Source organism: Bos taurus, chromosome 6 (assembly GCF_002263795.3).
Source record: "Bos taurus isolate L1 Dominette 01449 registration number 42190680 breed Hereford chromosome 6, ARS-UCD2.0, whole genome shotgun sequence".
Classification (NCBI taxonomy): domain Eukaryota; kingdom Metazoa; phylum Chordata; class Mammalia; order Artiodactyla; family Bovidae; genus Bos; species Bos taurus.
In genome coordinates, this window is record NC_037333.1 from 3,045,520 (window position 1) to 3,117,608 (window position 72,089).

Consider the following 72,089-nt stretch of genomic DNA (forward strand, 5'->3'; position numbering starts at 1 on the left):
GGAAAATGCTTCCACAACCAGCATGTGTGTGTGCTTAGTCGCTCAGTCGTGGCTGATTCTTTGTGACCCTATGAACTGTAGCCCACCAGGCTCCTCTGTCTGTGGGATTCTCCAAGAAAGAATACTGGAGTGGATTTCCATGCCCTCCTCTAGGGGATCTTCCCAACTCAGGAATAGAACCCGTGTCTCCTGTGTCTCCTGCATTGGCAGGTGGGTACTTTACCACTAATGCCACCTGGAAAAGGAGGCAGAAAATGCTTTCCAAGATATTGTCAAATCCTGAAGCACAGATTTTTATGCTACAGGAATAAGCAAACTTATTTCTCATTGGCAAAAAAAAAATGTGTTGATTGTAATTGTTCCTATTTTGATTAATAAGGAGTGTTTGCGTGTAGTTACAATGATTTAAAATGCAAGGTCCAAAAGCAATTACAGTTGCACCAACCTAATAGTTACACAGCTAGAAATCCTACTAGGGAAAGATAGATAGAGAGGAACTTCAAGAGATCACCATAAACTAGACACCAACCAGAACATCTGGCAACTAAGCAACAATCAAAACATTTTGAAACTAAACAGACATACTTAAACTATTATCACAGAAAAATGGATACAAGACCTGCATTGGATCTTGGTTAGTGTATAAGATAACAGACTCTGGGAAAAAAAAAATCTGCCTTCCTGCTCATTGCCAAAAATAGGATTGCAGGTGAAAGGGGAAAAAAAATTAGGAAAATGGGACATTATATTGAAACCTGAGATGAATTTTATATATATATATATATATATATATATATATATATATATATACACACATACATATATATATATATATCCCCGCTCTTCTGATAATATGATTTAAATAGTGCCACAACCTTCCTGCTTAGGCCATATAGGGCTAAAGGAGAAACTAAAGATGTAAGCCTTGACATCTGCCCAAAAATGAGAAGGAAAGTGGTTTTTCCTCCTTTCCACTTTTCCTTTGATTAAAAGGTACAGCCCTCAGTGTTCGCAAGGCTGTTTTCCCTTGTCTGCCCACTTGTATCTCCCACAAGTGTCCTGTGCTAATAAACTTAATCTTTGTCTATCACTTTGCCTCCTGCTGAATTCTTTCTGCATTGAAACAAAGAACCTGAGCTTCAGTAAGTCCTGAGACCAGATGAGCAGCTTCAGTTAATAGATAGTGGGTTCAAATTCCCTCCTAAGTCAGGGATTGTAGGTTCAAGGCTCACTCATCTTTCCTCATAATACTTTGGTCAGCACATTAAAATCTTCCTTTTACTTTTAAGTCCTGCCATCATTCTAAACTATAAAATCCATGGTTGCCCAGTTCCTCATACTGGTTCCTCAGTTTTTTTCTCAACTACAAAATCTTTCCACTTGACCTTTACTAACCATACCCAGGAAGCAGGCTGTACACTGTGAACTGCACAAAAACACAAGTGGTTGATCAAAAGCTGAACTCCACGCAGGCTGAATGGATGGGGCTCTGGCCCCAGGACCATACCCAGTACATTTACATCACTCAAATCTATTAGTCCTTTTTGAATGTTAGCCTGCAAATCCCACTGTCTTAATGCAATGCACTCTGCTTCCAGATCAGTCACTTATTAAATCTCTCATGTTCATTTTGGGGCCCATGGAAAATGCCAGAATACCAACTCTTCTTATTTCTCCATATTCAGCAGAATTTTCCTTTCTAACAGAAATTAGATTGCATGAAAAATTACCTAAACCTGTATTTCTAAGTCCTCTGTATTTAGCACATTAAAAATTGTAACTGTGGATGAAAGTGACCACCTTATACATGTATTCACCCAAATAGCTAAGCAAAACTGGAGATTCTTATATATTAGGGCACATTGATGGTACCAAAAATTCACAATCATTAACTTCAGAATTTTACTTATTAATTGTTTTATTTTATTATTTTTTGGGGGCAATTCAAGGTAGTTTTTATTTTTTTTAATTTTATTTTTAAACTTTACAATATTGTATTAGCTTTGCCAAACATCAAAATGAATCAACTAAATACCTGTATCTGATTCTCAGTTCAATCTTTTTGTATTTGTCATAACAAAATTTCCCTAATATTTCCAAACTACAAACATCTGACTCATCTTTGACTACTATTTTTAGTGAGAGCAGAAAAATGATTAAAGAGAATTTTCCTCATTTTTAACAACTAGATTTACAAATAATCCTAAATATTAACTTCTTCTTTCCTTTATTTTTTCTATTACAAGGAGGGAGCTGTATTTCTTTCCAGATAAATCTATAATCTCTCCCCAGTTGCCCTATTGGTAGCTGAGAACAGTCTCATTTTTCTTTCTACAGACTTTGACTATTAATCACTCCTCCATTACCTCCTTTCACTTTGTCTAACTTCAGTCTCTCTGTTATTATTAGAATACTTCTGTCTGTATTTAAACTTGCTGGCTATCCCACTTTCATTCCAACTACCTGGCTTTCACAGGTAACTACTTGAAAGAGTTTTGTATACTCTCCAAAACAGAATCATTAGAGTTTTACTCTTACCATTTTGTTTAGGTGATCTTGAGGTAGAAAATCTTTCATACTATTAAATCTGGTGCATATTTTTTCAGGTTTCTCTGATTTCTCTTCACAATCTTCATTTTTCTCTCCTGATTGTCAAATGTTGAGACTTCTCATAACTGTCCTGAACCTCTTTTTACTCAGCATACTTTTAGGAAGTGATGATAATGATGATGATGACAGTAATCTGACATTTATTGAGTATGTCCTTTTCTGCCCGATGCTATCCTATGCTCTTAGTATATTTTAACTAATGACATACTCTTAATATCTCCATAAGCTGTCCACTATCATTATTCCCTTTAAAAAATGAGAATACTAAATACAGGTTAATAATCTTACTCAAGCTAATTCAGCTGATGAATGTTAGATGAAGATTCAAGCCTGTCAGCACTAGTCAATCTGATGCCAGAATTCATGCTTTCCTCCATTCTCTTAAAGAATGATGTATACAGACTTATATCTCACCCCTTTTCATGGCTTTAGTTATCTAAACATCAATTATTCTTATATCTGCATCTTTGGCTTAGACAAGATATTAAGCTACTTTGAGTATCACATGACCATCTCCAAGAAACACATACAAATCTTGATTCATTGTCCCCACTCACAACTACTCAATATATTTAATCTTTTTGCTTCTACTATCAATACAGGACACCATCATCCACTAGAATTTCAAGGTAAAATCCTAAGATTTATTCCTGTCTTTTATCTTTCTTTCACTTCCCATTATCCAATAAATCAGTAAGTTCCTCCAACTTTATGTTCTATGTATTTATTGAAACCATCCTATTAATCCCATCTTTACTGCCATAGCCCCTAGCTAGGCTACCTCCATGTCCCACTTGGACTATTTTAGCCTCCCAACTGAGGTCTCAAAGTTTTTAATCTTAGCTTCTTCTAAATGTTTCTAATAATTTGTTTTCAGAAAAGAAAACAAAATAATGTTAGTAATGAATGGATGTTTTGTCAGAATGATGTTTGTAAAGTGGAATTATAGACATGGTGTTGCCTGTTAAAACCCTTTCAGTTCAGTTCAGTTGCTCAGTTGTGTCTGACTCTTTGCCACCCCATGAATCGCAGCACGCCAGGCCTCCCTGTCCATAACCAACTCCTGGAGTTCACTCACACTCAAGTCCATCGAGTCAGTGATGCCATCCAGCCATCTCATCCTCTGTTGTCCCCTTCTCCTCCTGCCCCCAACTCCTCCCAGCATCAGAGTCTTTTCTTTTAAAGGTTAAAACCCTTTAGTAAGTCCTATTCCCAACAGATAAAAGCCAAAACACTTAATATGGCCCCAAAGTCTGATCTCTTGTTTCACACAGAACTGCCTCCCTCTTCATCTCTTTCTTCTGGCAATGGCAATCCACTCCAGTACTCTTGCCTGGAAAATCCCATGGACGGAGGACCCTGGTAGACGGCAGTCCATGGGGTCACTAAAAGTCGGACACAACTAAGCGACTTCACTTTCACTTTTCACTTTTCACTTTCATGCATTGGAGAGGGAAATGACAACCCACTCCAGTGTTCTTGCCTGGAGAATCCCAGGGACAGCAGGGCCTGGGTGGGCTGCCATCTATGGGGTCCCACAGAGTAGGACACGACTGAAGCGACTTAGCAGCAGTAGCAGCAGCAAGTTCTTCATACTTATTGTTTCCTTAGCCTGGAGTTTTCCTTCTCTATCTACCCAGTTAATGATTACTTGTTCTTTTTATCTAATTTTAATATCTCTTCTGGATAGTTTTCCTTTGTCTCTCAGACTTTATTGGGTCCTTCTTGGTTTATTTACATAAGAAATGTTTACAATGATTAACTCATTTATGTGTATTTTTAAAAGTACATTTTAACTTAATAGATGGTAAGTTCTATGATAACAGTGTCATTTTAATTTTTATTTCTTTCTGTCTTTAGCTCTAAGCACAGTATACAATACAAAGTGAGCATCTGCTAAACAGCTATTTGGAAGAGTAACTAGTGACTTCTTTATAGGGAAGTTGCTTTACATATGAGTACAGCTACTTGCTTTCATTGTGGCTCAGATGGTAAAGCATCTGCCTACAATGCAGGAGACCTGGGTTCGATCCCTGGGTCAGGAAGTTCCCGTGGAGAAGGAAATGGCAATCCACTCCAGTATTCTTGCCTGAAAAATCGAAGGGACGGAGAAGCCAGTAGGCTACAGTCCATGGGGTCGCAAAGAGTCAGACACGACTGAGCGACTTCATTTCTTCATTTCACAGCTGCTTGCATGAAGAGTCTGGGACGGTTACCTAAATTTGATGGCAGCTAATAACTTCAGACTGTTTTAAACTTTTAAATTCTCATCAAATTTTATACTTCTTGATTTGGCATGTATGTATATGTAGGTCGCCTCATGAACTTTGAAATTTGTCCTGTTGATATCTGTTCATTGAAATAAAGTCTAAAGGGGGCTGTCCTAAGATGGAGGACTAGGATGGGGAGACCACTTTTCCCCCCACAAATTCATCGAATGATCATTTGAACACTGAGTAAACACCACAAAACAACTTCTGAACACTGGCGGAGGACACCAGGCACCCAGAAAGGCAACCCATTGTCTTTGAAAGGAGAGAAGTGAAAAGCAAAGGAGAAAAGGAAAGATACAAGCATCTGAATGCAGAGTTCCAAAGAGTAGCAAGAAGAGATAAGAAAGCCTTCCTCAGTGATCAATGCAAAGAAATAGAGGAAAACAACAGAATGGGAAAGACTAGAGATCTCTTCAAGAAAATTAGAGATACCAAGGGAACATTTCATGCAAAGATGGGCTCGATAAAGGACAGAAATGGTATGGACCTAACAGAAGCAGAAGATATTAAGAAGAGGTGGTAAGAATACACAGAAGAACTGTACAAAAAAGATCTTCACGACCAAGATAATCACGATGATGTGATCACTCACCTAGAGCCAGACATCCTGGAATGCGAAGTCAAGTGGGCCTTCAAAATCATGACTACAAACAAAGCTAGTGGAGGTGATGGAATTCCAGTTGAGCTATTTCAAATCCTGAAAGATGATGCTGTGAAAGTGCTGCACTCAATATGCCAGCAAATTTGGAAAACTCAGCAGTGGCCACAGGACTGGAAAAGGTCAGTTTTCATTCCAATCCCAAAGAAAGGCAATGCCCAAGAATGCTCAAACTACTGCACAATTCCACTTATCTCACACGCTAGTAAAGTAATGCTCAAAATTCTCAGAGCCACGCTTCAGCAATACCTGAACCATGAACTTCCAGACGTTAAAGCTGGTTTTAGAAAAGGCAGAGGAACAAGAGATCAAATTGCCAACACCCGCTGGATCATGGAAAAAGCAAGAGAGTTCCAGAAAAGCATCTACTTCTGCTTTATTGATTATGCCAAAGCCTTTGACTGTGTGGATCACAATAAATTGTGGAAAATTCTGAAAGAGATGGGAATACCAGACCACCTGACCTGCCTCCTGAGAAATCTGTATGCAGGTCAGGAAGCAACAGTTAGAACTGGACATGGAACAACAGACTGGTTCCAAATAGGAAAAGGAATACATCAAGGCTGTATATTGTCACCCTGCTTATTTAACTTATTTGCAGAGTACATCATGAGAAATGCTGGACTGGAAGAAACACAAGCTGGAATCAAGATTGCCAGGAGAAATATCAATAACCTCAGATATGCAGATGACACCACCCTTACGGCAGAAAGTGAGGAGGAACAAAAAAACCTCTTGATGAAGGTGAAAGAGGAGAGTGAAAAAGTTGACTTAAAGCTCAACATTCAGAAAACGAAGATCATGGCATCTGGTCCCATCAGTTCATGGCAAATAGATGGGGAAACAGTGTCAGACTTTATTTTTTGGGTTCCAAAATCACTGCAGATGGTGATTGCAGCCATGATATTAAAAGACGCTTACTTCTTGGAAGGAAAGTTATGACCAACCAGATAGCATATTCAAAAGCAGAGACATTACTTTGCCAACAAAGGTCCATCTAGTCAAGGCTATGGTTTTTCCAGTGGTCATGAAAGGAAGTGAGAGTTGGACTGTGAAGAAAGCTGAGCGCCGAAGAATTGATGCTTTTGAACTGTGGTATTGGAGAAGACTCTTGAGAGTGTCTTGGACTGGAAGGAGATCCAAGCAGTCCATTCTACAGGTCCTGGATGTTCTCTGGAAGGAATGATGCTAAAGCTGAAACCTCAGTACTTTGGCCACCTCATGTGAAGAGTTGACTCATTGGAAAAGTCTTTGACGCTGGGAGGGATTGGGGGCAGGAGGAGAAGGGGACGACAGAGGATGAGATGACTGCATAGCATCACCGACTTGACGGATGTGAGTTTGAGTTAACTCCAGGAGTTGATGATGGACAGGGAGGCCTGGTGTGCTGCAATTCATGGGGTCGCAAAGAGTTGGACATGACTGAGCGACTGAACTGAACTGAACTGAGGACAAAATATAAAAGATAAAAAGAAAAACAAAAAGATTTGGGGACGGAGACTCATCCCAGGGAGGGAGTCTTAATAGAAGAGAAGTTTCCAAACAATAGGAAACCCTCTCACCGGTGGGTCTGTTGGGAGTTTTGGAAGCTCAGAGGGCAACAAAACAGGGAGGAAAAAGTAAATCAATAAAACCCACAGATTACATGCCTAATGGCAACTCCCAACAGAGAAGTAGCCCAGACGCTCACATCCACCATCAGCAAGCAGGGGCTGAACAGGGAGGCACGGGCTGCATTGCTTAGAGTAAGGACCAGGCCTGAATGCCCTGAGGGCAATCTGAGGGAGCTAACGTGAGATAGCAACCCAAACTATGGGATAGTCAGAGAGAGAGAAAAGAAAAACAGAGAGAGAGAGAACTTTCCTGCAAACATCTCTAACCTAAGGCACTTCTGGGCCTGCTCACAAAACAAAGACTGAGCAAATACCAGAGGAGAGCTAGCCAGCTGCAGAACAGCCTATCCCTGTCAGAGGCAGGGAGACAGGTGGGCAACAGACAAAGCTGGAAAGGGGCAAACTCGGCCCCAAGAGATGGCATCCTCTACCAAACTGCGAGCAGGCTCCCAGTTGCTAATTACATCTTCCTGGGATCCTGGAGAGTTGACATCCACCAGGAGGGCTGCAGCCAGAGATCAGCTCCCCAGAGGAGACACATGGCACACCTGAGACGGCTCTCCTGCTGCACACCCAGGAAATCCGGCGACTGGGATGGGGAGGTGATAAGATGCACTGCCCACCTGTGGAGAGTGTGCTCTCCAAGCACCTGGTCGCCTGAGCTGCTCAGACCTGGGAAGGGCACCAAACGCAGACCCAACTGAGTCTGTGCCTTTGTGGAGTACCTGAGAACCTGAACCTGAGCAGCTTAGACCTGGGATGTGCACCCAACCCAGTGCCCACTTTAGACAGTTCCCCTGAAGAGCAACCTGGAGCCTGAGCAGTGTAGACCAGGAAAGCACACACGCTGTGAGTGGGGGCAAACCCAGTGTGGCCCAGACACTGAGAGCACCCCCCCCCCACATGCCAGTGATATTTGTTTGCAGTGTTCCTCCTTCCCCACAGTACAACTGAACAAGTGAGCCTAAATAAGTGACTGCTTCTGCCCGCTTGTGTCAGGGCGGAAATTAGACATTGAAGAGACTTGCAAACAGAAAGAGCCAAAATAAACAGAGGGAATCGCTTGGGAAGTGACAGGTGCAACAGATTAAAACCCTGTAGTTAGCACCAACTACATTGGAAGGGGCCTATAGACCTCAAGAAGAAGTATAAGCTAGAACAAGGAACTATCTGAAACTGATCTGACCCCACACTGCCTGCAACAGTTTTGGAGAAATTCCTATATATATTTTACTATTATCATTTTTTAAAATTTTAAGCCCTTTATTTCTCCTTTAATTTTCATTTTTATAACCTACTATTACCTTACAAAAAACGACCCTATTTTTAAAGCAAATTTCAAATATATTTTTTATAATTTTTGTGATTTTTTTTTAACATTGTACTTTTGAGAGTCTAACCTCTACTTTAGATTTTTAATCTTTGCTTGGTATTTGTTATCAATTTTGTACCTTTAAGAATACAGTCTTCAGTACCCATTTTTACTTAGGAGTGTGATTACTGGTTTGATTGTCCTTTCCCCATTTTGACTCTCCTTTTTCTCCCCCAGGTCACCTCTATCTCCTCCCTTGCCCTTCTATTCTCTACCTAATGCTGTGAATTGGGTATTCTGGGCTGTGGAGAACACTTTAGGAACCGATTACTGGCTAGATCTGTCTCTCTCCTTTTGACTCCCCCTCCTCTCCTCCTGGCCACCTCTATCTCCTTCCTTCCTCTTCTCTTCTCTATGTAACTCTGTGAACCTCTCTAGGTGTTCCAGGCTGTAGAGAGCACATAGGGAATTAATTACTGGCTAGCTTGCTCTCTCCCCTTTTGATTCCCTCTCTTCTCTTCCTGGTGACCTCTATCTCCCTCCTCCCTCTTCTCTTCTCCATGTAACTCTGTGAATCTCTCCGGGTGTCCCTCACCATGGAGAATCTTTTCTCCGTTAACCTAGATGTTTTATCATTGGTGAGGTATGGATGGAGAAGTCTTGAGGCTACTGTAAGAATAAGATTGAAACCAGAGGCAGGAGACTTAAATCCAAAACTTGAGAACACCAGAAAACTCCCGACTCTAGGGAACATTAATTGACAAGAACTCATCCAAAAGCCTCCATACCTATGCTGAAACCAAGCTCCACCCAAGAGCCAAAAAGTTCCAGAGCAAGACATATCATGCTAATTCTCCAGCAACGTAGGAACATAGCCATAAGCATTAATATACAGGCTTCCTAAAGTCACACCAAACCCATAGACACCTCAAAATTTACTCCTGGACACTTTGTTGCACTCCAGAGAGAAGAGATCCAGCTCCACCCACCAGAACACTGATGCAAGCTTCCCTAACCAGGAAACCTTGACAAGCCACCTGTCCAACCCCACCCACAGGGAGGAACCTCCACAATAAAGAGGAACCACAAACTTCCAGCATACCCAAAGGCCACTCAAAACACAGCAATCTAAGCAAGATGAAAAGGCAGAGAAATGGTCAGCAGTAAAGGAACTTGATAAAAGCCCACCAAACCAAACAAAAGAGGAGGAGATAGGGAGTCTACCTGAAAAAGAATTCAGAATAATGATAGTAAAAATGATCCAAAATCTTGAAAACAAAATGGAGTTACAGATAAATAGCCTGGAGACAAGGATTGAGAAGATGTAAGAAATGTTTAACAAGGACCTAGAAGAAATAAAAAAGATTCAATCAATAATGAATAATGCGATAACTGAGATCAAAAACACTCTGGAGGGAGCCAAGGGAACTCTGGAGGGAACTGAGTCAGAAGATAGGATAAGTGAGGTGGAATATAGAGTGGTGGAAATAAATAAAGCAGAGAGGGAAAAAGAAAAAGAAAAAAGGAATTAAAAGAAATGAGCACAACCTCAGAGACCTCTGGGACAATGTCAAATGCCCCAACATTCGAATCATAGGAGTCCCAGAAGAAGAAGACAAAAGGAAAGGCTGTGAGAAAATACTTGAGGAGATAATAGTTGAAAACTTCCCAAAATTGGGAAGGAAATAGCCACCCAAGTCCAAGAAAGCCAAAGTCCCAAACAGGATAAACACAAGGTGAAACACCACAAGACATATATTAATCAAATTAACAAAGATCAAACACAAAGAACAAATATTAAAAGCAGCAAGGGAAAAACAACAAATAACACACAAGGGGATCCCCATAAGGATAACAGCAGATCTTTCAACAGAAACTCTTCAGGCCAGGAGGAAATGGCAGGACATACTTAAAGTGATAAAAGAGAAACACCTACAACCCAGATTACTATATGCAGCAGGATCTCATTCAAATATGAAGGAGAAATCAAAAGCTTTACAGACAAGCAAAAGCTGAGATAATTCAGCACCACCAAATCAGCTCTTCAACAAATGCTAAAGGATCTTCTCTAGACAGGAAACACAGAAAAGGAGTAATGCAAAGTCGAACCCAAAACAACAAAGTAAATGGCAATGGGATCATACTTATCAATAATTAGGTTAAATGTAAATGGGTTGAATGTCCTAACCAAAAGACAAAGACTAGCTGAATGGATACAAAAACAAGACCACTATATCAAAACAAGGGACACATACAGACTGAATGTGAAGGGCTGGAAAAAGACATTTCATGCAAATGGAGACCAAAAGAAAGCAGGAGTAGCAATATTCATGTCAGATAAAATAGACTTTGAAATAAAGGCTCTGAAAAGAGACAAAGAAGGACACTACATTATGATCAAAGGATCAATCCAAGAAGAAGATATAACAATTATAAATATATATGCACCTAACATAGGAGCACCACAATATGTAAGGCACATGCTAATAAGTATGAAAGGGGAAATTAACAGTAACACAATAATAGTAGGAGAGTTTAATACCCCGCTTACACCTATGGATAGATCAACTAAACAGAGAATTAGTGAGGAAACACAAACCTAAATGATACAATGGACCAGTTAGACCTAACTGATATCTATAGGACATTTCACCCCAAAACAATGAATTTCACCTTTTTCTCAAGTGCATATGGAACCTTCTCCAGGATAGATCACATCCTGGGCCATAAATCTAGCCTTGATAAATTAAAAAAAAAAAATTAAATCATTCCAAGCATATTTTCTGATCACAATGCAGTAAGATTAGATGTCAACTACAGGAAAAAAAATATTAAAAATACAAACATATGGAGGCTAAATACATGCTTCTGAATAACCAACAAATCAAAGAAGAAATAAAAAAAGAAATAAAATATGTATAGAAATGAATGAAAGTGAAAACACAACAACCCAAAACCTAAGGGACTCAGTAAAAGCAGTGCTAAGGGGAAGGTCCATAGCTTACAAGCGTACCTCAAGAAACAAGAGAAAAATCAAATAAATAATCCAACTGTACACCTAAGGAACTAGAAAAGGAAGAAATGAAGGACCACAGAGTTAGTGGAAGGAAAGAAATCATAAAAATTCGGCCAGAAATAAATGAAAAAGAAACAAAGGAGACCATAGCAAACATCAACAAAGCTAAAACCTGGTTCTTTAAGAAGACACATAAAATAGACAAACCATTAGCCAGAGTCATCAAGAAACAAAAGGAGAAGAATTAAATCAAGAAAATTAGAAATGAAAATGGAGAAACCAAAACAGACAACACAGAAATACAAAGGATCATAAGAGACTACTATCAGCAACTATATGCCAATAAAATGGACAACTTGGAAGAAATGGACAAATTCTTAGGAAAGTATCTTTCCAAAACTGAACCAGGAAGAAATAGAAAATCCTAACAGACCCATCACAAGCACAGAAAGTGAAACTATAATCAGAAATCTTCCAGCAAACAAAAGCCCAGGACCAGATGGCTTCACAGCTGAATTCTACCAAAAATTTAGAGAAGAGCTAACACCTATCCTACTCAAACTCTTCCAGAAAATTGCAGAGGAAGGTAATCTTCCAAACTCATTCTATGAGGCTACCATCACCCTAATACCAAAACCAGACAAAGAGGTCACCAAAAAAGAAAACTACAGGTCAATATCACTGATGAACATAGATGCAAAATTCCTTAACAAAATTCTAGCAAACAGCATCTAACAGCGTATTAAAAAGATCATACATCATGACCAAGTGGGCTTTATTCCAGGAATGCAAGGATTCTTTAATATCTGCAAATCAATCAATGTAATACACCACATTAACAAATTGAAAGAGAAAAATCATATGATTATCTCAATAGATGCAGAGAAAGCCTTTGACAAAATTCAACATCCATTTATGATAAAAACCCTCCAGAAAACTGAAAGATAAAAACCATATGATTATCTCAATCGATGCAGAGAAAGCCTTTGACAAAATTCAACATCCATTTATGATAAAAAAAAAAAAACCCTCCAGAAAGCAGGCATAGAAGGAACATACCTCAAAGTAATAAAAGCCATATATGATAAGCCCACAGCAAACATTAGCCTCAGTGGTGAAAATTGAAAGCATTTCTCCTAAAGTCAGGAACAAGACAAGGGTGCCCATTCTCACCACTACTATTCAACATAGTTTTGGAAGTTTTAGACACAGCAATCAGAGAAAAAAAGAAATAAAAGGAATCCAGATTGGAAAGAAGAAGTAAAACTCTCACTGTTTTGATGACATGACCCTCTACATAGAAAACCCTAAAGACTCCACTAGAAAATTACTAGAGCTAATCAATGAATATAGTAAATTTGCAGGATATAAAATTAATACACAGAAATCCCTTGCATTCCTATACACTAACAATGAGAAAATAGAAAGAGAAATTAAGGAAACAATTCCATTCACCATTGCAATGAAAAGAATAAAATACTTAGAAATAAATCTACCTAAAGAAACAAAAGACCTATATATAGAAAACTATAAAACACTGAGGAAAGAAATCAAAGATGACACAAATAGATGGAGAAATATACCATCTTCATGGATTGGAAGAATAAATATAGTGAAAATGAATATAATACCCAAAGCAATCTATAGGTTCAATGCAATCCCTGTCAAGCTACCAATGCTATATCTCAGAGAATTAGAACAAATATTTTACAATTTGTATGGAAATACAAAAAACCTCAAGTAGCCAAAGCAATCTTAAGAAAGAAGAATGGAACTGAAGGAATCACCCTGCCTAACTTCAGACTATACTACAAAGCTACAGTCATCAAGACTGTATGGTACTGCTGCAAAGACAGAAATATAGGTCAGTGGAACAAAATAGAAAGCCCAGAGATAAATCCACACACCTATGGACACCTTATCTTTGACAAAGGAGGCAAGAATATACAATGGAGAAAAAATCTATTTAACAATTGGTGCTGGGAAAACTGGTCAACCACCTGTAAAAGAATGAAACTAGAACACTTTCTAACACCACACAGAAAAATAAACTCAAAATGGATTAAAGATCTAAACATAAGACCAGAAAGTATAAAACTCCTAGAGGAAAACATAGGCAAAACACTCTCTGACATAAATCACAGCAGGATCCTCTATGACCCACCTTCCAGAGTAATGGAAATAAAAACAAAAATAAACAAATGGGACCTAATTAAACTTAAAAGCTTTTGCACAATGAAGGAAGGTGAAAAGCAAGATGAAAAGACAGCCTTCAGAATGGGAGAAAATAATAGCCAATGAAGCAACAATAAAGAATTAATCTCAAAAATGTACAAGCAGCTCCTGTGTCTCAATTCCAGAAAAATAAAAGACCCAATCAAAAAATGGGCCAAAGAACTAAACAGACGTTTTTCCAAAGAAGACATACTGATGGCTAAAAAACACATGAAAAGATGCTCAACATCACTCCTTATCAGAGAAATGCAAATCAAAACCACTATGAGATACCATCTCATGCCAGTCAGAATGATTGCTATTAAAAAGTCTACAAATAATAAATGCTGGAGAGTGTGCAGAAAAAAGGGAACCCTCTTACACTGTTGGTGGGAATGCAAACTAGTACAGCCACTATGGAGAACAGTGTGGAGATTCCTTAAAAAACTGGAAATAGAACTGCAATATGACCCAGGAATCCCACTGCTGGACATACACACCAAGGAAACCAGAATTGAAAGAGACACGTGTACCCCAATGTTCATCACAGCACTGTTTACAATAACCAGGACATGGAAGCAACCTAAATGTCTATTGGCAGTCAGATGGATAAGAAAGCTGTGGTATATATACACATGGAATATTACTAAGCCATTAAAAATAATGTGTTTGAATCAGTTCTAATGAGGTGGATGAAAATGGAGCCTATTAGCCTATTATATAGAGTGAAGTAAGTCAGAAAGAAAAGCGCCAATACGGTATACTAATGCATATATGTGGAATTTAGAAAGATGGCAACAATGACCCTGTATGCGAGACAGCAAAAGAGACACAGATGTAAAGAACAGTCTTTTGGACTCTGTGGGAGAAGGTAAGGGTGGAATGATATGAGAGAATAGCATTGAAACATGTATATTATATGTGAAACAGATTGCCAGTACAGGTTTGATGCATGAGACGGGATGCTCAGGGCTGGTGCACTGGGATGACCCTGATGGATGGGATGGGGAGCGAGGTGAGAGGGGGATTCAGGATGGGGAACACATATACACCCATGGCTGATTCATGTCAATGTATGGCAAAAACCACTACAACATTGTAAAGTAATTAGCCTCCAATTAAAATAAATTAGTTAATTTTAAAAAGTAATAAAGTCTAAAATGTTTGATATATAGTTTAAATGCAATAATATTTATATATAAACATGAAAACTGGCATAGTAAGGTCCAGACAAGAGAACTGTCTTATCATTAAGATGTAAACCAATAAAGCATGTAATGGGATAATGAGGAAATGCCAATATTGGTAGAAATTTGTTTTATAATTCTAACACCTAAAATCAGATGAAAACATTGCATCACAAAAGTTGATTTTGGACAAGTTGACTCTCAGAAGAACACTTCAAATCTGTAGAATAATTGGCATAGAAATTTGATATCCTCTTGAAAATACTCTGTATTTCCAGTTAGGGGGAAGAATAGAAAAATTTTCTAAGGATGATTGAACTGAAATCAGAAAACAGACTCTTAAACCTGGAAAAGGTATCAGAGATGATAACATCCAAGCTGCAAGTGAGGATGATGAGTTTGAGAGAAATTTCCTGTATCAAGATGTGTTTCTGGCAGGCATAAGAAGTGCTTAGAATCCCAGTCTCTTGACATAAGCTAATGCCTCTTATTCTCTGGTAAACATTTTACTGAGCTAGATTTTGGCAAGGATAGAAAAAAAAACATGAATGCCAAATTTACATGCTCAGAATGCTGGGCAATACCTTGTATTAATTTAGCAAAACACATAGAGCACTTGCAAATTATGAGCTTTAAAACACAAGATTTGTTTTATACAGTACAAAATGAATAGTTATTAAGGGCATTAAGATATTCTCAACAAATAACAAAATGAGAAAATAGTTAGAAATAAAACTGCAAATTTTTTAAAACACAGAAGTACATTTTAATAGTATATTTTGGGAAAACTGGTAGGTAGTGATGAGACTTGAATATTTAGACAAGGAGGAGAAAGGAAGTTCATTACTTGTAATTCATTTTTAGAATTATTCTTTGAGAAGGTGAGATGTCAGAATATATTTGAATCAAAGGGTGCAGAATTTGTGGCAAATGGAAAGGAAGCTATAATTCATGTCCCAAATCTTCTGTTGCCCTTCCAGATCAATCTCTGTAATCTTTTGCAAATTGTCCCGTGTCCTGAGGATCTGCCCTATATTGATTATATAAGGCCCTCTGGCCTGTGGGCTCCAACTGGGTTAAACCTACATGCAGTACTGTGAGAGATCATAAAAATGGGAGGAGAATGAGCTCAGAGTGCTTCTTTCCTGGATGGCTTCAGGTGGCTGCATCCCCCAAGGATAAGACAGACCACTGGTTCTCCTAAGGTGTCCCTCTTCATTTTTGTGGGTGCATAAAACTATCCTTCTAATGTCTCCTAGTGCAGAGGTGGTTTGCAACTCTGCTGGTGGCGGTCCTGTGTTTCTGTCCCATTCTATGAAGTCTCCATACTCTTAACTTTGTAAATACCACCCCTTTGAGAGCCAGACATCCTGGAATGTGAAGTCAAGTGGGCCTTAGAAAGCATCACTATGAACAAAGCTAGTGAAGGTGATGGAATTCCAGTTGAGCTATTCCAAATCCTGAAAGATGATGCTGTGAAAGTGCTGCACTCAATATGCCAGCAAATTTGGAAAACTCAGCAGTGGCCACAGGACTGGAAAAGGCCAGTTTTCATTCCAATCTCAAAGAAAGGCAATGCCAAAGAATGCTCAAACTACCACACAATTGCACTCATCTCACATGCTAGTAAAGTACTGCTCAAAATTCTCCAAGCCAGGCTTCAGCAATATGTGAACCATGAACTTCCTGATGTTCAAGCTGGTTTTAGAAAAGGCAGAGGAACAAGAGATCAAATTGCCAACATCCACTGGATCATAGGAAAAGCAAGAGAGTTCCAGAAAAGCACCTATTTCTGCTTTATTGACTATGCCAAAGCCTTTGACTGTGTGGATCACAATAAACTGTGGAAAATTCTTCAAGAGATAGGAATACCAGACCACCTGATCTTCCTCTTGAGAAATTTGTATGCAGGTCAGGAAGCAACAGTTAGAACTGGACATGGAACAACAGACCTGGTTCCAAATAGGAAAAGGAGTTCGTGAAGGCTGTATATTGTCACCCTGTTTATTTAACTTATATGCAGAGTAAATCATGAGAAACGCTGGACTGGAAGAAGCACAAGTTGGAATCAAGATTGCCAGGAGAAATATCAATAACCTCAGATATGCAGATGACACCACCCTTATGGCAAAAAGTGAAGAGGAACTCAAAAGCCTCTTGATGAAAGTGAAAGTGGAGAGTGAAAAAGTTGGCTTAAAGCTCAACATTCAGAAAACGAAGATCATGGCATCCGGTCCCATCACTTCATGGGGAATAGATGGGGAAACAGTGGAAACAGTGTCAGACTTTATTTTTCTGGGCTCCACAATCACTACAGATGGTGACTGCAGCCATGAAATTAAAAGACGCTTACTCCTTGGAAGGAAAGTTATGACCAACCTAGATAGCATATTCAAAAGCAGAGACATTACTTTGCCAACAAAGGTTCGTCTAGTCAGGGCTATGGTTTTTCCTGTGTTCATGTATGGATGTGAGAGTTGGACTGTGAAGAGGGCTGAGCACCGAAGAATTGATGCTTTTGAACTGTGGTGTTGGAGAAGACTCTTGAGAGTCCCTTGGACTGCAAGGAGATCCAACCAGTCCATTCTAAAGGAGATCAGCTCTGGGTGTTCTTTGGAAGGAATGATGCTAAAGCTGAAACTCCAGTACTTTGGCCACCTCATGCAAAGAGTTGACTCATTGGAAAAGACTCTGATGCTGGGAGGGATTGGGGGCAGGAGGAGAAGGGGACGACAGAGGATGAGATGGCTGGATGGCATCACTGACTCGATGGACGTGAGTCTGAGTGAACTCCAGGAGTTGGTGATGGACAGGGAGGCCTGGCGTGCTGCAATTCATGGGGTCGCAAAGAGTCGGACACGACTGAGCGACTGATCTGATCTGATCTGACATATTTCAAATTTTATTATTTCACTTGTTTTCTGTTCGGTCACAGATTGATATAATAACTACCACCAGAAGTGGGCCTAATAAAAAGGTCTTTAAAATAGGATTCTGTTTTTTGTGTTTTTTTTTTCCACACTGTATGTAGGATTCTTAGTTCCTCAAACTGGGATAAAACCAGCACCCCAGCAGGGGGAGGATGAAGTCTTAATGAGTGGACTGCCAGAGAATTTCCTGAGAGAAACATAATTCAAAAAGACACATGTACACCAGTGTTCACTGTAGCACTGTTTACAACAGCGAAGACATGAAAACAACATAAATGTCCATCAACAGAGGAATGGGTAAAGAAGATGTGGTCCATACATATGATAGAATATTACTTAGTCATAAAAAGGAACAAAATTGGGTCATATGTAGAAACGTGGATGAGACCTAGAGATTTGCACACAAAGTGAAGTAAGTCAGAAAGATAAAAACAAATATATATTATTAATAACACATATATGTGGAATCCAAAAAAATGGTATAGACAGTCTTATCTGCAAAACAAAATAGAAACATAGACATAGAGCATAAACATATGGACATGGCAGGGGGATGAGGGTGGGTTGAATTGGGAGATTGAGACTGACATATATTCAGTACTATATATAAGATAGATAACTAATGAGAATCTACTGTATAGCACAGAGAACTGTACTTAATACACTGTGGTGATCTAAATGGGAAGGATATCCAAAAAAAGGGGGATGTATGTGTATATATAGCTGATTAATTTTGCTATACAATAGAAATTAACACACTGTTATAAAGCAACTATATTATAATAAAAGCTAATAAAAATGGGATTCTGGAGTTTTGTTTGTCATAGATTTAAAGAATACATAGATAACTTCCATTGCAGGTGAAAATAAGACACAAGCAATTCATAGCACTGAAAAATACTATAATGTTTCAAATTTTCAGAGGGACCTGGGATAAAGTGCAATCAGAAAGCAAAGTCTTGGAAGAACAGATTTCTTTGCACTGAGTTAGTGGGCTGCACACAAATGTCACTGAGACCCCCACCCTTTCCAAGGCCTGCTTGCAAGACAAGCTGTTAGCTGACATCTGGAAATTTAAATTGTGGAAGGGGGTTCTTACCATTCTCAGAACTCCAAGAGTGTTTCTCTATGCCTAAACTATTTGGAAAATGTGTTTTCCCTCAGGTTTATTTGATGTTTGATGACAAAAACTATGTACTTAAGTACACACCATAACGTTTTCTGATGTACACAACAATGTACTTTTTGTTGCACGCCTGCTTTCCTTTGGGAGTCTGGAATTTCAGCACTTGGTCTCCAGTGAGTACCTGCATGACCAGCCCTCAATAAAACTCCTGGGAACAGAGTGTCTAATGAGCTCCCCTGGGAGACATTGCATACTTTTTGTCACAATCTCACTGGAAGCAGTCCCTGTGTGACTCCACTGGGAAGGAGAGAGTTTATGCCTGGTGTCCTCTGTACTTCACCCAATATGCTTTTCCCTCTGTGAACTTACTTTGTAGTCTTGAGTTATAATAAATCATAGCATTCATGTCACTATTGGAGAGTCTTATAATCTTCCTTGAAGATCACTGAATCGGGGGGTGGTTTGGGGTTCCTCAACACAACATAGTAACAAAAATTCTTCAGTGATTGTGGAATCACTTGGTTACTCCATAACACTCTAAAGGATATACATAGAAAAACAAGGACAAATTGAAAATTAGGATTCTAAAATTAAGACACTTGTGGAGACCAAAAGACTCTATAGTACTTCTGAAATTTCTTATCTTTAATAGTCATAGATGGGAAGATACACCTGGAAATCAGCCTAGCTTTGTGAGGGTCTCAAAGCAACAACACAGATGAAACCCTGTATCCTAATAAGTCTCTTGCTGATGGGAAAAGACTGAAGCCTTAGGACATTTGGGCAAACAGAACTGAGATGGAGAAACTGAACGTCTAAAATCTTCATTAAATGCTTATGCCATAGGTGGTAAGATATCCTCCTACCTGACGGATCCTAGTCCACCTCTACATTGAATCTCTTCTATAGGTGTTCAAACTCAGTACCAATTCTCCAGAAACTACTTTCCTTTCTTTTTCTTGAGGGCAATATTTGAGTTTGAACTTGTAGTTATCTACAGTGATCAAAAGATATAAAACATGGTTCAGGAGGAGACATATAATCTGCACATTATGAGAATCACAAAGTGAAAGAAAAGTGAAGTTGCTCAGTCATGTCTGACTCTTTGCAACCCCATGGACTGTAGCCTACCAGGCTCCTCGGTCCATGGGATTTTCCAGGCAAGAGTACTGGAGTGGATTGCCATTTCCTTCTCCAGGAGATCGTCCCAACCCAGAGATCAAACCCGGGTCTCCCACATTGCAGGCAGATGCTGTACCATCTCGGCCACCAGAGAACTTAAGAGAATTACAAGACCTTTCCAATATTTATCTGAAGGATCCCAAGGAGCATAAGAGCTGAAGTCTGTGAGGATACTAGACAAAGGGGGAAATAATGTAAATCTCAGAGAGCTCAAATTTGTTAATAACACTGAACCAAATTAGAATTTAGAATTCAATGTCTGATGCAAGTATCTAGAACTTATAATAAAAACATGCCAGAATCAGACTCAACTCAGCAATGGCCTGCCCTCAATGAACTCAGTGAACCTGATATGTTGGCATATTGTAGAAGAAGGAAAGTAAAATCCAGGAACTTGGCAATATTGGAATGGATTTTATGTGTGAGATTAGACTATTATTTGGGCTTCCCTGGTGATCAGTGGTAAAGAATCTGCTTGCGATGCAGGAGACCCGGGTTTGATTCCTAGGTTGGAATGATCCCCTGGAGGAGGGCCTGGCAACCCACACCAGTACTCTTTGCCTGTAGAATTCTGTGGAAAGAGGAGCCTGGTAGGCTACAATCCATAGGGTCGCACAGAGCTGGACGTGACTGAGGCAACAAAGCAGCAGCAGACTGTCTATCATTCAGTCATTTCCACATTCTAATATCATTCAATAGTTCCACAATCTCAGGAATGTACAGCTGAAATGGATATTTTTGATAACTAGGAGAATACTAAAATTGATTATCTGAGTAATAAAGGAAGGGCTATTATATATGTTAAAGCCAAGTTAAAGCTCCCAGAAATTCACCATCAGAGAGAGTGTACCAAAAGTAATTCCATGCTCCTGAAATAGATAGAGATGAGGGATACTATCAAAATCTATAGATGCAGGAATGGTGATTCTTAACACATACTCACTTCACATATAAGTTACATATCAGGAAAAAAGACCAGATGCATCATGGAGCGTCTCCTTAGGTTGTCATGATCTAAACCAAGTAATGATGCAATTTACAACCCATTATGGATTTGTGTGGTTTTTTTGCTATTGTTTTGTGTTTGTTGGTTTGCTTGTTTAATGTTTTAGTGGCATACTTCAATACAATTCCTGGTTTCTGATCTTTAGCTATTTATTTGTCAGATATGTTCCTTTCTAGTGCAGTCAGTCGGAGAAGGCAATGGCACTCCACTCCAGTACTCCTGCCTGGAAAATCGAATGGTTGGAGGAGCCTGGAAGGCTGGAGTCCATAGGGTCGCTGAGGGTCAGACACGACTGAGTGACTTCACTTTCACTTTTCACTTTCATGCATTGGAGAAGGAAATGGCAACCCATTCCAGTGTTCTTGCCTGGAGAATCCCAGGGACGGGGGAGCCTGGTGGGCTGCCGTCTGTGGGGTTGCACAGAGTCGGACATGACTGAAGTGACTTAGCAGTAGTGCAGTCAGTACACAAAATCAAAACTAGTCCGCATGTGCAGAGTACTGGCAATTCTTCCTATTTCCTGCTCTGCTCCTTCTATACCCTTTCTTTGGGTCTGTTTTATGATATAATCTAGAGGGACTTTGACCAACTTGATATTCCATAAAACATCACATTGACTCATGGCACTGATGACTTCATGATACTAAGATCTAATAATCAGGAAGCACCCTCTACAACTTGATAAGACATTTCTGTCTTGAGGTTTGAAAATAAACTCTGGAAAAACTCAGAAACCCAATCTGTTAATGAAGTTTTTGAGAGTCCATAACCTAGTGCTTGTCAGGTTGAAATAGAAAATAGTCAGGTCCCAGGCTGAGCAGATGCAACTGGTCTCCCACTGCCTTTTGCCAGACCAAATATGGGCATAAGTGAGAAGACTGGCCAGAGACAATATGGAAAACTGCCCTCACGTAAGCAAACTAAGCTGCCCTATTGTGTGCAAACTCGCTTTTTCACCCATGTGATCTTCCACACTTTGCTTCTAATAAACGCTGTCTCTATTACACAACCTTGGTCTGTCTGCTGAACCCTTTCTTCGAAAAGTCAAGGACCAAGATCCTCTTTTAAGCCATTCCACCACCAGAATCAAGATGAGCTCTGAAGGTGCATTTAATATCCCCTCATGAAGGAAAGTGACACCATGCTTGGAAAACTTTTTGGGTTTCAGAAGAAAACATATGTCACATTTGGACATGTTTTTCCAACCTTTGTATCATATGACATGTATTTCAGTTTTATGTGGTTCCCAAATAAAGAAACTCTGGGCTGGAGGAAGCACAAGCTGGAATCAAGATTGCCAGGAGAAATATCAATAACCTCAGATATGCAGATGACACCACCCTTATGGCAGAAAGTGAAGAACTAAAGACCCTCTTGATGAAACTGAAAGAGGAGAGTTAAAAAGTTGGCTTAAAGCTCAACATTCAGATAACTAACATCATGGCATCCGCTCCCATCACTTCATGGGAAATAGATGGGGAAACAGTGCAAACAGTGGCTGACTTTATTTTTTGGGCTCCAAAATCACTGAAAATGGTGATTGCAGCCATGAAATTAAAAGATGCTTACTCCTTGGAAGGAAAGTTATGACCAACTTAGATAGCATATTAAAAAGCAGAGACATTACTTTGCCAACAAAGGTCCATCTAGTCAAGGCTATGGTTTTTCTGGTGGTCATGTATGGATGTGAGAATTGGACTATAAAGAAAGCTCAGCGCCAAAGAATGATGCTTTTGAACTGTGGTGTTGGAGAAGACTCTTGAGAGTCCCTTGGACTGCAAGAAGATCCATCCAGTCCATCCTAAAGGAGATCAGTCCTGGGTGTTCATTGGAAGGACTGATGTTGAAGCTGAAACTCCAATACTTTGGCCACCTGATGCGAAGAGCTGACTCATTTGGAAAGACCCTGATGCTGGGAAAGACTGAGGGCAGGAGGAGAAGGGGACAACAGAAAATGAGATGGCTGGATGGCATCACCGACTCAATGGACATGAGTTTCGGTCGACTCTGGGAGTTGGTGAGGGACAGGGAGGCCTTGCGTGCTGTGGTTCATGGGGTTGCAAAGAGTCGGACATGACTGAGTGACTGAACTGAACTGAAATAAAGAGTTTTAGTCTATAGTATAAGTTGACCTGCTCTTCAGGATTTATGACTAAGTATGATGGAATAGGAGAATAGATGCTGAGGAACAGAGGTACAGACTGTGCCAGAAGGCTCCACTCCACACCTGGTCTCCACCCTTCCACCTCATTCTCTCCTCCAGGTTCCTAACCCCCATTAATCACATCACAAGCTCCTGTACAGTCTGGCATCTTTGGGGATTAAACTACAGGCTGGGATCAGCAAAAAGGAAGAGGCTGATGGGAGGGTATTTCTCTGGCAATTTTCTGTTTATTTCTCTGACTCCTGTACAGAGAGTTTGCTTTGACCTGGTGGTGTCCCTTTACTGAGGGACGTTGGTTCTCTCAAGACTCCAGCAGACTCTCTTCCTTTTCCTCCCCTTGTTCCCTATCACATAGGGGTCGTGGCAGCTCTGCTACCATTGGCCTCTGCTTCCTCCTCTATTTAGGTACTTCTTTTAATCTTGTGTGTGTGTGTGTGTGTGTGTGTGTGTTAGTCTGTTTGTAAATATACATTCTTCAAATAATTCTCCTGTATCATCTCTCTCCTGCTGGGATTGACCCAAAAATGTAAAAAAGGAGTGTGCTGCCTGCCCTAGTGAGGGATAGAAGAAAGGAACATGAAACTAGCAGACAGAGAAGACCTCTGAATAGAAAAAAAAAAAAAAAGAAGAAGAAGGAATTAAGATGATTTGCATATGTCTATGTGAAAGAAGTTAAAGTGAACAGTGAAGGGCTTTGCTCTTATTAAAGGTACAGTGAACCCTCCATGAAAGCAGCTGAGATGGATCCAAGTTTTAAGAATAATGTGATGTATTTATGTCATCTTCATAATCATCATTCTTGTTGTTATCAGCAGCCTGGTCTTCCTTCAGTCACTCAGTCATGTCTGACTCTGTAACTCCATGGACTGCAGCACTCCAGGCTTCCCTGTGCTTCATCATCACCTGGAGCTTGCTCAAATTCATGTCATCCAACCATCTAATCCTCTGGCATCCCCTTCTCCTCCCGTCTTCAATCTTTCCCAGCATCAGGGTCTTTTCTAATGACTTGGCTCTTCCAATCAGGTGGCCACAGTTTTGAAGCTGCAGCTTCAGTATCAGTCCTTCCAATGAATATTCAGCATTGATCTCCTTTAGGGTCAACTGGTTTGATTACCTTGCAGTTCAGGGGACTCTCAAGAGTCTTCTCCAACACCACAATTAAAAAGCATCAATTCTTTGGGACCCAGCCTACTTTATGGTCCAACTCTCACATTCCTACATGGCTACTAGAAAAACCATGCACTTTGACCTTTGTTGAGAAAGTACTGTCTCTACTTTTAAATACACTGTCTAGGTTTGTCATAGCTTTTCTTCTAAGGAGCAAGTGTATCTTTTAATATGGCTGCAATAACCATCTGCGGTGATTTTGGAGCCCAGAAAAATAAAGTCACTGTTTCCACTGTTTTCCCATCTATTTGCCATGAAGTGATGGAGCCAGGTGCCATGATCTTCGTTTTTTTAATATTAAGCTTTAAGCAAGCTTTTTCACTCTCCTCTTTCACCTTCATCAAGAGGCTCTTTAGTTCTTCTTTACTTTCTCCCATAAAGGTGGTGTCATCTGCATATTTCTCCTGGCAAAGATTTCAGTTGTGCTTCATCAAGCTGGCATTTTGCATGACGTACTCTGCATATAAGTTAAATAAGCAGGGTGACAATATATAGCCTTGACATACTCCTTTCCCAATTTGGAACCAGCTCATTGTTCCATGTCTGATTCTAACTGTTGCTTATTGTCCTACATAGAGATTTCTCAAGAGACAAGTAAGGTGGTCTGGTATTTTCATTTCTTTAAGAATTTTCCACAGTTTGCTGTGACCCACAGTCAAAGGCTTTAGCACAGTCAGTGAAATAGAAGTATGTGTTTCTCTGGAACTCTCTTGCCTTTTTTATGATCCAACAGATGTTGGCAATTTGATCTCTGTTTCTTCTCCTTTTTCTAAATCCAGCTTGAATATCTGGATGTTCTTGATTCATGTATTGTTGAAGACTAACTTGGAGAATTTTGAGCATTCTTTTGCTAGTGTGTGAGATAAGTGCAATTGTGCAGTAGTTTGAACATTCTTTGACATTGCGCTTCTTTGGGATTGACATGAAAACTGATGTTTACCAGTCCTGTGGCTACTGCTGAGTTTTCCAAATTTGCTGGTATATTGAATGCAGTACATTAACTCATCTTTTAGGATTATCAGTTCAGTTCAGTTCAGTCACTCAATTGTGTCCGACTCTTTGCGACCCCATGGACTGAAGCATTTCAGGCCTCCCTGTCCATCACCAACTCCCAGAGCTTACGCACTCGCATCCATTGAGTCAGTGATGCCATCCAACCATCTCATCCTCTGTCATCTTTTTCTCCTCCCACCTTCAATCTTTCCCAGCATCAGGGTCTTTTCAAATGAGTCACTCTTTGCATTTGGTGGCCAAAGTATTGGAGTTTCAGCTTCTTAGGACTGATTTCCTTCAAGGTTGACTCGTTTGATCTCCTTGCAGTCCAAGGGACTCTCAAGAGTCTTCTCCAACACCACAGTTCAAAAGCATCAATTCTTCAGTGCTTAGCTTTATTTATAGTCCAACTCTCACATCCATACATGACTACTTACCATAATATATCATTCTGATAATAGTAGCAGCACTAGCAGCTGCAAAACTCTTAATAAGAATGTTACATATAGCAGCAGAAGTATTTTTTTAATATATATATTCACATTGGGAAGTAATGTCCGGTTTAGGAACAAAGCCACAATTCTAACATTAGTGGAAAAAACTTATTTTAGAGATATATAAATAAAGAAACAATAAAAGGAATTAGAAAAGTAGCTTATATAACATAGAATCCTCAGATAAGAACAATAATTTTGAAAGCTAATTATAAGAGTATTCATTTAGCTGCAAATATTACCAACTTGGGCTTCCCAGAGGCTCAATGATAAAGAATTCACATGCCAGTGCAGGAGATGCAGTAGACACAGATTTGATCCCTGGTTCAGGAAGATCCCTTGAATAAATACACGGCAACCCACTCCAGTATTCTTGCCTGGAGAATCCCATGGACAGAGGAGCCTGGCCTGCTATCATCCATAGGGTCACAAATTGTTGAACACAACAGTGTGACTGAGCACACATTCCCTGAGACACTGGACACTCAAGTGAATTCTGAGGCTACATAGTGGGGAAAGCAGTCAGGGCCTCCTTTTTAACTACTTTTATTCATGAGAGTCTGAATAGCTTATGAATAGGATTGTTTTTCTTGTACTTATTCTTGGTTATTCAATAAAGTCAACTGAGAATTAGTTTAAATGCTGACTTCATATACATATATACCTCTTTCCAATCACAACTTAGTCATCTAGGAAATATTTTTCTTTGATGCATGCATGTCTGTTGAACATGCATGAAGATTCTTTTCCCACATAGGCTGTTAAAGAGCACTGAGTGGAGTTCCCCATGGTATACAGTAGGTCCTTGTTGGTTATCCATATTATATATAGTGTGTATATGTCAATCCCAATCTCCAAACTAATCCCTCACTCCTTTGTAGATCAACTATACTCCAATGAAGATTTTAAAAAGAAAAGAAAAAAAGATACATGAAGAAAGGAAAAGGATGCTGTAAGTTATCTAGTTAACAAAGTTAAGCATGAAAAGATTAAAAGTGGGATGCAAAATCAACGAACATTTTTAAGTTTTTAAAGCTTGTATTTCTTCACAGTTCTGGCCAAACTTATAATAGTTGGAACTGGTGTTTGTTCCTTTGAAATTGATTAACAGTTTACTTCATTTTTTTTCTCACCAATTCTCTTTCTTTTGTTATATGAAATATGGCATATCAAATAATTTTTACTCTTAGACTGATAAGATAATATAAATATTATTTCTAGGTTGAAAAGATAATCGTTAGTAAATGCAATTAGTTTTGAATTTGTAGAATTTTCTGTATTTTAAATTTGATGAAAGTAGCCTTAGGCCTGATTTCCAAATTCTTTTTAAAATATTATTTATGAGCAAAAAAAGTATTAAAAATAGGGATTGATCACATGGGTGTTCCTTTACTTTCCACCTACTAACTAAAGGAATAAAATAGTTATAAACTTATAAAAATGGGGATAAAGAGGAAGCTACTAGAAGATTTGTTCTATCAAAACAAAGGAGTAAGTTCAGAAAGTAAAAACATGAATGATCAGGATACAGTATAACCAAAACAGAGGCTGAGAGAATTCACAGGACAGCCATGTTGCAGGTAAGGGAGGAGCAGTCTAGGTCAGCACAGAAGAATTGAAACTTTAGGGGAGAAGACCACCAGTAAAATGCACACATCTATTGTGCATGTGAGTAACACATTTGGACATTTGGAATCTGGAGACCACATTTCAATAAGAATGATGGGAAAATTACCAGTGAACTCAGTAAAACATAACAATTATTTCTTACATGTATTACATAGTTACATTAATTAGTCTTTTGGGGGAAAGGGGGTATAAGATATTAAATTAATTTTTCAAAAATGGAAAAATAATAGCATAATTATTAATATGGCAGAAACTTAAAGTTAATAATAAGAAGGCCTTAGAGGCAAAGACATTTTTATGAACTAGGCAGGAATCCCTTTAATGAACTTCAACTTATGTCTGTATAAGGGTCTGCAAGAAGACATTTCTCAAGGAAAAGTTTATTCTCTAGTGGTCTAGTCCTAACAACAAGTAGAGCATGTCTAGAAGCAATTTTCCACTGGACTCGGTACTGGTGAGAAGCCTAGTGATAAGAAAGATACACAAACAGTAATAATAGCAACACATATCCAAAGTAGCTAGCTGAGAGTGCCTTGCACTAAAAAACAACAACAAAGGCCTAACGTTTAGACAGTGAAAACTTCCAAAATAAAGACTGCACAAGTGTGCAGTGTGTGCAGTGACCTATGTGTGCAGTGACCATGTGAAACCAGATTCCCCGCATTGCTCTGGTCAGACACTAACTGTGGGATGGATTGGGTTGTACCAAAGATGTTACACGTTTTGTTACATGTTAGATAAATGTTGAACTTCACCTCATCCCTAAATAGGAAATCAAAGATGATTAGGAATTCTTCCTGCTGTGTGTTCCAGGAAAGGACTTATTCTAAGAACCACACTTGCCCTAAAGAATCTAGGTAGGAGTTGGGGGCAGACCTCTGATTGACCTTGGAAAAGGCTGAATACACATCCTCGTCTCTGTCTCTTCAATGAACAGCTGACTAATCTGGACAAAATGCCCCTTAGCTTGACATTATCAAATATAAGCCAGGCTTCTCTCTTCTAAGGGCTCTGACCTTTGACCCACCCTAAATTTTAAGCAAGCATTGGGAACTCAGCAGATCAGTTCAGACCAGTTCAGTTCAGTCACTCAGTCGTGTCCAACTCTTTGCGACCCCATGAATTGCAGCACGCCAGGCCTCCCTGTCCATCACCAACTCCTGGAATTCACTCAAACTCACGTCCATCGAGTCGGTGATGCCATCCAGCCATCTCATCCTCTGTCGTCCCCTTCTCCTCCTGGCCCCAATCCCTCCCAGGATCATAGTCTTTTCCAATGAGTCAACTTTTCACATGAGGTGAGCAAAGTATTGGAGTTTCAGCTTCAACATCAGTCCTTCCAATGAACACCCAGGACTGATTTGCTTTAGGATGGACTGGTTTGTATCTCCTTGCAGCCCTAGGGACTCTCAAGAGTCATCTCCAGCATCACAGTTAAAAACCATCAATTGTTCAGTGCTCAGCTTTCTTCACAGTCCAACTCTCACATCCTTTCATGACCACTGGAAAAACCATAGCCTTGACTAGATGGACTTTTGTTGGCAAAGTAATGTCTGCTTTTTAATATGCTATCTAGGTTGATCATAACTTTCCTTCCAAAGGGTAAGCATCTTTTAATTTCATGGCTGCAGTCACCATCTGCAGTGACTTTGGAGTCCAGAAAAATAAAGTCTGACACTGTTTCCACTGTTTCCCTATCTATTTCCCATGAAGTGATGGGACCAGATGCCATGATCTTCATTTTCTGAATGTTGAACTTTAAGCCAACTTTCTCACTCTCCTCTTTCACTTTCATCAAGATGGTGTCATCTGCATATCTGAGGTTATTGATATTTCTCCCCACAATCTTGATTCCAGCTTGTGCTTCTTCCAGCCCAGCGTTTCTCATGATGTACTCTGCATATAAGTTCAATAAGCAGGGTGACAATATACAGCCTTGACGTACTCCTTTTCCTATTTGGAACCAGTCTGTTGTTCCATGTCCAGTTCTAACTGTTGCTTCCTAACCCGTGTACAGTTTTTTCAAGAGGCAGGTCAGGTGGTCTAGTATACCCATTTCTTTCAGAATTTTCCACAGTTTATTGTGTTCCACACAGTCAAAGGCTTTGGCATAGTCAATAAAGCAGAAATAGATGTTTTTCTGGAACTCTCTTGTTTTTTCAATGATCCAGCAAAGGTTGACAATTTGATCTCTGGTTCCTCTGCCTTTTCTAAAACCAGCTTGAACATCTGGAAGTTCATGATTCATATATTGCTGAAGCCTGGCTTGGAGAATTTTGAGCATTACTTTACTAGCATGTGAGATGAGTACAATTGTGCAGTAGTTTGAGCATTCTTTGGCATTGCCTTTCTTTGGGATTGGAATGAAAACTGACCTTTTCCAGTCCTGTGGCCACTGCTGAGTTTTCCAAATTTGTTGGCATATTGCGTGCAGCACTTTCAGAGCCTCATCTTTCAGGATTTGAAATAGCTCAACTGGAATTCCATCAGCTCTACTAGCTTTGTTCATAGTGATGCTTTTGAAGGCCCACTTGACTTCCCATTCCAGGATCTCTAGGTGAGTGATCACACCATCGTGATTATCTGGGTGGTGAATATTTTATTTGTATAGTTCTGTGTATTCTTGCCACCTCTTCTTAGTATCTTCTGCTTCTGTTAGGTCCATACCATTTCTGTCCTTTATCGAGCCCATCTTTGCATGAAATGTTCCTTTGGTATCTCTAATTTTCTCGATACTAGAATGAGAAACAGGTCTCTCCACTCTCAATGCCTCGTCCTGAGAACTGCCTGACAGCAAAATGGACACTTCCTGCTCAACTACTAAATATTGCCTCCTGCTCACCCCACTCCTCTGTCAATGAAAATAATCAATAATAAGAATAAAAAGAGTTTTATTTGAGCCAACTGAGAACTAGCTCAGAAGCTTGCTTCCCAGATAACTCAAAACTGCTCCAGAGAAGCAGATTTTTCAGCAAAGATGCATTTCTCCAAAGTTTAAAAAAAAGATCAGTACTTGCATGTACAGCACATACAGTATGGCCTTGGCACATGAGAAGGGAGTCATTTTTTACATGAACATTCTTCACTTGTGATCAGTGTGCCCTTTTCTTTAATAATTAAAGCAGGGACTTTCCTGGTGGTCCAGTGGTTAAGAATCCTCCTGCCAATGCAGGGGACATGGGTTTGATCCCTGGTCCTGAAACTAAGATCTCACATGCTGTGGAAGAACTAAGCCTATACTCCACAAGAGGAGAAGCCACTGCAATGAGAAGACCATGCACCGAAACTAGAGAGTAGCACTCATTCGCAGCAGCTAGAAAAAGCCCACACAGCAGCAAGGAGCTAGTGTGCTGCAACCAAGACCCAGCTCAGCCACAAACACAGAAACATAGCTAAAGCAGAGAGACAGTGTATGTTTGATGGGGCACAGATGAGCTGTCTCAAGTTAACTCATGCGTAAGCCTGAATGACTTCCCTGTGTCTTAATATATGAAAATTTATTTCATTTCCAACAAAAGAAAACGTTTTTGCCTAATCTTTGAAAAACATACAGGACTTACAATGGAAAATTTTCTGTATGGTAGTTGTCACTTTTCCCTTATCCCAACAGTCTTTTTGAATAAAGTCTCTCATTTCAGTGTCAGACTTTATTTTTCTGGGCTCCAAAATCACTACAGATGGTGACTGCATCAATGAAATTAAAAGACGCTTACTCCTTGGAAGAAAAGTTATGACCAACCTAGATAGCATATTCAAAAGCAGAGACATTACTTTGCCAAAAAAGGTTCATCTAGTCAAGGCTATGGTTTTTCCTGTGGTCATGTATGGATGTGAGAGTTGGACTGTGAAGAAGGCTGAGCGCTGAAGAATTGATGCTTTTGAACTGTGATGTTGGAGAAGACTCTTGAGAGTCACTTGGACTGCAAGGAGATCCAACCAGTCCATTCTGAAGGAGATCAGTCCTGGGATTTCTTGGGAAGGAATGATGCTAAAGCTGAAACTTCAGTACTTTGGCCACCTCATGCAAAGAGTTGATGCATTGGAAAAGACTCTGATGCTGGGAGTGATTGGGGGCAAGAGGAGAAGTGGACGACAGAGGATGAGATGGCTGGATGGCATCATTGACTTGATGGACGTGAGTCTGAGTGAACTCCGGGAGCTGGTGATGGACAGGGAGGCCTGGCATGCTGCAATTCATGGGGTCGCAAAGAGTCGGACATGACTGAGCGACTGATCTGATCTGATCTCATTTCATTCTGTACTGGTCTTTTGCTTGACAAGAGAATCTCCAAGTCCGGAGCCTCTTAGAGAAGGGAATGCTTTCTCCAACTCTCTTCACTTTCCTTTTCAAAGTGACGATAAAATTCAACTTTATTAAATAATTTCAGGGCATAGCTAATAATTTTAGCACTTAAGGGTAAGTGCTAAATTTGTTTGGTAAAATTATGGAAGAAGATGTTAGCAGTTTGTCTTTCTAATTTTTTTTTTGAAAATTTATTAAACCCAAGGACTTCATTAAGTATGTATTTTACAGCAGTAGAGAGGGTATTACTACTTAGACCCACTTTACAAATGAAGGAAGTGAAGTGAAAGTTGCTCAGTAGTGTCCGAATATTTGAGACCACATGGACTGTATAGTCCATGAGATTCTCCAGACCAGAATACTGGAATGGGTAGCCTTTCCCTTCTCCAGGGGATCTTCCCAACCCAGGGATCAAACCCAGGTCTCCCACATTGCAGGCAGATTCTTTACCAGCTAAGCCACACAAATGAGAGAATTTAAATTGAATGAGGCTTAAAGTGAGATACAAGCCACTCAACTACCGTATGACAGGCCTAAGATTTTAACCAAAGTTTGTCCAACACCAGTTTGGACACACATCTGTGTTTATTACACTCAATTTTTACTAGTCATCTGGAATTTTGGAATGACAGAACAATCAAGTATTTTATATATTCAGTTCAGTTCAGTCATGTCTCTTTGCCATCCCATGGACTGTAGCACGCCAGGCTTCCCTGTCCATCACCAACTCCCGGAGCTTGCTCAAGCTCATGTCCATCGAGTTGGTGATGCCATCCAACCGTCTCATCCTCTGCTATCCCCTTCTCCTCCTGCCTTCAATCTTTCCCAGCAACAGGGTATTTTCCAGTGAGTTAGTTCTTCACATCAGTGGCCAAACTATTGGATCAGGTGGCCAAATTCTCTTATATATGAATTGGTGGTATTTTATTAATCTCTAATATTTAGCAGTAGAGAACATAGCAATCACCCTTATAAATAGAGTGAGGGGTTAAACTTTAGTTATTAATTTTATTAAAGGGATGAATATGGATATGATCACTTATGGAGGAGATACAGAATTTAAATAAAATACATATGATTGAGTGAAACCCTGGACAACACTGCTGTTTAAGAGCTAGTCAGAGAATGAGGAAGTTAGGAAAGTGTTTTTGAAAGAGTAGCTGGAAAACCAGAAGAAAGTGCAGTCATTGAAGGCAGAGGAACATGGAATTTCAAGGATGAGATGGTTGATTGTAAAATGCAGGAAAGTGACATGAAAAAAAAGATTATATAACTTTTTCACTTAGTAGTTAAGCCTTATTAATATCTCTGGCAAAGATAGTTTAGATGCAAGATTAAGAACAAAATGTAGAGGTATGAAAGGGTGAGGTGAGGAGGTGTGGACCCAGAATATAACCTATATAAATTAGCCCCACGTGGAGCCATGGCCATAAATGGAAGTGTAGGAAGATGTACGTATAGGACTAGATATAGGGAGATGAAGGCATAAGGAAAGTTCACTGCTGCTGCTGCATAGTCACTTCAGATGTGTCCTACTCTGTTCGACCCTATGGACTGCAGCCTGCCAGGCTCGTGTGTCCGTGGGATTCTCTAGGCAAGAGTACTTAGAGGGGGTTTTATGCCCTCTTCCGGGGGATCTTCCTGACCCAGGGATCAAACCCAGGTCTCCTGCATTGCGGGCAGGTTCTTTACTGCTGAGCCACCAGGGAAGCCCAAGAAAAGTTCATTATTTAACACATACTAAGTGTGAGCAGACTTGCATACTGAATTTAAGAAACAAGTCTGGAGGAAGATGGTGAAGATAAGATACACAAAAGAGAAATAATTTGACTGGAGACTAGAGATTATCATACAGAATGACGTGAGTAAGAAAGAGAAAAATAAATATTGTGTATTAACACATACGTGTGGAATTTGGGAAAATGGTATAGACTATTTCATTTGCAAAGCAGAAATAGAGAGGCAGACATAGAGAATGCATTCATGGGTGCCAAGCAGGGAGAGGGAAGGGCAGGATGAATTGGGAGACAGGGATTGACACACAGACACTAGTTGCACTGTGTATACAATGGACACCTAACGCAAACTTACCGCATAGCACAGGAGCCGTACTCACTGCCCTGCGGCCACCCACATGGGAAGAAAACCCAAAAATAAGGTACATAAGCATACACGTGACTGATTCGCTTTGCTGTACAGTGGAAACTAACACGGGCTCAGACGGTGAAGGGTCCGCCTGCAATGTGAGAGACCCGGGTTCAGTCCCTGGGTGGGGAAGATCCCCTGGAGGAGGGAAAGGCTACCCACTCCAGGAGAGAATCCCATGGACAGAGGAGCCTGGCGCGCTACAGCCCTTGGGGTCACACAGAGTCGGACACTACTGAGCAGCTAAGCACATCAGAGCACAGAAACTAACAACACTGTAAAGCAACTATACGCCAGTAATTTTTTTTTTTCTTTTTTAATGTGGAGTAAGTCCACTGAACAGGCAGCTTCCCTGGTGGCTCAGAGGTTAAAGCGTCTGCCTGCAATGCTGGAGACCTAGGTTCAATCCCTGGATTGGGAAGATCCCCTGGAGAAGGAAATGGCAACCCACTCCAGTATTCTTGCCTGGAGAATCCCATGGACGGAGGAGCCTGGTGGGCTACAGTCCACGGGTCGCAAAGAGTCGGAATCCCATGGATGGAGGAGCCTGGTGGGCTACAGTCCACGGGTCACAAAGAGTCGGACACGACCGAGCGACTTCACTTTCACTTTCAAGTCCACTGAACAGGCAGCAGATAATGAAATCCAGGTTACATGTGGAGTGATTGGCCATTGAGATTAAAAAATCAGAAAGAAAGAGAAAGTGATGAAGTCAAATTAGAATAATATTAAGAGAAAGATGTGGGGTTTCATACCTAATGGACTATCTTTTCTCACAGAAGTCAGGAAAATGGTCATATGTGAGAGAGGCGGTTGATGCATAGTTGGATTAGTAGAGATTTGAGAGAACTGCTGGGGAGAACTGCAGAAAATTCACTCAGGATTTCCGGATGCTAACTGGGCACTGCATCTTAACAGCCAGTTGAAGATTATGAGTCGCTAGTCACACTTTCTTGTTGTAGCATTCAGCTTCTAAAATGAAATTTCTTACTTCATGGACAGCTATTTTTTCCATCACTTTCAATAGCAGTGAATGTACATAATTTGAGGATTAATTCTTAGTTCGTCTCACTTTATTTAAAAAACTGGAACTCAAATCTGTTTGAAATGTTAAGGTTATTTAAATGCATGAAATTTTAAATCCATAATTATGTAAATTAGAAAACTCTGTGTCCCTAGATTTGATAGAAATGTTAGCTGAATGAAACTGTTTTCATTTTGATGTTGCTTTGGGCCAAGGATCTAGCTATGCATTTTGATCTGATGATTTAAAATCCAATTTGACATGTATTAAAAAAAATCTGGTCAATAAATCTCTTTGGTCCTCTTTATTTATTTTTCTGAGCCAAAAGTACATGAACGTTAACCTTTGTCTTGAAAGCTGTCATCATAAAAAATTTCAGTCCTTTTTTTAATTATTCCTTCACTGTCTAAATAAAAATTAAGTTGAAAAAAGCTACAAGCATTTGCATTAAACTACACTATAGAGATATTATCTGGTTGCTTTCTCTGCAGGCATAGTAAACATTATCACTGCTTCATCTTCTATAGTGAATCTTATCCCAGTCAGGTTTTATTTCAGATGGGCTCTCATAGCCCTAAAGGACAAAAGCTCCTTTTGAAATGCAAATGATTACCTTTTGAAAGGATCATGTAACTCAAACAGCTTTAGAAAATTATTAGATTTTAAATGTAGTCTTTAGGGATATTAAAATATAATACATTATTTATTAATTGTCAGATTCACATAGTTTATATTACCTAACATAATTTCAATATGTACTGTGTTGTTTCTAAGACTGCATTTTTAAAATAAGTATGTGAAGTGAAATCGCTCAGTCGTGTCTGACTCTTTGCAACCCCATGGACTGCAGCCTACCACTGTCCTCCATCCATAGGATTTTCCAGCCAAGAATATTGGAGTGGGTTACCATTTCCTTCTCCAGAGGATCTTCTCAGCCCAGGGATCGAACCCAGGCCTCCTGCATTGAAGGCAGATGCTTTACCATCTGAGCCACCAAGGAAGTCCAAATAAGTATAGTCTAAGTTAATTGACTTTAGGGATTATGCAGCTCATAGATATGGATGGACTAATGTTAGGTTTACTGCAAAGAGATGTGTAGTAAAATTTCTAAAATATGAAGCACTTGACTCAGTTTGATGTGTTTAATTATAAAATATCTTGTGGCTACCTACTACGTGCATGCTAAAACTAAAGACAAAGATTTATTTGTTTTGTTTTTAGTTTCACTTAGGACTTCCCTGGTGGCTCACATGGTAAAGGATCAGCCTGCCAATACAGGAGACCGGGGTTCGCTCCCTGGGTCAGGAAGATCCACTGGAAAAGGAAATGGCAACCCACTCCAGTATTCTTGCCTGGAGAATCCCATGGACAAGACGAGCCTGGTGGGGTACAGTCCATGGGGTCACAAAGGGTCGGACATGACTGTTCAACTAACACATAGCCTTAGATAAAAAGAAATAATTTAATAGGCAAGTAAACTATCAAAGGATTCATGGTATAAACTATTTTGAGGATTATCTTCCAAATGGTGTTGCTTACACTGAAATTTGCTAACTAAGCCATAAAAGATGTTTCATACACTGTTGTCAGTGCCAATAAAATAATAATCATAAAAATGTGTTACTCTACTCCTTGGAATGTCTTGTGTCAGATGATGGTATATTGGATGGGCATGCCGGATAGCTTGTGCTAAGGGGGCATGGATTAAATATATCTAGATAGTCCTTTATGTGGAAACAGGAAGGACGTGAAAGTTCCAAAGGCAGTACTCTCTAATCATAACTGACAGAGGAACTGGACTTCAGTTATTTGCTATGAAGTAGCCATTAGGAGGAGAAGGCAATGGCACCCCACTCCAGTACTCCTGTCTGGAAAATCCCATGGATGGAGGAGTCTGGTGGGCTGCAATCCATGGGGTCGCTAAGAGTCAGACATGACTGAGCGACTTCACTTTCACCTTTCACTTCCATGCATTGGAGAAGGAAATGGGAACCCACTCCGGTGTTCTTGCCTGGAGAATCCCAGGGATGATTCTTTGCAATTCCATGCACTGTAGCCTACCACCCTCCTCCATCCATAGGACTTTCCAGCCAAGAATATTGGAGTGGGTTGCCATTTCCTTCTCCAGAGGATCTTCTTTACCCAGGGATCAAACCCGGGTCGAATTTAAGAATAGGCTTTTGTTAATTTATATATCACTAAATATATAATTTACCATTAATTTTATTTCATCTTAATATACCCTCAGAATGTGGTACTGGAGAAGTGAATGGAAAACCACGTCAGTATTCTTGCCTTGAGAACCCCATGAACAGTATAAAAAGACAAAATGATAAGATACTGAAAGAGGAACTCCCCAGGTTGGTAGGTGCCCAATATGCTACAGGCGATCAGTGGAGAAATAACTCCAGAAACAATGAAGGGATGGAGCCAAAGCAAAAACAGTACCCAGTTGTGGATGTGACTGGTGATAGAAGCAAGGCCCAATGCTGTAAAGAGCAATATTGCATAGGAACGTGGAATGTTAGGTCTGTGAATCAAGGCAAATTGGAAGTGGTCAAACAGGAGATGACAAGAGTGAACATCAACATTCTAGGAATGACTGAACTAAAATGGATTGGAATGGGTGCATTTAACTCAGATGACCATTATATCTACTACTGTGGGCAGGAATCCCTTAGAAGAAATGGAGTAGCCATCACGGTCAACAAAAAAGTCCAAAATGCAGTACTTGGATGCAATCTCAAAAACGACAAAATGATCTCTGTTCATTTCCAAGGCAAACCATTCAATATTATGGTGATCCAAGCCTATGCAATGCTGAAGAAGCTAAAGTTGAACAGTTTTATGAAGACCTACAAGACCTTTTAGAACTAACAACCAAAAAAGATGTCCTTTTCATTATAGGGGACTGGAATGCAAAAGTAGGAAGTCAAGAAACACCTGGAGTAACAGGCAAATTTGGTCTTGGAATATGGAATGAAACAGGGCAAAGACTAATAGAGTTTTGCCAAGAAAGACTAATAGAGTTTTGCAAAGAGAACAAAATGATCATAGCAAACACCCTCTTCCAACAACACAAGAGAAGACTCTACACATGAACTTCACCAGATGGTCAACACGGAAATCAGACTGATTATATTCTTTGCAGCCAAAGATGGAGAAGCTCTATACAGTCAGCAAAAACAAGACCGGGAGCTGACTGTGTCTCGGATCATGAACTCCTTATTGCCAAATTCAGACTTAAATTGAAGAAAGTAGGGAAAACCACTAGACCATCCATGTATGACCTAAATCAAATCCCTTATATTATACAGTGGAAGTGAGAAATAGATTTAAGGGACTAGATCTGATAGACAGAGTGCCTGATGAACTATGGACGGAGGTTCATGGCATTGTACAGGAGACAGGGATCAAGACCATCCCCATGCAAAAGAAATACAAAAAGCAAAATGGCTGTCTGAGGAGGCCTTACAAATACCTGCGAAAAAAAAGAGAAGTGAAAAGCAAAGGAGAAAAGGAAAGATATAAGCATCTGAATGCAGGTTTTAAAGAATAGCAAGGAGAGATAAGAAAGCCTTCCTCAGCAATCAATGCAAAGAAATAGAGGAAAACAAGAGAATGGGAAAGACTAGAGATCTCTTCATGAAAATTAGAGGTACCAAGGGTACATTTATTGCAAAGATGGGCTCAATAAAGGACAGAAATGTTATGGACCTAACAGAAACAGAAGATATTAAGAAGAGGTGGCAAGAATACACAGAAGAACTGTACAAAAAAAGATCTTCACGACCCAGATAAACATGATGGTGTGATCACTCACCTAGAGCCAAAGATCCTGGAATGGGAAGTCAAGTGAGTTCATCCAAACTCATGTGCATCGAGTTGGTGATGCCATCCAGCCATCTCATCCTTGTCATCCCCTTATCCTCCTGTCCCCAACCCCTCCCAGTATCAAGGTCTTTTCAAATGAGTCAGCACTTCTCATCAGGTGGCCAAAGTATTGGAGTTTCAGCTTCAACTTCAATCCTTCCAGTGAACACCCAGGACTGATCTCCTTTAGGATGGACTGGTTGGAAATCCTTGCAGTCCAAGGGACTCTCAAGAGTCTTCTCCAACACCATTCAAAAACATCAGTTGTTCAGAGCTCAGCTTTCTTCACAGTCCAATTCTCACATCCATACATGACTACTGGAAAAACCATAGCCTTGGCTAGATGGACCTTTGTTGGCAAAGTAATGTCTCTGCTTTTTAATATTCTGTCTAGGTTGGTCATAAATTTCCTTTCAAGGAGTAAGTGTCTTTAAATTTCATGGCTACAATCACCATCTGCAGTGATTTTGGAGCCCATAAAAATTAGTCCGTCACTGTTTTCACTGTTTCTCCATCTATTCGTCATGAAGTGATGGGACCAGATGCCACGATCTTAGTTTTCTGAATGTTGAGCTTTAAGCCAACTTTTTCACTCTCCTCTTTCACTTTTATCAAGAGGCTCTTTAGTTCTTCACTTTCTGCCATAAGGGTTGTGTCATCTGCATACCTGAGGTTATTGGTATTTCTCCCAGCAATCTTGATTCCAGCTTGTGCTTCTTCCAGCCCAGTGTGTCTCATGATGTACTCTGCATATGTTAAATAAAAGAAAGAACATGAAGTCACTTAGTTGTGTCCGACTCTGCAACCCCATGGACTGTAGGCTACCAGTCTCCTCCATCCATGGAATTTTCCAGGCAAGAATACTGGAGTGGGTTTCCATTTCCTTCTCCTGGGGATGTTCCTGACCCAGGAATTGAACCTGGGCCTCCCGCATTGCAGGCAGCCGCTTTACCGTCTGAGCCACCAGATAATCAGGGTGACAATATACAGCCTTGACATACTCCTTTTTCTACTTGGAATAAGTCTGTTGTTCCATGTCCAGTTCTAACTGTTGCTTCCTGACCTATAACAGATTTCTCAAGAGGCAGGTCAGGTGGTCTGGTATTCCCATCTCTTTCAGCTTTTTCCACAGCTTGTTGTGATCCACACAGTCAAAGGCTTTGGCATAGTCAATAAAGCAGAAATAGATGTTTTTTCTGGAACTCTCTTGCTTTTTTGATAATCTAGGAGATGTTGGTAATTTGATCTCCAGTTCCTCTGCCTTTTCTAAAACCAGTTGAACATCTGGAAATTTATGGTTCGTGTATTGCTGAAGCCTGCCTTGGAGAATTTTGAGCATTACTTTGCTAGATTGTGACATGAGTGCAATTGTGCGGTAGTTTGAGCATTCTTTGGCATTGCCTTTCTTTGGTATTGGAATAAAAACTGACCTTTTCCAGCCCTGTGGCCACTGCTGAGTTTTCCAAATTTGCTGGCATATTGAGTGCAGCACTTTCACAGCATCATTTTTAGGATGTGAAATAGCTCAACTGAAATTCCATCAACTCCACTAGCTTGGTTCGTAGTGATGCTTTCTAAGGCCACTTGACTTTCCATTCCAGGATATCTGGCTCTAGGTGAATGATCACACCATTGTGGTTATCCGGGTCATGAATATCTTTTTTGTACAGTTCTTCTGTGTATTCTTGACACCTCTTAATATCTTCTGCTTCTGTTAAGTCTATACCTTTTCTCTCCTTTTGAGCCCATCTTTGCATGAAATGTTCCCTTGCTAATTTTCTTGAAGAGATCTCCAGTTTTTCCCATTCTATTGTTTTCCACTTTATTTGCACTGATCACTGATGAAGGCTTTCTTATCTCTCCTGGGTATTCTTTGGAACTCTACATTGAAATGGGTATATCTTTCCTTTTCTCCTTTGCCTTTCACTTCTACTCTTTTCACAGCTATTTGTAAGGTCTCCTGAGACAACCATTTTGATTTTTTGCATTTCTTTTCCATGGGGATGGTCTTGATCCCTGTCTCCTGTACAATGTCATGAACCTCAGTCCATATTTCATCAGGCACTCTATCTATTCGACTTAGTCCCTAAAATCTATTTCTCACTTCCACTGTATAATCATAAGGGATTTGACTTAGGTCATACCTGAATGGTCTAGTGGTTTTCCCTACTTTCTTCAATTTAAGTCAAAATTTGGCAATAAGAAGTTCATGATCTTAGCCACAGTCAGCTCCCATTCTTGTTTTTGCTGACTGTATAGAGCTTCTCCATCTTTGGCTGCAAAGAATATAGTCAATCTGATATATAATATAATCGATATGCCCAGAGAACAACAAACTAAAGTGAACTGAACTAGATTGGGTAGTTTCATTTCATGGAGAAATAAAAGCTAAAACTTACACTTTCATTCCTAGTAGAGGATTTTCTTACACAGTGGCTAAAACTTTAATTGACAGAATAGAAAATCAAATCATGTAAGTCAGCATGCACACACTTTGAGCTAACAGCAAAGCAGGCAAAGATGTGGCTTCTATCACTGGAACGAATCAGTGGGATTTACTGGGAGACTAAATTGGGATTTACTTTGTACATAACTGATACACTTGGATCTGTGTTTCACATTTCTTCTGGTTCCAATTTTTTGAGCAGTTTCCTCAGCAGCAAATATAAACCATAATCTGTATGCAACTCTAAGTAGTTAGCTGTATCTATAACTATGAAGCTCTGGAAATTAATTCTATTTCAAAGGCAATAAACTGAAATTCTCTACAGGATTCCAGAAGCCAGTTGTTACCAGATAAATTGATCTAAGATAATTGAAAGAAAGGTGGGCACTAAGATTTGCAGCCAATAGGTACAAAGATCAACAGAACAGACATTCCTTCATGTCAAAGAATAGATTCAGTGTTTGTAAAGGAGTATATCATAGAACAGCTTATAGAACTTTCAAAGTGGATATTAAAGAAAATATCATTTTATTATGAATGTACAATTATGCCCATACATGTGTAAATATATATGTGTGTATTATATGTATAGATACATGTATATCATCTATTTTATTTGTATATAGAAAGAAAGAGAACATAGCCTTTTAAATAAGAAGATGGCATAATTATTCCTCTTGTTATAGTGGTCTTCTGTGATAGCTCAGATATTAAAGAATCCGCCTGCAATGTAGAAGGCCTGGGTTCGATCCCTGGGTCAGGAAGATTTCCTAGAGAAGGAAATGGCAACACACTGCAGTATTCATATCTGGAGAATCCTTTAGACAATAGGAGATTGGTGGGCTATAGTCCATGGGGTTGCAAAGAGGTGGACACACATGTATTGTAATAAAACTGTGGCAAAACTGTGTACCTCTTAAATAATTGTACCTTCTAAAATGGACTTCATGCATGCATGCTAAGTCGCCTCAGTCCCTGTTCCCAGGATTCCCCAGGCAAGAATACTGGAGTGGGTTGCCATTTCCTTTTCCAATGCACGCATGCATGCTAAGTTGCTTCAGTCATGTTCGACTCTGTGTGGCCTTGTGGACAGCAGCCCACCAGGCTCTTCTGTCCATGGGATTCTCTAGGCAAGAATACTGGAGTGCATTTCCATGTCCTTCTCTAATAAAATGGACTGCTGCTGCTGCTGCTAAGTCACTTCAGTCGTGTCCGAATCTGTGCGGCCCTGTGGACAGCAGCCCACCAGGCTCTTCTGTCCATGGGATTCTCTAGGCAAGAATACTGGAGTGGGTTGCCATGTCCTTCTCCAATAAAATGGACTAGTTTTTGACTAACTTTCCACTTACTTTCACCATGCTTCATTTCCATAAATAATGCCAATTATTTAAGCATTTGGATAGTTAAAAATAAGATGAAAGATTTTGAAAGGAAATATAATATGACTCACTGAATAGTCCAAGAAAGTGAGTAACACAGTTAGGTCATTACAAGACCATTTTACATAATGCAACAGCAGTACATTTTTAAACAATGGTGACAATGCTGATAGATCCTAAATTGAAAGTCTGCAAACTTAATAAAACAATGACAAGTGATGTTTTAGTGATATATATAGCTAGCTCTGAAAAGCAGGATTAGGGGATGCTGTCTAGCTACACAACAGATGTGTAAAGAGATTTGTCACTAAATCTCATGAATATTTTTATTAACAGTTAACTCACTCTTCCTTTTTTTTTTTTTTTTTTCTTTAATGAGGACAGCATACTGAATCAAGGGACATCTGGATAATAGAAAGCCAGAGTATTGAGCAACATTGACTTATTCTCTAAACAAGCCTTTATCAATTATTTAGTATGTCTCTGGTGCTATGCTCCTTGCTACAGGTATAACCAATAGGTAGTAAGACAGACGTGGGGCCCTACCTCCAGCTGAGTCTGTAGAGTGGGGAAGAGATTCACATGTAGACAGCTCCCACATAATGTGCTGGGTACTGTGGCAGAGGATATGCAGTCTTGTGGGAAATGAGATGAATGGAGTCAAACACACATCCTTCAGGACCTACCTGGCATTTATGGGAGAAGGATAGGACAAGTTGGAGTGAGCCAGGAAGAGAGGAAGGTTGTGTCTGCGCCTATGCTTTGCTTAGCACTGCTGCTGACCAGGTGCTATGAAAAAATTCCCACCCAAAAGGACTGAATTCTCTATTATGAATTTAGAAATAGGCAGGAAACAGTACTGTAAAGGCAGTGTAATTGGGTGGTTATTACTCTGCTCAACTGATGCTCTGATAAAAAGGTGAATAAGAGCAGAGACAATTGGCAGCTAGAAGCCAAGCGTTCAAGGCCTCTGTGGCAGGGTATAAAGGGATATTCATCACCTGCAGCAGAAAAGTAGAAAAAGCTCCTGTGAATATCAAATTCTCAATCAAGGTAGACTACCCATATGAAGATTAGGGTCCTACTCAGAAAGCATGGCACTGGGACACGTATGGATGGGTAAAAAGTCTTGAATCTTTCACTTTCCCAGAACTCTGTGAGCTTGCAAAAGTCACTCACTTTTATGCACTACGGGCTGGAGCTCTGCCATTGCTTGAAGATGATGCAAGTGTCTCTTGTTTACAAGATGACATGCACTCTGTCAAGACATGCTCACACATGGCCAGTGCATGGGCAAGTCTCAACATAACCTGGTTGGGGATGCAGTGGATCCACTAAAGAGAAGAAAGGCCCTGTGAAACGGCAGGACCCAGACATCACAAACTGGCAGGAGCTGTGAAAGTGAATACAGTACTGAATTCTGAGGGTACTGGATGAACAGAGGTTTAACTTAATCTTGAATAAAAAGTACATATTGATATAAGGGGGTCCTTTTCAGATGTATGATTTAATACCCCAGCAAGGACCCTGGAAAATGAAGCATACAGTCTAGAATATCCCATAAGAGTGGAAAAATTGTGATCCATATAAGAATAAATGCTGGCCAGATTTGGTGTGAGAGACTGTGGAAATATGGATTAAAGGCAGAGGTGGGCAGGTTGGTATATATGTATTAAAGTGCATTTAATAAATTTAATTATTAAATTAATAATTAAATTTAATTTGTTAATTTAATAATTAAAGTGCATGCAAGGCTGAAAATTTACCCAAGACTATACTTCATTATACATCCTGGATGAGGCACCATTTTTCAAAGCAATGATGAGTTAGTATTGAGAAGGAGCACAATGATCAATTTATGATAGGGCTGATGAGGAAGACACCATTGGAAATCTGGGCTTACAAATAGCAGGAAAGTTTATAGAAGCTGCCCCCTGACCCCCTCCCCTCCACCACCAAAGGAGGCCTGGCAGCAGTATTTAAATGTGGAGGCAATTATTGCAATGAAGGGAAGCCAATAACCTACAACAAGTATAGAAATATAGGAAACTGTTAACAATGCGTGCATCCCTCAAGCAACAAATAAGGATGCGTCTCAATCTGTAAGATCAGAATTAAGGAAGGACCAACAGGTTGCTGAGGATGATCTCTCTAATTAAAAATAAAAATAATAAAACCACAGTTATTTCTTCTCTCCCAGCCTTCCTCCTTCCTTTCGTTCTCTCTTTCCTTCAATTTTTAATATACTCTACCCATTGAAGCAGAGGCTGGTTCCCCAAAGGGCCGCTTTTACATGTTTTCTGCCTATCATAGTGATAGGGCCCTTCAAATTTGGCTATTCTTTCTTCCTGTTGATTTTAATTATTTCCCAGTTCAAAACCTATGTCAGCTTCATCCTCTTCACTTCTGAGGCCTACCATTTCTGAGTATTTATTCATGTTGTATTCTTAGGTCTCATCTTCCCATTGGTTGGAGTGTGTGAGGTTAGACCCCTATAAACTAAGGAAGACAAAGGGTCAACTGATCCCGTATAGACTTGCAGCCTACACTGTCTTCCATCTTTCATGCTTTGATGGACCCCAACTCTCTACCATAGCTGCTATCTCCCTGCCCAAATCTCTCTGGTATCCTTCAAGACAAGTCATCTTTCTTCTACCCTCACACATGCTGTAGGTTACTGCTGTTCCACCTAAATGAGTTATCTCCATATCTCCTCTAATGCTGTCCTTGTTTTTGAGGAGATATATTGAAAAGATTTCTTACCCTCTTGCCTGTCCCCTCAGATTCACAAAAATAAATGTTTTGGGAGAATTAGACACTTTCTTCTAAGTGACTGTCTTTTTCAAATCTATGCAAAACCCTTAGTAAAGCAGGAACATGAAAGAGAGCTGATCTTCCTTCCAGAAGTGAATATGTGGATTTTTGATAGTAAATAAGAGGATAAGGGAACTGTCTAAGGCAGGAACCCAGTGTTCTCAAACCCTAGGTTGCATATGACAAGCCTTAATTCATATAGGTAATCACCCTCCTCAGAACCTTAAGGTTTCAGTGTTTGAAACACAAGAACTTGGTGATATTTCAGATTTAAAATAATGCAGATAAAGTATATTTCTGAGGGTGGAGGTATATTTTGGATAATGAAGTGAAAGATCAATGTCAGTTCCAAACTGAGGTCATGGAGAGACCCACCCATTGATCTATATTGAGCAAATGTACCCTGTAAGACAGTGTAGATAAATCAGGGTCTTCTCCAAAGTCTATTCTTTAAGGAGTTTCTCCAAAAAAGTTTCACAGGGGGAATTTATACTAGAATGGAATTTTATTTCCCACTTTCTCTTCTAAAGCTGTGTGCTCACTCACTCATACTTCCAAACAATGGCCGTTGCAATCTAGATTGATAAAAGTGTTTTCTTATAGGCCAAGCAAATAATTTTAGTAAGTAACTTATTTTGTATTTTATATCTATAAGTGCAAAATGGGATGAGGCAAACTATTTTACTCATTTACTCCTTCTATGGACAGGACTTTGAAGGATGTAACCTCATGATTCCAATCTTCATCCAGGAGAAACTTAGGCAGTTTTGGACTGACACCATATCCAGCAGAGAGAGGGGATTTGTACTGCGGAACCATGGGCTATAAGATCCAGGGAACCTGTGAGGAGGGATGAAGGACAGAGGGGTGTCAGAGAAAGTTTTCCCTAACATCATTTTAAGAGTTATTGATAGATACTGGGGGAATAAAGAAGAAACCATTTTGCACCCTATCTCTTGTGTGTGAATATGATCAATCAACACATTACCAATGATTTCATTTCTGGTACTGAACCATCTCTATTTGATTTTGAAATGTTAAGGTAATTACCAAAATAAAATAAACAGCAAATTTGATATTGTTAGAGCATTATACAATAGGGTTCTCTCACAGCATCTAATCAATATTGGCTAGATAGCAGATGAGTGTCAGTTTGACTTGGGTTTTCTGCATTCAGAATGATGTTTCTGCTTTTTGCCTGGCAGATGTAGGCAGCATGACCTGAGTCACTTCTTGATAGTATAGACGGTGGACCCATTACAGTCATGTCATATTCAGCCCAACAACAACTCTTCCATATCTCCACTTTAAATGAAGAGATTGCTAGTCTTTCTGATTCTATTGTTTTCCTCTTCTTTCCACTGTTCATTGAAGAAAGCCTTCTATTCTTTCCTTCTGTTTCTCTGGAATTCTGCATTCAGTTGGGTATATCTTTCCCTTTCTCCCTTGCTTTTTTCCCTTTTCTTTCCTCTACTATGTGTAAAGCCTCCTCAGGCAACCACTTTGCCTTCTTACATTCCTTTTCCTTTGGGATAGTTTTGGAAACTGCCTCCTGTATAATGTTATGAACCTCTATTCATAGTTCTTCAGGCACTCTGTTTACCAGATCTAATCCCTTGAATCTATTAGTCTCCTTCCACTGTATAATCATAAAGGATCTTATTTTGTTCAGTTCAGTTCAGTTCAGTCACTCAGTCGTGTCTGACTCTTTGTGACCCCATGAACCGTGGCATGCCAGGCCTCCCTAACCATCACCAACTCCCGGAGTCCACCCAAACCCATGTCCGTTGTGTCAGTGATGCCATCCAACCATCTCATCCTCTGTCATCCCCTTCTCCTCCTTCCCTCAATCTTTCCCAGCATCAGGGTCTTTTCAAATTAGTCAGCTCTCTGCATCAGGTGGCCAAAGTATTGGAGTTTCAGCTTCAGCATCAGTCCTTCCAATGAACACCCAGGACTGATTTCCTTTAGAATGAATTGGTTGGATCTCCTTGCAGTCCATGGGACTCTCAAGAGTCTTCTCCAACACCACAGTTCAAAAGCATCAATTCTTCAGCCCTCAGCCTTCTTTATTGTCCAACTCTCACACCCATACATGATTACTGGAAAAACCATCAGATCAGATCAGATCAGATCAGTTGCTCAGTCGTGTCCGACTCTTTGCGACCCCATGAATCGCAGCACGCCAGGCCTCCCTATCCATCACCAACTCTCGGAGTTCACTGAGACTCACGTCCATCGAGTCAGTGATGCCATCCAGTCATCTCATCCTCTGTCGTCCCCTTCTCCTCCTGCCCCCAATCCCTCCCAGCATCAGAGTCTTTTCCAATGAGCCATAGCTTTGACTATACAGCTCTTTGTTGCTAAAGTGATGTCTCTGCTTTAAAATATGCTATCTAGGTTTTTCATAGCTTTTCTTCCAAGGAGCAAGCAGCTTTTAATTTCATGGCTACAGTCACCATCTGCAGTGATTTTGGAGCCCCCCAAAAATAAAGTCTGTCACTGTTTCCATTGTTTCCCTATTTGCCATGAAGTGATGGGACCAGATGCCATGATCTTAGTTTTCTGAATGCTGAGTTTTAAGCCAGCTTTTTCACTCTCCTCTTTCACCTTCATCAAGAGGCTCTTTACTTCCTCTTTGCTTTCTGCCATTAGGGTGGTGTCATCTGCATATCTTAAATTATTGGTATTTCTAATGGCAATCTTGATTCCTGCTTCTCCTTCATCCAGTCTGGCATTTTACATGATATATTATGCATATAAGTTAAATAAGTAGGGTGACAATGTACAGTCTTAACAAACTCCTTTCCCAATTTGGAGCCAGTCCATTGTTCCATGTCCAGTTCTAACTGTTGCTTCTTGTCCTGCATTCAGGTTTCTCATAAAGGTGGTCTGGTATGCCCATATCTTTAAGACATTTCCACAGTTAATTGTGATCCACACAGTCAAAGGCTATAGCATAATCAATGAAGCAGAAGTAGATGTTTTTCTGAAATTTCCTTGCTTTTTCTATGATCCAATGGAAGTTGGTAATTTGATCTCTGGTTCCTCTGCCTTTTCTAAATCCAGTTTGTGCATCTGCAAGCTCTCAATTCATGTACTGTTCAAGGCTAGCTTGAAACATTTTGAGTATTACCTTGCTAGCCTGTGAAATGAGTGAAATTGTGTGGTAGTTCAATATTCTTTTGCATTGCACTTCTTTGGGATTCAAGTGGAAACTGACTTTTTCCAGTCCTGTGGCCACTGCTGAGTTTTCCAAATTTGTTGGCATATTGAGTGCAATATTTTAACACCATCATCTTTTTGGATTTGAAATAGTTCAGCTAGAATTCCATCACCTTCACTAGCTTTGTTTATAGTGATGCTTCCTAAGGACCACTTGACTTCACACTCTGAGATGTCTGGCTCTATGTAAGTGATCACACTATTGTGGTTATTGTGATCATTAAGACCTCTTTTGTATAGCTCTTCTGTGTATTCTTGCTATCTCTTCTTAATATCTTCTGCTTCTTTTAGGCCCATACCATTTCTGTCCTTTATTGTGCCCATCTTTGCATGTAATGTTCCCTTGGTATCTCTAATTTTCTGGAAGAAAGTTTTAGTATTTTCCATTCTATTGTTTTCCTGTATTTCTCTGCATTGTTCACCTAAGAAGGCTTTTTTATGTCTCCTTGCTATAATTTGGGAACTCTGCATTCAGATGGGTATATCCTTCCTTTTCTCCTTTGCCTTTCAATTCTCTTCAAGTGGCCATGGCAAATGTCAATTTGTAGTTGATAAACTATAAATGCAAATTGGGTTAAACAAGTCCTCTTAAGTATAATAGCCTAGTTAAAGATCTGCTGATTAACAGACTCCTCTACAGGGGTTTCTTACATACTCACATGCTGTCTCTAATCCTGGAATCCTGACTTGGCATGACTGGAACAGATCCTGACATTCCGTAGTTTGAAACAACTTGAATATGATTCTGAGTATCAGTCAGATTTATGGCCCTTGTCTAATATTTACACACAAAATTTGACTAATTATATATATTTATGCAAGCATATTTTCATAGGCATACAAAGAAGAAAGAAAGGAATGCCAAAATGGTTATTATGAATACTTATCACAAGCTTTTCTGTTGTTTAAGTGAAGAAGTAATACTTTCCAGACCTGATTATCACTGTAGACCATAGTACTAAAGATTTAGTTTCTGGTTGTTTTCATTATAGGGCACTGGAATGCAAAAGTAGGAAGTCAAGAAACACCTGGAGTAACAGGCAAATTTGGCCTTGGAATACGGAATGAAGCAGGGCAAAGACTAATAAAGTTTTGCCAAGAAAATGCACTGGTCATAACAAACACCCTCTTCCAACAACACAAGAGAAGACTCTACACATGGACATCACCAGATGGTCAACACCAAAATCAGATTGATTATATTCTTTGCAGCTAAAGATGGAGAAGCTTTATACAGTCAGCAAAAACAAGACCAGGAGCTGACTGTGGCTCAGACCATGAACTCCTTATTGGCAAATTCAGACTTAAATTGAAGAAAGTAGGGAAAACCACTAGACCATTCAGGTATGACCTAAATCAAATCCCTTATGATTATACAGTGGAAGTGAGAATAGATTTAAGGACCTAGATCTGATAGACAGAGTGCCTGATGAACTATGGAATGAGGTTCATGACATTGTACAGGAGACAGGGATCAAGACTATCCCCATGGAAAGAAATGCAAAAAAAGCAAAATGGCTGTCTGGGGAGGCCTTACAAATAGCTGTGAAAAGAAGAGAAGCGAAAAGCAAAGGAGAAAAGAAAGATATAAACATCTGAATGCAGAGTTCCAAAGAATAGCAAGAAGAGATAAGAAAGCCTTCTTCAGCGATCAATGCGAAAAAATAGAGGAAAACAACAGAATGGGAAAGACTAGGGATCTCTTCAAGAAAATCAGAGATACCAAAGGAACATTTCATGCAAAGATGGGCTCGATAAAGGACAGAAATGGTATAGGCCTAACAGAAGCAGAAGATATTAAGGAGAGATGGCAAGAATACAGAGAAGAACTGTCCAAAAAAGATCTCCATGACCCAGATAATCACGATGGTGTGATCACTGACCTAGAGTCAGACATCCTGGAATGTGAAGTCAAGTGGGCCTTAGAAAGCATCACTATGAACAAAGCTAGTGGAGTTGATGGAATTTCAGTTGAGCTATTCCAAATCCTGAAAGATGATGCTGTGAAAGTGCTGCACTCAATATGCCAGCAAATTTGGAAAACTCAGCAGTGGCCACAGGACTGGAAAAGGTCAGTTTTCATTCAAATCCCAAAGAAAGGCAATGCCAAAGAATGCTGAAACTACTGCACAATTGCACTCATCTCACACACTAGTAAAGTAATGCTCAAAATTCTCCAAGCCAGGCTTCAGCAATACGTGAACCGTGAATTTCCTGATGTTCAAGCTGGTTTTAGAAAAGGCCAAGGAACCAGAGACCAAATTGCCAACATCTGCTGGATCATGGAAAAAGCATGAGAGTTCCAGAAAAGCATCTATTTCTGCTTTATTGACTACGCCAAAGCATTTGACTGTGTGGATCACAATAAGTTCTGGAAAATTCTGAAAGAGATGGGAATACCAGACCACCTGATCTGCCTCTTGAGAAATTTGTATGCAGGTCAGGAGGCAACAGTTAGAACTGGACATGGAACAACAGACTGGTTCCAAATAGGAAAAGGAGTTCATCAAGGCTGCATATTGTCACTCTGTTTATTTAACTTATATGCAGAGTACATCATGAGAAATGCTGGACTGGAAGAAACACAAGCTGGAATCAAGATTGCCGGGAGAAATATCAATAACCTCAGATATGCAGATGACACCACCCTTATGGGAGAAAGTGAAGAGGAACTCAAAAGCCTCTTGATGAAAGTGAAAGTGAGAGTCAAAAATTTGGCTTAAAGTTCAACATTCAGAAAACGAAGATCATGGCATCTCTTCCCATCACTTCATGGGAAATAGATGGGGAAACAGTGGAACCAGTGTCAGACTTTGTTTTTCTGGGCTCCAAAATCACTACAGATGGTTACTGCAGCCATGAAATTAAAAGACGCTTACTCCTTGGAAGGAAAGTTATGACCAACCTAGATAGCATATTCAAAAGCAGAGACATTACTTTGCCAACAAAGGTCCGTCTAGTCAGGGCTATGGTTTTTCCTGTGTTCATGTATGGATGTGAGAGTTGGACTGTGAAGAAGGCTGAGCACCGAAGAGTTGATGTTTTTGAACTGTGGTGTTGGAGAAGACTCTTGTGAGTCCCTTGGACTGCAAGGAGATCCAACCAGTCCATTCTGAAGGAGATCAGCCCTGGGATTTCTTGGGAAGGAATGATGCTAAAGCTGAAACTCCAGTACTTTGGCCACCTCATGTGAAGAATTGACTCATTGGAAAAGACTCTGATGCTGGGAGGTATTGGGGGCAAGAGAAGAAGGGGACGACAGAGGATCAGATGGCTGGATGGCATCACCGACTCGATGGACATGAGTTTGAGAGAACTCCACGGAGTTAATGATGGACAGGGAGACCTGGCATGCTGCGATTCATGGGGTCGCAAAGAGTTGGACACGACTGAGCAACTGATCTTATCTGATCTGATCTGTACAATATTACCTTTTTATTTATTTGCATTCTTTTTCTTTTTTTGTTAGGTGCAATTTTATTTTATTTTATTTTTTATTTATTTTTTTTAAATTTTATTTTATTTTTAAACTTTACATAATTGTATTAGTTTTGCCAAATATCAAAATGAATCCACCACAGGTATACATGTGTTCCCCATCCTGAACCCTCCTCCCTCCTCCCTCCCCATACCATCCCTCTGGGTCGTCCCAGTGCACTAGCCCCAAGCATCCAGTATCGTGCATCGAACCTGGACTGGCATCTCGTTTCATACATGATATTTTACATGTTTCAATGCTATTCTCCCAAATCTTCCCACCCTCTCCCTCTCCCTCAGAGTCCATAAGACTGTTCTATACATCAGTGTCTCTTTTGCTGTCTCGTACACAGGGTTATTGTTACCATCTTTCTAAATTCCATATATATGCGTTAGTATACTGTATTGGTGTTTTTCCTTCTGGCTTACTTCACTCTGTATAATAGGCTCCAGTTTCATCCACCTCATTAGAACTGATTCAAATGTATTCTTTTTAATGGCTGAGGAATACTCCATTGAGATAAATCCACGCACATATGGACACCTTATCTTTGACAAAGGAGGCAAGAATATACAATGGATTAAAGACAATCTCTTTAACAAGTGGTGCTGGGAAAACTGGTCAACCACTTGTAAAAGAATGAAACTAGAACACTTTCTAACACCATACACAAAAATAAATTCAAAATGGATTAAAGATCTAAACGTAAGACCAGAAACTATAAAACTCCTAGAGGAGAACATAGGCAAAACACTCTCTGACATACATCACAGCAGAATCCTCTATGACCCACCTCCCAGAATATTGGAAATAAAAGCAAAAATAAACAAATGGGACCTAATTAACCTTAAAAGCTTCTGCACATCAAAGGAAACTATTAGCAAGGTGAAAAGGCAGCCTTCAGAATGGGAGAAAATAATAGCAAATGAAGCAATGGACAAACAACTAATCTCAAAAATATACAAGCAACTCCTACAGCTCAACTCCAGAAAAATAAATGACCCAATCAAAAAATGGGCCAAAGAACTAAATAGACATTTCTCCAAAGAAGACATACAGATGGCTAACAAACACATGAAAAGATGCTCAACATCACTCATTATCAGAGAAATGCAAATCAAAACCACAATGAGGTACCATTTCACACCAGTCAGAATGGCTGCGATCCAAAAGTCTACAAATAATAAATGCTGGAGAGGGTGTGGAGAAAAAGGAACCCTCTTACACTGTTGGTGGGAATGCAAACTAGTACAGCCAGTATGGAGAACAGTGTGGAGATTCCTTCAAAAACTGGAAATAGAACTGCCTTATGATCCAGCAATCCCACTGCTGGGCATACACACTGAGGAAACCAGAAGGGAAAGAGACACGTGTACCCCAATGTTCATCACAGCACTGTTTATAATAGCCAGGACATGGAAGCAACGTAGATGTCCATCAGCAGATGAATGGATAAGAAAACTATGGTACATATGCATTATTTTTCTAGTGCCTTCACTTCTAGCTAGAAAACGGTGAAAACATATCTAGAGGCTTCAAGTTAAATTTTTGATTATGACTTACATTATTTATACTCAGTTAAATTATTTAAATAATGTTTTTAAACAAATTTCACAATATTGGCACATTCTAAGAACTACTCACTCAGTAAGCACACATATTTTGTTTCAGAAATATATATAGCAGTTTTTTGTTTGTTTGTTTGTTTTTAGAAAACAAGTGTTATAGAAATAATACAAATAGCACAGCCTATTCTTTTGCAATGCTGTTGTGCATTCTTTTGGGGGCTTTTTCACTGCTGATTTTAGAACAATCTTCCATTCTGTACCAAGTGCAGCTAAATAATGGGAAAATAATTTTTGAGAAAGTGGGAGAATGATTCCTGGAGGGAATCGCTGCCAACAAGAGAACAAAAATAATGACTTTCAATCTGTAAATGCCTTTCATAATTGAATCCAATTATTCTCCAGCTAAATATAGTACATGTTAATAAGGCAGGAAAACTTTATTGTAGAACTGTGTATTGACACCTTGGTGCCTGTCAATTCTTCTGGGTGATCATCAATATAATAAAGGAATGTGAAGACAGGCTTCTGGCATTTGCTATAATGAACACAGAAACATTCACATACTCCCACAAGATTGGTTGGGCTGGCATTAAGAACAGACAATGTGGTGCTTACATGACATGATTTCTGGAAAGCCCAAAAACTTATTTTCTTTTTTTTTTTCCTCTTGGCTTCCTAGATTCAGTGTACTGTAGTGTTTGCATATGCAGATGCTGAGGAAAGTGGAATCAAATTCTAGTGTAGACATTAACTGTGGAAATAATCTTGAACAAATTGCTTAATTTCGCTGCTTAAAACCCTGCACCAGGGTTTCCTCGTATGTGAATTATATCTACTTGAAAATGTAAATATCTATAGAGATAAAGTAGGGTAATTAAGGGAGAAGGCAATGGCACCCCACTCCAGTAATCTTGCCTGGAAAATCCCATGGATAGAGGAGCCTGGTAGGCTGCAGTCCATGGGGTCGCTAAGAGTCAGACATAACTGAGCGACTTCACTTTCACTTTCCACTTTCATGCATTGGAGAAGGAAATGGCAACCCACTCCAGTGTTCTTGCCTGGAGAATCCCAGGGATGGGGGAGCCTGGTAGGCTGCAACCATGGGGTCACACAGAGTTGGACACGACTGAAGCGACTTAGCAGCAGCAGCAGCAGCAGGGTAATTAAACAGTTTAGAAATCCCACTAGGGGGTTAAATACAGAAAAGGAATTTTAAGGGAGTTTTGGAGATTGTTGTAAGCTGATGACCACTCCAGAAAAGAATCCAGTAAAACCTAGCAACAATCTAAAGTACAAAACAATAGATATGGGGTCTGAATCTTGTTACATGAAGTCAGGGAGTTAATGGTCCTTGAAGTAAGCAAGACAGGAATATAGGTGAAAGAGTTAGAAAAGGGACATTACAGTGAAACCAGAGATGAATTACCATTCTTAGTGTAGGTCAACATCCTTTTGCTAATGTACATGTGACTTAAATAGTGCCATATGTAGTGCAGGGAGCTCGACTGGGTGCTCTGTGACAATCCAGAGGGGTGAGATGTGATGGGGGTTATGGGAGAGATTCAAGAGGGAGGGGACATTTGAAAACTTATGGCCAATTCACATTGTTGTATGTTGGGAACCAGTACAAAACCGTCAATCAATTATCCTCCAATCTAAAATAAATAAATAAATAGAGCCATGAATGTCCTGGTTAGACCACACAGGGTCGAAAGAGGAACTAATGATGTAAGCCTTAATGTCTGCCCCAAAATGAGGAAGAAGGTGGTCTCCTTCCCTCCCAGTTTTTGGACTGGAATGGGTGAATTTAACTCAGATGACCATTATATCTACTACTGTGGGCAGGAATCCCATTGAAGAAATGGAGTAATCACCATGGTCAACAAAACAGTTTGAAATGCAGTACTGGGACACAATCTCAAAAACAACAGATTGATCTCTGTTAATTTCCAAGGCAAACCATTCAATATCACAGTAACCCAAGCCTATGCCCCAACCAGTAACACTGAAGAAGCTGAAGTTGAATGGTTCTATGAAGATCTACAAGACCTTTTAGAACTAACACCCAAAAAAGATGTCCTTTTCATTATAGGGGACTGGAATGCAAAAGTAGGAAGTCAAGAAACACTTGGGGTAACAGGCAAATTTGGCCTTGGAATATGGAATGAAACAGGGCAAAGGCTAATAGAGTTTTGCCAAGGGAACGCACTGGTCATAGCAAACACTCTCTTCCAACAACACAAGAGAAGACTCTACACATGGACATCACCAGATGGTCAACACCAAAATCAGATTGATTATATTCTTTGCAGCCAAAGATGGAGAAGCTCTAAACAGTCAGCAAAAACAAGACTGGGAGCTGACTGTGTCTCAGATCATGAACTCTTTATTGCCAAATTCAGACTTAAAGAAAGTAGGGAAAACCACTAGATCATTCAGGTATGACCTAAATCAAATCCCTTATGATTATACAGTGGAAGTGAGAAATAGGTTTAAGGGACTAGATCTGATAGAGTGCCTGATGAACTATGGATGGAGGTTCGTGACATTGTAGAGGAGAAAGGGATCAACACGATCTCAAAGAAAATGAAATGCAAAAAAGCAAAATGGCTGTCTGGGGAGGCCTTACAAATAACTGTGAAAAGAATAGAAGTGAAAAGCAAAGGAGAAAAGGAAAGATATAAGCATCTGAATGCAGAGTTCCAAAGAATAGCAAGGAGAGATAAGAGAGCCTTCCTCAGTGATCAATGCAAAGAAATAGAGGAAAACAACAGAATGGGAAAGACTAGAGATCTCTTCAAGAAAATTAGAGATACCAAGGGAGCATTTCATGCAAAGATGGGCTCGATAAAGGACAGAAATGGTATGGACCTACCAGAAGCAGAAGATATCAAGAATAGGTGGCAAGAATACACAGAAGAACTGTATAAAAAAGATCTTCACTACACAGGTAATCATGAGGCTCTGACCACTCACCTAGAGCCAGACATCCTGGAAAGGGAAGTCAAGTGGGCCTGAGAAAGCATCACTATGAATAAAGCTAGTGGAGCTGATGGAATTCCAGTTGAGCTATTTCAAATCCTGAAAGATGATGCTTGAAAGTGCTGCATTCAATATGCCAACAAATTTGGAAAACTCAGCAGTGGCCACAGGACTGGAAAAGGTCAGTTTTCATTCCAATCCCAAAGAAAGGCAATGCCAAAGAATGCTCACACTAGTGCACAATTGCACTCATCTCACTCGCTAGTAAAGTAATGCTCAAAATTTTCTAAGCCAGGCTTCAGCAATACGTGAACCGTGAACTTCCTGATGTTCAAGCTGGTTTTAGAAAAGGCAAAGGAACCAGAGGTCAAATTGCAAACATCTTCTGGATCATGGAAAAAGCAAGAGAGTTCCAGAAAAACATCTATTTCTGCTTTATCAACTATGGCAAAGCCTTTGACTGTGTGGATCACAATAAACTGTGGAAAATTCTGAAAGAGGTGGGCATACCAGACCACCTGACCTGCCTCTTGAGAAACCTATATGCAGGTCAGGAAGCAACAGTTAGAACTGGACATGGAATAACAGACTAGTTCCAAAAAGGAAAAGGAGTACGTCAAGTACGTCAAGTACATGTATATTGTCACTCTGCTTATTTAACTTATATGCAGGGTACATCATGAGAAATCCTGGGCTAGAAGAAACACAAGCTGGAATCAAGATTACCAGAGAAATAGCAAAAACCTCAGATGTACAGATGACACCACCCTTATGGCAGAAAATAAAGAGGAACTAAAAAGCCTCTTGATGAAAGTGAAAAAGGAGAGTGAAAAAGTTGGCCTAAAGCTCAATATTCAGAAAACTAAGATCATGGCATCTGGTCCCATCACTTCATGGGAAATAGATAGGGAAACAGTGTCAGACTTTATTTTTTTGGGCTCCAAAATCACTGCAGATGGTGATTGGAGCCATGAAATTAAAAGACGCTTGCTCCTTGGAAGGAAAGTTATGACCAACGTAGATAGCATATTGAAAAGCAGAGACATTACTTTGCCAACAAAGGTCCGTCTAGTCAGGGCTATGGTTTTTCCAGTGGTCATGTATGGATGTGAGAGTTGGACTGTGAAGAAAGCTGAGTGCCTAAGAATTGATGCTTTTGAATTGTGGTGTTGAAGAAGACTCTTGTGAGTCCCTTGGACTGAAGGAGATCCAGCCTGTCCATTCTAAAGGAGATCAGTCTTGTGTGTTCATTGGAAGGATTGATGCTAAAGCTGAAACTCCAATACTTTGGCCACCTCATGTGAAGAGATGACTCATTGGAAAAGACCTTGATGCTGGGAGGGATTGAGGGCAGGAGGAAAAGGGGACGACAGAAGATGAGATAGCTGGATGGCATCACCAACTTCATGGACATGAGTTTGAGTAAACTCCAGAGTTGGTGATGGACAGGGAGGCCTTGTGTGCTCCGATTCTTGAGGTCACAGAGTCGGACATGACTGAATGACTGAACTGAACTGAGCCCTCTTTGTTCTCAATGGTTGCACTCCCTTTCCTGCCTCTTGTATCTCTCACAAGCTTCCTAGGCTAATAACCTCACTCTTTGCCTGTTGGTTTGCCTCTAACTGAATTCTTTCTGCATGTAGACAAAGAAACTGTATGTCAGAAAGTCCTAAGACCAGGCAGGTAGTTTCAATCAAAACATAGTGCGTTAGAGTCCTCTCCTTAGTCAGGGATCATGGGAGCAATTCCTAATAAGAGGTGTAGCTGGGTTCCAGTCCCATTTAAGGAGAGTATGGTTTCAGTACCTCCCTCCTAGAAGTATTATGAGGATGGCAGGAGTCAACACAGCTAATTCACTATTTGAAATAACACAGGTCATATGAAGAGTTCAATAAAAAGTCAGTTCTCATTTTTTTCCTCTCAAATTTTGCTACTTGTTGACTGATGCTTGGTTTAAATTTCTATTTAGGTAACAATGCACCATACTAGGATTGGCATGCTAAAACTTGTCAGTCATTTACACCTTCACAGAAATATATATATAAAATGTTTCCTGCATTTACTTTCTGAGGAGGGGCTGGGGACAGAGAATAAAATCATGGGGCAACCATTTGCAAGATGAATTCATGGATGTCAGCAAAGAACAAGAAATGATGAGGCCACAGATATCAAGGAAACCTGAAGCCCATATGACATGTTTGCTCTGGGCCAGTGTCTGCACTTTATTATAAAAAGTCATGATATAGACTCATGGTTACTGGGTTCATGTGCCAATGGCATGGAAAACAGTGCTGGCTTTCCCAGTCCTCCGGACACTGAATGGCTGTTCCCAAGAGGTCAGATTGTAGGCCTGATTCTCCAGTTCCATGTGCTGAGAACTTAGTTATAGCTGTACTGAAAGAGTAGAGACCCACGGACCAACTGCTGCTTTTTCTTTTGCTGAACCTTGTGACTAGAAGCAAAGATATTTGATTTTAGGCATATATTTTCTCACTGACTCTTATAGAAAAACTGGGTCTTAGAATCAAAGAAAATCAGTAGATACCTAAGATTTAACCAATAAGACTTTTTTTACATAAAATTGCCTTAGAAATACTCTTCTATTTCCACAAATTAGTCAAAGATTTAGTCAAAGTCCAAGATATTAAATGTGCAGGTGGTATTTTACATCTTGATAAAGTTGGCATTTATTTACTTGTTTGAGGAAGTCCACCTTTTTTTAGGGCAGAGGAGAAGGGGGCGGTAAAGGATGGGATGTTTGGATGGTATCATTGACTCAATGATACATGAGTTTGAGCAAACTCCAGGAGTTGATGATGAACAGGGAAGCCTGGCATGCTGCAGTCCATGGGTCACAAAGAGTTGAACATGACTGAGTGACAACAACAACAGTGTTTTTAGAAGATAATACACAGGATATGACATTTTTTTACACTAGTTATTTTTTTCATATCTATACAAGATTCAACAGTTGGATTATTTTAAAACCCACAACACTTACCAGTTACTTGGAAGTACAAATTTAGCAATATTTCATCTGATTTAAATAGTAATTTTGTATGTGTGTATGGAGTTTGGTAGCAAGATAATAACTCCTTTTACTTTCTCTAATTTTTTGATACAGTTGAGGGATAAATACTGCTGCTGCTGCTGCTAAGTCGCTTCAGTCGTGTCCGACTCTGTGTAACCCCATAGATGGCAGCCCACCAGGCTCCGCCATCCCTGGGATTCTCCAGGCAAGAACACTGGAGTGGGTTGCCATTTCCTTCCCCAATGCACGAAAGTGAAAAGTGAAAGTGAAATCGCTCAGTTGTGTCCGACTCTCAGCGACCTCATGGACTGCAGCCTACCAGGCTCCTCCGTCCATGGGATTTTCCAGACAGGAGTACTGGAGTGGGCTGCCATTACCTTCTCCAAGGGATAAATACTGGTTTTATTAAATCCTTACATTATAACAACAACAAAAATCCTGACCTAGAGAATATTTGTAGCCAAATGGGCTTTTCTTCCAAACTAAACTTTCTGCTCTTTGCTGAGATATGGTTTGTCATGGCTTTCTTTATTCTCCACATTTGAGCAAGAAGCATTAAAAGTTTTTGTTGCTTTGTTACAGATTCTTTTTTCAAGCATATTAGCACAATAGATAGTTTTCTATCTTTCGGCTGGATGGGAGATTTGTTTCCTGGCCAAGATAATAAAGAGAACATCTTCCACAGGACAGGGACTGGTCAGATGTGATAGCAGCCCTCATATAATCTGGGGGTTTCCTCAGCGTGATGCACACCCACCACATGAGAAACTTCCACTTGGGCTTCTCTGCATCACCTCCACAGCACTTGGAACTGATGCAAAAAGGGAACTGATGTTACTTGCTGGGTCAATTGTGGTTTCCCATCTTCAGCCAGCATCTATGAAACTGGCAGGGTTAGGTTGCACAGTGCCTGATTTGATGGTATTATACTGAGTCCAAGCTCCTACTGCTCTAGGCATAACAGGACAGTAAATCAAGAGAAGAGTTGTGGGACAAGGAATAGCCACTTTAATAGGAAAGCCAGCAGGCCAATAAGATGGCAGACTACTGTCTCAAAGGAACCTATGGTCCAGGTTTGGGTGTTAGGTGCTCTTATGGAGTAAGGAGAGGGAGGGAAGGAGGGAAGGTAAAACAGGCAATAAGCTTTGCAAATATTTTCTGTAAGCCAGACTCCTAAGGGGATATGTTAATTTCTTCTTTCCTGAAGCCATTCACAGGTGGGTATGGTCAGGATATTTCCTGTGACCTAAACAAAGTTTAACTTCAGATTTGAAAGTCTGGGTTTCCATTATGTACACTATTAGCTGTAGGCAACATCACTTTAGTGAGTAACTTATAGCAAAAGCAATAGAACACAAAGTTTAAAGTAAAAGAAATAGATCTAATAATGAGTCAAATTTGTTCTGTATTAGTTCCTGGAAAAAAAAAAAAAGACTTTTATTAATCTACATACTTCCAAGTTTAGTTTCCTGGAATTTGGATGAAAATTGCCTTCAATGTTTATATCTGAATCTTTGTTTTCTGCCTTAAAGAGTGCCAGGACTGAAAAATAACCATCAGGGTATCTGTGTGAGAAAATCAGGCAAGAAATGCATAGAAAACATAACCTTTCAAAATATGATCTTGCCACATAAATTGTGACTTACACACTTTCTGTACGAAATCATATAGGTGTATGTCTCCCTACCTAGATTCCTCCAGTGCACCATTTCTTGTTTCACAAAAAGCTCACACATCTTTGCAGGTTCCTTTACCACTTTCTTTTTTCTTTTCTTTTTTTTTTTGTGACGTTGCAATCCTTTGTAGAATCATGATTCTAATGCCAGACTTGTGTGAAATACCAAACTGGTGTTTGTGGAGCATGGCTTCTGGAGTGGTTAGTCAGATGAAAGAAGCTAAGCCACTTGTGGGGTGAATCTTTTCCCATGAGAAATGTAACACAAAACAGTGAAAATGGATAAGTCACCTTCTTTCCCTTCCTTCAACGTGTGGATCTTTCTGTAGCCCTTCCAACAAAGTGCCTTGTACTGCTGAACACAAGTTATGAGCCACCTGTATGCCAATAAAGCAGCTTGTGAAGCTTGAGCCAGTGTTGTAAAACATCTCTTCTTGATTTGCATCTTTCCTGGTTTCACTTCCTTTTTCCCTCATTTTCACTGACTTGGGCTTATAATTCACAAATAAAGAATTAAACTTTTAATCCATTCTTAGGCACAATCTTGTGGAGAACTCCAAGACACCAAATGTGATTTCCAACGTAATTAACCCTGCTAGAACATTTAGACTCTTAGAAGTCCAGATACAAAAATATAAGCATCAGAGAGAGACAAGAGCTCTTACTTATGTCGAAGTGCATTAATAACCAGCATCTATGCTCTCCTTTCATATCTAAGGACCCTTTGTTTACTTATTAAAGTGAGAATGCCTCTTCCCTTGAGGTAAGGCAAAACTAAACCTTTCCCCAAAAGTATAATATTTCTCAATGACCACAAGATATCATGATTAAAATTGCAAGCTAAGATAGTGTATCCAAAAAATATCACATGGAGTAGCCATGATTTTGAGGACAAAATTATTGTTGGAAAAGAGAAGAGTTTGTGTCAGAAACACTTGGTGTGTTCCTCAGAGTTTCTATTTAATTTGAGGTGTTTATTTTCAGCATTCATATAGGAAAATATATTTCAAACAAATATATTGGTGTATTTTGGAGAAAATTGGCAAGATAAAGGGATGTTTTTTCCAAAATAATAACAACCATGGTATGCTTTTCTGTTTCATTGAAATATATGAAGCCAGACAAAAAAAAATTATTTGTTCATCTCTAATCTTGTGCTAGGTAACTCAAGGGTAAATTAACATGGGATTTTTATTATGCTGCCTTGACAATTGTATAAATATGTTTAATGGAGATAACAGCCAAGTTTATGATTTTACCATAAAGAAGATACAAATATTTCCTTTGGCTTCAGATGAGAAATTAAGTTCTTCTAACCTAGTGCACAAGTCTCTTTATGACCCAATGGCTACTCATATCTCTGGTGCCCTCCCATCCATACTCTTTACTTTCACCCAGTCCTTTTTGCTCCTACTGTTATAGGGAAAATGGAGTGTGAGATGGTCCTGTCCCAGGTCTCAGGTGAGTCCTAGGATGGCCACCAAGTGAAGGTCCTTGGTGTCACACAGGAAAGAATTCAAGAGCCATAGTAAACTGAAAGTAGGTTTATTCAGGCAAATACATATTCCATAGAGTGTGGGCCATCTCAGAAGGCAAGAAGTGGCCCCAGGGCCTCCCCCTTTCTGGGTGGTCTCAAGATGAGAGCAGTCCTGAGGTGTGAGGGTGGTTAGTTTTCATGGGCTGGGTAATTTTACAGGCTAACAAGCAGGAAGGATATGCTAATTATCTTGGAGAAGGCGCACTGCCCGGTTTTTGGCCTTGCATGGTTGACCTTGGAACAGTCATGGTGCTGTTGGGTATAATGCTAACGTATCACAGTGAGCATACCATGAGACTCAAGGTCTACTGGAAGTTGAATCTTCTGTCGTCTTGGACCCAGTATGTTCTAACCAGTTTTCGTGGTATCCCATTCTTCTGAACGGTTGTGTCCTGTCCCCTTCCTTCCTGTCTCACTATGGTCTAGTCAAATGCTCTGTTGATCTCTAATTCTTTTTTTGAAATGAATTTTCCTGTCTGTATTCCTAACTAACTGCTTGTTGTTGTTTAGATGTTAAGTCATGTCCAACTTTTTGAGATCCCAAGGACTGTAACCCGCCAGACTCCTCTCTCCATGGGATTTCCCAGGCAGTAATACTGGAGTGGGTTGCTATTTCCTTCTCCAGGGGGTCTCCCTGACTTAGGGATCAAATCCGAATCTCCTGCTTGGCAGGTGGATTCTTTACCTGCACATTCTTTAAGTTTCAGCTTTAAGAGAGCCATCTACAGAAAACCTCTACTGACCTCTCTGACTTTCTGCTGTGTAGTTAGAATCTTCCGAGCTGCTTCTGTTCCAGAGTGTGTGATAATTTACAATTAGCGCTTGTTTCAAGCAGCAAAGTCATGAACATGAAAGAGTTTAGGCACTGCCATTTCCATATTATCTAGGCAAGAGCAGTTCTGTGTGCTTCACAGTGCAGATTTAGCAGAAGCACCGCTCAGCGGCTGGAGGGTAGTGGAGACCTGGAGGTGATGAAGCTGGTGGAAGCTAGCTTCTCCTCACTGCCTGTTACCCCCACACCCCCAAGCTACCATGGATGCCACTCCCACATCCCTCACCAGTAGAAATTCAGGATTCAATATTGGCAGAAAAGAACAGGACAGATCAAAAAGGAAAAGTAAATATGAAAGTCATTCAGCAATAAGAATGGTTCAAGTCAGCTTACAATATTGGTGGAAAATAAAGAGATTCGATTAGAGAAAATGATCTGAACACTTGAGATTCAGGAAAATTGTGGGTGGAGGTCCTGACAAGAGTTTCCAGAGAGGATGGAATTTTAGGGAATTAAAATGAAGAATTTAAGAAAACTGTTGTTACCAGTTATGGATTATAATCCCTCTGTGTCTTTCAAAATTCCCCAGAATTTTTTTTCAAATTAAAAAATTTTTTTCTAAAGCAATATATGAAACTAATTTTAGAGACAGCAAAAGAGACACTGATGTATAGAACAGTCTTATGGACTCTGTGGGAGAGGGAGAGGGTGGGAAGATTTGGGAGAATGACATTGAAACATGTAAAATATCATGTAAGAAATGAGTTGCCAGTCCAGGTTCGATGCACGATACTGGATGCTTGGGGCTAGTGCACTGGGACGACCCAGAGGGATGGTATGGGGAGGGAGGAGGGAGGAGGGTTCAGGATGGGGAACACATGTATACCTGTGGTGGATTCATTTTGATATTTGGCAAAACTAATACAATTATGTAAAGTTTAAAAATAAAATAAAATTAAAAAAATACATAGAGATGAAGAGCAACAATCCTTTGTTGTTGTTGTTCAGCTGCTAAGCTGTGTCTGACTCTTTGTGACCCCATGGACTACAGCATGCCAGGCTTTCCTGTCTTCATTATCTCCTGGAGTTTGCTCAAACTCATGTTCATTGAGTCAATGATACCATCCAACCATCTCATCTTCTGACACCCCCTTCTCCTCCTGCCCTCAATCTTTCTCCCAATAGTCCTACTGATTTTGCTTTACTTTTCATGCTAATGTTCAAACATATAAAAAAAAAATAGGTTAATTCAGTTGTCTTTCAAATTATCTTTTTTCCTAGGCTATTTAAATAATCCTCAGCCTTTTTTCCTACAAATTAAAGATGCTATCTTTCCTTTTTGCAGAGTTGATGTAGAGCAGAGGGTGTGTCTTATGCCCTGGACTCATTTCCTTAGCTGTCATTTGTAAAGCCTATTGTATGAGATTGAACTTGTTTGTCCTCCAGCTGCCCCTCTTTCTTGTCATACACACAAAACCTTTTTTTTTTTTTTTAATTAATTTTCCTGGGTGGAAAAGGGATCATCTGAGATTCACCTTTACTCTCCTATTACTAAATAAAAGTTTTATTTAACATCAGAGAAAATAAGGAAAGCTTAAATTAAGGATTATATAATGGAGCTGCTGGACTATGCTCTTCAGGAAAACCAAACACAACCTAAGACCTGTGCTGAATGATGTGGACTAAAGAAAGGTAACAACTTTAGGCAACACATGCTTCTTCTTAGATCCAAGATTTTAGAAGATAAAGCAGTAAAGAATATTACTTGAGCAATTAGAGAAATTTTAGCTTGAACTGAGTGTTAGGTATCTGTATTATATTAAATTACATATTATGTTATTTTTCCTGAAGTGATGGATGTAATTTTGTTATGTAGCAGAATACATTCATTTTTAAGAAATGTTGAAATATTTAGTGGTGAAGTGTCATGAGGGCTGCAAGTAAGTGCATTTGAATGGCATGAAACAGTCATTTATTGATTGACTCTGAGGTAACAAGAACCATGGAGTTTGGAGAGAAAAACTCATACTTGTTTGATTCAATTCTGCTTCTAGAACTTTGTGCTCTGAAAGAGGTCACAAACTTTCTGAAACGATGTTGTCTGAGTTGGGAAGTGAGAAGTACAACATCACCCTTCAAGTTGCTGTGCGAATAAGTGCAAGCTGTATGTGAAACCACTTTGTAAAAGGCAAAGGGTTCTGTGAAGCTGCTCTTCATCCTCCTTGTTTTCCTTTGCTTCCTTATTACCATCATCATTACCAACATCATTCACAATTTGCTCTCAGCAAGTTTAACAAAGATAACATCAGTCAAAGATCTAAGATGAAAGGAACGGTCCTTGCGACTGTGTTGTGCTGTGTGTGCTTAGTTGCTCAGTTGTGTCTGACTGTTTGTGACCCCATGGATTGTAGCCCACCAGCTCTTCTGCTCCTCTGTACCTGTACAGTACGAGCCTCAGGGAAGTTCCTGTGACTGGGTTAGAATGAATAAATCATATTTAGATTAATCACGCCACCGAATTCTGTGACTCACACTTAGTCACTTGTTATTAACATATTCCATTTTGAGTCTAATATTGATTAATGACTTTGTGTATATACAGAATGAATTTTTCAGTTTTTTTTAATAAAATTTATATATAGTCAGTTTACAATATTTCAAGTTTACATCAAAATGATTCGTATATATGTATATACATATATATGTATATATATATGTGTATATATATATATATATACATATGTGCTTAGTCACTCAGTCGGGTCACTTTGTGACCCCATGGACTGTAGCCCACCATGCTCCTCTGTCCATGGAGATCTTCCAAGGCAAGAATACTGGAGTGGGTTGCATGCCCTCCTCCAGGAGATCTTCCCCACCCAGGCTTTGAACCTGAATCTCCTGCATTGCAGGCAGATTCTTTATTGTCTGAGCCACCAGGGAAGCTCATGTATACATACACATTTTATATATATATATATATATATATATATATATATATATATACACACATATATTTTTTTTTTCTCCTTGGAAGGAAAGTTATGACCAACCTAGATAGCATATTCAAAAGCAGAGACATTACTTTGCCAACAAAGGTTCGTCTAGTCAAGGCTATGGCTTTTCCTGTGGTCATGTATGGATGTGAGAGTTGGACTGTGAAGAAGGCTGAGCACCAAAGAATTGATGCTTTTGAACTGTGGTGTTGGAGAAGACTCTTGAGAGTCCCTTGGACTGCAAGGAGATCCAACCAGTCCATTCTGAAGGAGATCAGCCCTGGGATTTCTTTGGAGGGAATGATGCTAAAGCTGAAACTCCAGTACTTTGGCCACCTCATGCGAAGAGTTGACTCATTGGAAAAGACTGATGCTGGGAGGGATTGAGGGCAGGAGGAGAAGGGGACAACAGAGGATGAGATGGCTGGATGGCATCACCAACTCGATGGACGTGAGTCTGGGTGAACTCCGAGAGTTGGTGATGGACGGGGAGGCCTGGCGTGCTGCGATTCATGGGGTCACAAAGAGTCGGACACGACTGAGCAATTGAACTGAACTGAACTGATATTTTTTTCCATTATGGATTATTTCAAGGTATTGGATTTAATTCCCAATAGGTCCTTGAGTTTGTCTATTTTTTATATAGTAATGTGTGTCTGTTAATCCTAAATTTCTCATTTATCCCTTCTCCCCTTTGGTAACTTTAAGTTTATTTCCTATATCTATGAGTGTGTATCTGTTTTATACATAAGTTCATTTGTATTACCTTTTTTAGATTCTACATATACATGATATAACATGATTTATCTTTCTACTGACTTACTTAGTATGGTAACCTCTAGGTCCATCCATATTGCTGCAAATGCCATTATTTCATTCCTTTTTATGGCTGAGTAATATCCCATTGCTTTTGCACCTTGGTGCTATAGCATGAGATCCAATAAACCTTGCCCGAAAAAAATTATAATTAAAGTCATAACTGAAGCATGATGGTTGTTCCCAAAATTTAATGAGATTATAAAACACTGGCAATTGTTCTCAGCTGTAAGATAAGAAATTACCTAAATTGATAAATGAAACAATCTATCCTCTAAAAATAAAAGGCAAAGATAAAATAAAATAAATAAATTTTTAGTATCACCTCCAAAACTTTTTCCAAACTTTTGTAAAAGTGTTACCAGATTAGACATGAGACACTGCTGACTCAGCTCCTGGCTAAACCAAAGCCGCTCTGATAGGTCAGGGAGCTCTTTGGCACTTGGAGTCACACTGCCAGTCATGAAACTGAGCTAAGTCCAAGCAAGACAGGCTTTTATTTACTGACCAGAGAATGGAGAAGGGGAGCTCATGCTCTAAAGGCATCATCTCCCTTAAGAGACGACTGTTGGGGAATTATCAGAAAATGAGGGAAAAGGTGGAGAGTTCCAGGAACAGCTGGTGTATACACAGTCCCTAGGCTCCCTTGAACATGACACTATTGTGCCTAACAGAGTATATATCCTGTCTTGGGGTGAAGATCTTAGTGTTGCAACAAAGCAAAGGAAATTCTGGGACACCCGGTCTCATCTGTGACGTTGTGTTCCTGTGGTTGAGTCAGAGTCGGTTGGAGTGGTTGACCACTGTGTATCTCTCAAAGTGCAGCTGCAAAGCCTCTCTGCCAAATACAAGGTGCTTTTGAAACAAACACAGAGATAAACATGACAAGAAAATGGTGACCGTTAATATACATTGCCCTCCATCTTGGATCTAGCCTGTTCAGTGTCATTGTGTTGTAGCCTTTGTGGCATCCTGTTGATAAAACACAGCTAGCCTATTTGGTTAAAAATAGTTTCTGCACCTGAGATCTGGGATGTATATCATGGGTGACAAGGTAGGTTCAGGATAGTCTTTATTGAAAAGAGAAAAGAGGCACTGGCTACATAAATTTAGAATGTACTATGATGAAGATCAACAAAACATTTTCAATGGATTCAGAAGATGGTAGTTAGTTATTAGCTAGAATGGCAAATGAACCACAGACTGAGCTTTAGTATATCATCTGCAAGTCAAGTGTGGCCCCATGATATCCTAGGTGAATTCCCAGGTGAGCCATTTTTGTAACTTTCACAAGTGATCTGATTGACAAAGTAGGGAGTAGATTTGAATGTCAGATGGTGAAACTCTATGAGACACCACACATTGCAGAGAAAAGATTGTTTAGATGACCCATGACTGAGTAAAACAGTATGGAACAAGGACATCAGTCAGCTGGTTTCCCTCTCACTCCCCTGGAGCCTTGTAGGGTAGAAGGGAGAGGGACACTGAGGCAGACACAGCTGCCTAAGACAGATGCTTTAGGAGAGCTGGTACAGCACTACCTCTCTCTTGGGAATTTAAAGATTTTTGCTTTTAAACTCACCATTAAGGAACTAGATATTCCCTTATGACACACTTTATTTTAGCTCAGCAACATTTAGGCAGACAATAAACTGGATAGTACATATATAAACTGAATAAAATACAGTTATCTATCTTGGTGACAAGACAATGATGTACATGTGATACAGTTATAGAAAGCATTTAGATGCTAGAGGGTAGGGAATTAATTATTTTATCAGGTGGTGCCAGAGGTAAGTAAAGGAATCATGGATTAGGAGGTATTTGAGTACTTTTATAAGAGTAATAATTTATCCAGGTGACTTGGTGATAGTCATGATACTTTCTAGGCAAAGTAACTACAGACACACACAAATTAGGAGTTCCCCACAATGTGTCTATATCAAGAACTCAGCGTGACTCCTAATTAATGTATTAAGAGGAAAGAGGCAAGGAATGAGGTTGCAGAGGAATCCTAGGGGTAGAATACAAAAATAACTCATTGAATCTTCTTTATCCATTACCCTATTGATGGACATCTAGGTTGCTTCCATGTCTTGGCTTTTGTGAATAGAGCTGCAGTGAACATTGGGGTGCATGTGACCTTTTGATTCATGTTTTTTTTCTCAGGGTATATGCCCAGTAATGGGATTGTTGGGTCATATGGTAGTTCTACTTTTAGTTTTTAGAGTAGTTCTGTTCTCCATAATGACTATGTTGCTGCTGCTGCTGCTGCTAAGTCGCTTCAGTCGTGTCCGACTCTGTGCGACCCCATAGACGGCAGCCCACCAGGCTCCCCCATCCCTGGGATTCTCCAGGCAAGAGTACTGGAGTGGGGTGCCATTTCCTTCTCCAATGAATGAAAGTGAAAGTGAAATCACTCAGTTGTGTCCGACTCTTAGCGACCCCGTGGACTGCAGCCTACCAGGCTCTTCTGTCCATGGGATTTTCGAGGCAAGAGTACTGGAGTCGGGTGCCATTGCCTTCTCCGAATGACTATGTTACTCAGTCATAAAAAAAAGGATGAAGTTGGGTCATTTGCAAAGAAGTTGATGAACCTAGAATCTGTTATACAGAGTGAAGTAAGTCAGAGAGAGAAAAACAAATATTGTATTTTGATGCATTTAAATGGAGTCTAGAAAAACGATACAGATGAACTTACTTGCATGCCAAGAATTGAGATGCCAACATAGAGAATAGTTGTTTGAACAAAGGAGCAAAATGGGAGGTGGGATGAACTGGGAGATTGGCACTGGCATAAATACACTACCGTATGTAAAATAGAGAGCTAGTGCAGATCTGCTGTATAACAACGGGAGCCCAGCTCAGTGCTCTGTGATAAACTAGAGGAATGGAAGGTAGGACAGATGTTCAAAAGGGCAGGGATGTATACATATATATGGCAAATTCACTTTGCTGTACAACAGAAAGTAACACAGCATTCTAAAGCAACTATACTCCATTTTAAAAAAGAAAAGAAAGAATACATAAGAACAAAAAACAAAAAATCAACTCGTTGAGGCAGGAAAAAACATAATAAATACATAAATAAGTAATGCCATATTCAATATTAAAAAAACAACACAATTTGTGAAAATAGATTATTATCTTCTATAATATGTTATTTGGGATGATTTGAGTATCAGACAATCAAGATTTTCCTCAGAGTTTTACAGATTCATCTAATACTATATCTTTTTTAAGTTCTTGTTTATCTGTTCATACTATATTTGATCCTTCAATTATTTTCAATAATCTCTAAAAGTTTTATTTTATTATGAATATTCTAGAAATAAAAAGGAAAAGAAGCTGCATAAATATAAGTAATCAATTGACATACTTGGTCAAGTGATTTCTATATGTAATTTATACCAAAATAAATGTTTTGCACTTTAAAAGATAAATGTAAAGTGATTAATTTATCACAGAATGGCATTTATTGAATAGCATGAAAACCTCTCAAGGAATCTTCAGATGTCTGTGTAATTGGTATAGCTTTCTGAAGAACTTATTTTTTATGTTTATTCAGTGGTTAATACACCAGAAAATTCTAACTTATTAAGGACTCATATTAATTACATACAATTTTTTCTAGAACTGTAGGAAATTATAAGCTATTTTCTGGGAGAAGTCATAGCATAGAATTAATAGGAACCTCTGCTATCTTGCTCTCATGAGAAAAAAATATCATATTGAAAGTTTCATAAAGTGTATTGGTCAAATGTTTTATAATATCCCAGGATATGTCTTATGACAAATAATATTGAGATTAAAACATTATCAGAAAATTTACTGCACAAATATGGCACTTTCTGTGAAGTTGCTCTTATGAAATTCCTACTCATTGCCACAGCCTGGTAATTTGAGAGATCCTTGTATGCAAGGGAAAGTGAAGAGTACATTATAAAAAGCAACTTTTTTAAGTGGCAATAGGTGAAAGCCTCATGAATTTAGATTATATTAACACACTTTATACTGTGAAAAGGTTACTTTTACAATTATGTATGTGGATATGCATTATCAACACCCAATCTGTACCTTTATAAAACTGTTTTATCTACCCCATCCATCCCCATGATGTCGAATGGTGGCTGAAGTGTTTGTAAACAATCAAAGAAAAAATAACTAATAAAAATTAAATTATAAAAAGTCACTCATATCAATAAAACTGTTCTTTGAAATGGTAAACAAAATTAATAAACTGATTCATTTTAAAAAGGGGGAAGACTCTAATACATAAAATCAGAGGAAAAAAAGGAGAAAGAACAACAGATACCACAGAAGTTCAGAGGATTATAAGAGGTTTTGGTGAACAGCTATATTCAAACAAATTGGACAACCTAGGGGAAAAAAATTAATTCTTACAGTCATATAATCCTTCAAGACTGAATCATGAGGAAATAGAAAATCTGAAA